The 61554-nt window shown below is 48.8% G+C and overlaps 1 protein-coding gene across 1 annotated transcript; it reads left to right on the top strand.

Moving 5' to 3' along the window:
- Positions 1 to 823: 823 nt before the first annotated feature.
- Positions 824 to 38201, top strand: LOC138761902 (uncharacterized). Its single transcript, XM_069934873.1, has 11 exons — positions 824 to 943; positions 15180 to 15651; positions 24091 to 24170; positions 28197 to 28242; positions 29812 to 29912; positions 33254 to 33390; positions 33820 to 33880; positions 34935 to 35066; positions 35688 to 35839; positions 36664 to 36808; positions 37414 to 38201. Exons 1-11 carry the CDS (start codon positions 824 to 826, stop codon positions 37735 to 37737), a joined length of 1770 nt encoding a protein of 589 aa, XP_069790974.1. The 3' UTR covers positions 37738 to 38201.
- The last annotated feature ends 23353 nt before the right edge of the window (positions 38202 to 61554 follow it).

Genomic DNA, 61554 nt, shown 5'->3' with positions numbered 1-61554 from the left:
TAACCCCCACGCACACCCTGAACCCCCACGCACACCCTGAACCCCCACGCACACCCTGAACCCCCACGCACACCCTGAACCCCCACGCACACCCTGAACCCCCCCGCACACCCTGAACCACCCCCCGCACACCCTGAACCACCCCCCGCACACCCTGAACCACCCCCCGCACACCCTGAACCACCCCCCGCACACCCTGAACCACCCCCCGCACACCCTGAACCACCCCCCGCACACCCTGAACCCCCCCCGCACACCCTGAACCCCCCCGCACACCCTGAACCCCCCCGCACACCCTGAACCCCCCCGCACACCCTGAACCCCCCGCACACCCTGAACCCCCCGCACACCCTGAACCCCCCGCACACCCTGAACCCCCCCGCACACCCTGAACCCCCCCGCACACCCTGAACCCCCCCGCACACCCTGAACCCCCCCGCACACCCTGAACCCCCCCGCACACCCTGAACCCCCCCGCACACCCTGAACCCCCCCGCACACCCTGAACCCCCCCGCACACCCTGACCTCCCATATGCACTGACCCCAAATCCTCTACCCCCACCCATTCCACACCCTCCCCAGCGCCACCTCAGGCGGCAACCACTGAGTTACTCTGTGTCTGACCCCAGGAGTGTGTGATGCGATGGTGTGGAGGGAGCTTTACTCTGTGTCTGACCCCAGCGGTTGGTTGTGATGGGACGGTGCAGAGACAGATTCCCTCTGTCTCTGACCCCAGGGGTTGGTTGTGACGGGATGGGGTGATGACCCCCATGGGGGTGGTGTGACAGGACTGGGTGAGCTCCGACCTGAGTTACAGCGGTGATGTGTACCCCTTACAGCCAGATTGTGGGTGTGTTTTACCGAACCGCCAGTCTTTTGGAGAAGGGGATCAAACCTGTCTTCGTCTTTGATGGTCCAGCTCCCAGGCTGAAGTCTCGGGTGGTAAGTAATTCCATCTCCCTCCATCCCTTCCTCATTTCTTCTCTCCCTCCCTTCCTTCCTCACTTGTTCCCTCCCTTGCTCACCCCTTCTTCCATCCCTCCCACCCTCTTTCCATCCTCCCTCCATACATGCTTACACCAGTCCCACATAATGAGGGATTGAAACCCACTAGTTTGAATATGTTTATTTGTTAACACCCAAAACTTGCAACGATCTTCTTCAACGTTCTATGAAACGTCCATAAATAACAATATCTGTACTAATGATCCACAGTAAAGTTCTATATGGTAATTGTACTGACAATAACCACACCAGCGGTGCGAGTAGAAGACAGCTTTAATAAACTAACTAAGAGGGTCTCGTCTCTCTGCAAGATGAACCTGGAAGACGAGACGGTAGCTCTGGACTGCTTTATAGACAAGGTCACCGGGGTGACCCCTGGTGACCTAGTGGTGTCATTACATCTCACCACACTAACCATATAACCATTCAATCTATGTTAATGGTCAACTCGGCCTTCCTCGTCTACGCCGCCATATTTTTCAGTGCACAATAATGATCCTGATTTCACGGCCCCAATACCTGAACCTGCCGTGCATGCGCCAACCGAAGACTAGCCCCTGCACACAGAAAGCAAGATGGTTGCGGCCAACCCACGGACCCCGGGACGCCTCCCCCCAATGGCAAGCACCTGCATTTGGCCCCTACAATACCAGCCCCTAGTTATTTATAATGAGACATAGTGTCTCAAATAATAATTGCACAATTATACAATAAGTTATAAATAACAATCAAACCTTATACAGATCTTCTTTCTTCATAATCCAGAGGTCAGCAACACATAGCTTTGAAAAAGCATGATCTTTACCACCACTTCGGTAGAGTGTGTCGTGGGCAAAAAAACACAACAAAGTTGTACATGTCAAAGCTCCTCCATCTCCTGTAGAAGGAAGACTTTGTGGCGTCTGATGTTAGACCACTTCTGTCATGGATTTGCAAGAATTTCTGACCCCAAATGATCGGTTTCTTCAACAGATACTGATTTGCAGTTCTCAGTACAATATAAGCTGCTCAGGGCTACAGCGCTCCAGTACAGGCTCCAAGATTCCAAATGGCACTCCCCCGACTCGGTGAACAGAGTGCACTGTTCAAATAACAACATCTTTAGAAGATAAATAATCTCATGCAGAGTACACATGCATCCTTGACTTAAAACATTGACCAGTAAACCTCAGTCCTTTCTCAGACAGAATTACCATGTAACATATAACCATTAACAGCACATAAACAGGCCAGTTTGGCCCTACTATTCCGCGCCGAACATCCTCTCCCACCTCGTCCCACTGACCCGTACCTGGCCCATAACCCTCCACACCTCTCTCGTCCATATACCTATCCAACTTTTCCTTGAATATTAACATCAATCTCGCTTCTACCACTTCGGCTGGAAGTTCATTCCATACCAACACCACCCTCTGCGTGAAGAAATTCCCCCTCATGTTTCCCTTAAACTTTTCCCCTTTTTCTCTCAAAAACTATATGTTATTTTTTCCAATGGAATACATTTATTCATTTCTATATACCATTGTTGTATTTTCAAATTATCTTCCAATTTCCAGGTTGACATAATACATTTTTTTGCTACGGCTAGAGCTATCTTAACAAATCTTTTTTTGTGCATCCTCCAAATCAATTCCAAATTCTTTGTTTTTTATGTTACTTAGGAGAAAGATCTCTGGATTCTTTGGTATATTGTTTTCTGTTATTTTATTTAATATCTGATTGAGATCATCCCAAAATTTTTCTACTTTCTCACATGTCCAGATTGCATGAATTGTTGTTCCCATTTCTTTTTTACATCGAAAACATCTATCAGATACTGTTGGGTCCCATTTATTTAACTTTTGAGGTGTAATGTATAGCCTGTGTATCCAGTTATATTGTATCATACGTAACCTCGTATTTATTGTATTTCTCATCGTTCCGGAGCATAACTTCTCCCATGTTTCCTTTTTTATCTTTATATTTAAATCTTGTTCCCATTTTTGTTTAGTTTTACCATTTGTTTCCCCATTCTCCTTTTCTTGCAGTTTAATATACATATTTTTTATAAATCTTTTGATTAACATTGTATTTGTAATCACATATTCAAGGTTACTTCCCTCTGGCAAACTCAAGCTGCTTCCTAATTTGTCCTTCAAGTAGGATCTCAGTTGGTAATATGCCAGCGCTGTATCTTGAGTTATATTGTACTTATCTTTCATTTGTTCAAAGGATAAGAATCTATTTCCTGAAAAACAATTTTCTATTCTTTTAATCCCTTTTTTTTCCCATTCTCTAAAGGAAAGGTTATCTATTGTAAAAGGGAGTAACTTGTTTTGCGTCAATATTAGTTTTGGTAATTGATAATTTGTTTTATTTCTTTCTACATGAATCTTCTTCCAAATATTGAGGAGATGATGTAATACTGGAGAACTTCTATGTTGTACCAATTTTTCATCCCATTTATATAATATGTGTTCAGGTATCTTTTCCCCTATTTTATCTAATTCTAATCTCGTCCAGTCTGGTTTTTCCCTTGTTTGATAAAAATCTGATAGGTATCTTAATTGTGCGGCTCTATAATAATTTTTAAAATTTGGCAGTTGTAAGCCTCCTTGTTTATACCATTCTGTTAATTTATCTAGTGCTATTCTCGGTTTCCCCCCTCTCCATAAAAATTTCCTTATTATTTTCTTTAACTCCTTGAAGAATTTCTCTGTCAGTTGTATTGGCAATGCCTGAAATAAGTATAATATCCTTGGAAAAATGTTCATTTTAATACAGTTTATCCTTCCTATTAGTGTTAGTGGTAAATCTTTCCAATGCTCTAAATCGTCCTGTAATTTTTTCATTAGTGGATAATAATTGAGTTTATATAGTTGGCCGAGATTTTTGTTTATTTGTACACCTAGGTATCTTATTGCTTGCATTTGCCATCTAAATGGAGATTCCTTCTTAAATTTTGAGAAATCCGCATTATTCATAGGCATTGCTTCACTTTTATTTACGTTTATCTTGTAACCCGACACTTCTCCATATTCCTTCAATTTCTTATATAATTCTTTTATTGATAGTTCTGGTTCTGTTAAGTACACTATAACATCATCCGCAAATAAACTGATTTTATATTCCTTGTCTTTTATTTTTATTCCTTTTATATTATTATCTGTTCTTATCAATTCTGCTAGTGGTTCTATAGCTAACGCAAACAATAAAGGTGATAGAGGGCATCCCTGCCGTGTTGATCTGCTTAAGTTAAATTGCTTTGATACATGTCCATTTACTGTCACTTTCGCTAACGGTCCCTTATATAATGCTTTAATCCAATTAATATACTTCTCCGGTAAACTGAATTTTTGCAATACTTTGAACAAATAATTCCATTCTACTCTGTCAAAGGCCTTCTCTGCGTCTAAAGCAACTGCTACTGTGAGTGCTTTATTCCCTTCTACTGCATGAATTAAGTTAATAAATTTACAAATATTGTCTGTTGTGCGTCTTTTTTTGATAAATCAAGTTTGGTCTAGATTTACCATTTTCGGTACATACTCTGCTAATCTGTTTGCTAATAGTTTAGCTATTATCTTATAATCTGTGTTAAGTAAAGATATTGGTCTATATGACGCTGGTGAGAGTGGATCTTTCCCTTGCTTTAGTATTACTGTAATTATTGCTGTTTTACATGAATCTGGTAAGCTTTGTGTTTTATCAATCTGGTTGATTACTTCCAGGAGGGGAGGAATTAATAAATCTTTAAATGTTTTGTAGAATTCTATTGGGAATCCATCCTCTCCTGGTGTCTTATTATTTGGTAATTTTTTTATTATCTCTTGTATTTCTACTATTCCAAATGACTCTGTTAATTTATTTTGTACCTCTATTTGTAGTTTTGGTAGTTCAATTTTAGTCAGAAATTCATCTATTTTCCCTTCTTTCCCTTCGTTTTCGGTATAATTGTTCATAGAATTCTCTAAAGTTTTCCTTAATTTCTTTTGGATTATATGTAATTTGTTTGTCTTTTTTCCTTGATGCCAATACCATTCTAACATAACATAACATAACATAACAATTACAGCACGGAAACAGGCCATTAGGCCCTTCTAGTCCGCACCGAACCAAACACCCCTTTCTAGACCCACCTCCCTGCACAATGCCCATAACTCTCCATCTTCTTCTCATCCATATACCTGTCCAACCTTTTCTTAAATAATACAATTGACTCCGCCGCCACTATTTCTCCCGGAAGATCATTCCACACGGCTACCACTCTCTGAGTAAAGAAGTTCCCCCTCATGTTACCTCTAAACCTCTGCCCCTTAATTCTTAACTCATGTCCTCTTGTTTTAATCTTTCCTCCTCTTAACGGAAACAGTCTATCCACATCCACTCTGTCTATCCCTTTCATAATCTTAAATACTTCTATCAAATCCCCTCTCAACCTTCTACACTCCAAAGAATAAAGACCCAATCTGTCCAATCTCTCCCCATACTCCAGATGCTTAAACCCAGGCAACATTCTGGTAAACCTTCTCTGCACTCTCTCCACTCTGTTTATATCCTTCCTATAATTAGGCGACCAGAACTGCACACAGAACTCCAAATGAGGCCGCACCAACGTCTTATACAATCTCAACATCACCTCCCAACTCCTATATTCCATGCAATGATTGATAAAGGCCAGCATACTAAAAGCCTTCTTCACCACCCTATTCACGTGAGTTTCTACCTTCAGGGAACGATGTACCGTCACTCCTAAATCTTTCTGCTCTTCTGTATTCCTCAATGCTCTCCCATTTACCACGTATGTCCTGTTCTGATTCTTCTTACCAAAATGAAGCACCTCACACTTATCAGCATTAAATTCCATCTGCCATTTTTCAGCCCACTTTTCTAAGCAGCCCAAATCCCTCTGCAATCCTTGAAAACCTTCTTCATTATCCACTATTCCACCTATCTTAGTATCGTCTGCATATTTACTAATCCAATTCACCACCCCATCATCTAGATCATTAATGTATATTTTCTTAGTTTGTTCTGTCTTAAGCTGCCATGCTAGGATTTTGTGCATTTTTTCTCCTAGTTCATAATATTTCTGTTTTGTCTTCATTATGTTCTTCTCCACCTTATATGTTTGTAGTGTTTCATATTTTATTTTTTTATCCGCCAATTCTCTTCTTTTAGTTGTATCTTCCTTCATTGCTAATTTTTTTTCTATATTTACTATTTCCCTTTCCAACTGCTCTGTTTCCTGATTATAGTCCTTCTTCATCTTGGTTACATAACTTATTATTTGCCCTCTGATGAACGCTTTCATTGCGTCCCATAGTATAAACTTATCTTTCACTGATTCCGTATTTATTTCAAAGTACATTTTAATTTGTCTTTCAATGAATTCTCTAAAATCCTGCCTTTTAAGTAACATGGGGTTTAATCTCCATCTATACATTCTTGGAGGGATGTCCTCTAACTTTACTGTCAATATTAAGGGTGAATGGTCCGATAGTATTCTAGCTTTATATTCTGTTTTTCTTACTCTATCTTGCATACGAGCTGATAACAAAAATAGGTCTATTCTTGAGTATGTTTTATGTCTAGCCGAGTAATATGAATATTCCTTTTCCTTTAGGTGTTGTTTCTTCCATATATCCAAAAGTTGCATTTCTTCCATCGATTTAATTATAAATTTGGTTACTTTGTTCTTTCTGTTAATTTTTTTCCCAGTTTTGTCCATATTTGAATCCAAATTCAGGTTGAAGTTGTCTCCTATTAATATGTTCCCTTGCGTATCTGCTACCTTCAAAAAGATATCTTGGATAAACTTTTGATCTTCTTCGTTAGGTGAATATACATTGAGTAGATTCCAAAACTCCGAATATATCTGACATAATAGATCCTGCTGGATCTATTATTTCCTCTTCTATTTTAAATGGCACATTTTTACTAATTAATATAGCTACTCCTCTTGCTTTTGAATTATACGACGCTCCTGTTACGTGTCCTACCCAATCTCTCTTTAATTTCTTGTGCTCCAATTCAGTTAAATGTGTTTCTTGCATGAATGCTATATCAATTTTTTCTTTTTTCAGTAAATTTAGCAGTTTCTTCCTTTTAATTTGGTTATGTATTCCATTAATATTTAAAGTCATATAGTTCAACGTAGCCATTTTATACTTTCTTTATCTTCCCTTTCCGTTTCTCCATCATTACCTTTCCTTCTTATCCATTTCTGTTTTCTTGTTTTGAACCCTTTATAAGACAACATTCCTAAAACATCAAACATTTTCCTTATTCTCCTATTTAAAACTTCTTTTGCCCCAATCTCCCCTTTCCCTTCTGAGTTGTCCTTTATCCCTTGTCGGACAACCACATCTCCCCTCTCCATTTGGATTTGCGAATTCACTCGCAAGCGTCAGCTGATTTTCCCCTTTTTCTCTCAATCCATGCCCTCTTGTTTGAATCTCCCCCACTCTCAGTGGAAAAAGCCTGTCCACATTGACTCTATCCATCCCCCTTATAATTTTAAATACCTCTGTCAAATTAGCCCTCCATCATCCATGCTCCAGGGAATAAAGTCCCAGTCTGCTCAACCTTTCCCTGTAACATTCTCGTAAATCTCCTATGCTCTCTCTCTATACTGTTTATATCCTTTCTGAAATTCGGTGACCAAAACTGCAGATAATATTCCTAATTTGGCTTGACCAATGCCTTATACAATTTCAACATAACATCCCAACTCCTGTGTTCTATACTCTTGATTTATCAAAGCCAACATACAAAATGCCTTCTTCACCACCTTATCCACATGTGATTCATCTTTCAGGGAATTATGTACCATGGGTCCTAAATCCCTTTGTTCCACTGCAGTTGTCCACCATTTAACGTGCATGTCCAATTTTGATTATTCTGACCAGAATGTAGCACCTCACATTTATCAGTATTAAACTCCATCTGCCATCTTCCAGCCCACTCTTCTAACTGTCCTATATCACAGCTTTCCCTTTGAGTTTAAGATGAGATTCGTCTTCAGCACGACGTTTGGCTTTCTTCAGCATTCCGCTTAAAAAGAATTTGAACCCTGAGAACCAGTCTGGTCCTCTCGATTTTTAACAAACAGATCTCTTTAACCTTCCCAGCCACAGGTTTGCTGTCATTTTCTCTCATTTCTGCGGTTGGTCATAATTCGAATGGCATTAGTTCTCCAAACTCAACAGCATCGGAGGAACCCTTCTGTAAAGAAGAAGACGGGTTCCATCTAAGGCTCTGACAGATCTCTTCAATGAGAACTGCAGCCTTTTTCAGCCACTCTGGTGCCCGTTTCCTTTTCCTTCAATTCCAGATCCAATTTTGCAGTTTCTAATTCATTCTCCTTTTCCAGCAGTTTATTATGAAGCCTTTTATTAGATCCTCTCTGCATTCAATTCTTTCAATAGGAAAGTAATTCCCCCGTTATCTTCTGATAAGTTAGAAACTTGGCCTGGAGCGAAGGTCATGCAATGCATTGATACTTCTACTGTCAGCCCTGCTGCGGTAAACTCAAAGTTGTCTGAATTTCTTCATCTTGCTTCTTAAGTTTCTGAAATGTATATCCCTTCCCTTCTGCATTGTTATTAGCTGGGCCTTCAAGATGCATTCTTGTTCGTTTTCTGTAGTCTCCTGCCTTGTGTTGTTAACTATGTTCTCTTTCAAAAGACGAATCTCGTCCTCCAACCTTTGTGTCCTGATGAAGCTGCATCCCTTTCCTCAATAACTGCATTCATTTCTTCATCAGTTACTTTTTTCTTCTGCTCTCTGGCTTTGCAAATTCTATCTACAATTGAATCCTCCTGGTTACTGTTTTGGTGACTATCCAATATTTCCAAGTCCCTTTTCAACATTTTGTTCTCTGAAGGCAGTTGCACCTGTTTTGCAGCCAAATGAAATCTTCTGAGTTCACCAGTTTTGCAACATGCTGCGAGATATTTTCGTGGACCTTGTCTCCCGGAGCCTCTGGGCTACAGAAACTATTTGCTCTCAGTCATTTGTTTCAGTCCTGCCTCAGATTTAGTTTCACAGCATTAATCACCACCAGGTATTTGCAGCATCTTCTAATCCTTCATTTTCATCTATTTCTGATGAAAATAATTCCTCCAATATTGTTTTCGATGGTTTTGATTTATTTGCACATTGATCTATTTTCTTCAGAAGTGAATTTCTTATTTACAGTGTAACGAGCCCAGAAGACCCCAAAACCCAGCAGCAATAGATATTCAACAAGACAAAGGGTTACTTAAACAAAAGTTGCTTTTAATTATCTTTAAACATGAAAATAGAATCAAACTTATTATTAACTTAACTAACCTAACTTAACCCCTTTCTAATTCTAAGCATGTGTTTATGTAATGTGTGTGTAAGTTCAAAAAAGTTCTTTGATTCACAGTCCAATCTCACTTCTCATTCCTCCAAGTTCACTGGTTGCAGGCAATTCTTATACAGTGCACAGAAGTTAACATATATAAAGTTCACCAGGCTTTGGTGCTTGAAAGGTAAATGGTTACCGCTCAGGAAGGTTCTAGTCAGTTTTCAGAGAGAGATTTGTTTTTCATTTCTAATCAGCCACTTCAGTGTCTTGCTGACCAAACTTTCCCCCTTCAGGGTTCTCCAGATGATCACCTCTTTCTTTCAGGTGACCACAGAGTTCCTTCTTGTTTCTCTAATTCCAAGTGGAACATTAGGCAGCCAGTCCTCTCCTCTTGCATGAACCACAAGGGCTTTGACCAGGCCGTCTTCCAAAAGGGGGCTTTCCGTAAGCTTGCCAGCTTGTCCTGTTCCAGTCCCAGCTGCTGTCTGCTGGCTGTAACACTGTGTAGCGCATCGAATATCTCAAAGACCTGTAGATTCAAACCAAGGCTTTTATTACCAAAAGACTGGAGTGTAGTACATCGAAGTCAACCAGTCCAGACTGATCTGGTTCTGGTTATGACCTGGCCACTAGGTGGGGCTCCGGCTCTCAGCCAATCATTAGCAATTTATACAAAGAGGTGATAGGATCCCATACTATCCCACACTGTGCAAGTGACCTCCCTCTCTCTGACACAGAGAGAAAAGCCTGTTTGACTCTCTCTGCTTGCAAAACCACTTGACCCTCCTAGAACAGCAAGTTCTCCTCCAGACAATCCGTGGCTCCAGTAAGATCTTTCATCTGTTGCCTTTTGTAAACAACAATCCATTAGTGAAGTCTCTTGGGCAAAGCTCTTGCAAAAGCTGTGAAGCCCCAACATATCTAGCATGGGGCAGAATTCCAGTATTTTAAATAAATAAGATCTGTTTTAAAGTGTTTGTATGCAACCTACTCTAACAAACCTTTCCCAATTAATCTCCCAAAAACATATTTATATACTCTGTCACAACATTCCTTTGCTGTTCCCTCAACTCATCAACCGTCACAAATGAAATCCTGTTAACTGTCCCTGAGCAATATCATTATTTCCTCTTAATGGTCCTTTAATCATCCATGGTTCTGACAGCATAAGGTCCATCTCCCACACATCTCGAGGTTCCAGAACCTTTGGCACATCTGAGCCAATCAGCATCTCTATATCCGAACCAATTCCAGGTAGATGCACCTTCCTCAGATAAGGCCACCGATCAATATCGTTTTGATGTGGTATATTCCAGGGAGATCACAAAAATCACTGCTGTATAATCTCTTGGCCTGAAACAATTCTTTGATCCATAGTTCTCAATAGAATCCTTCCCTGAAGATTACACTTATTCGTTAGCCCCACTGTGCAGAATGACGCAATGCTACCTGGGTCAAGAAATGTGTAAGTATGCACTGTTGCATTCCCCTGACCTAGCCTTGACTTGACAATGCACTGTTGAGAGTTTGCAGTTACCTTCACGGGCCCCAAGAAGACCTGTTATGGGTTATATTATTATGGTTTGGATAAATACGTCTTTAATTGGAACTAGGTGAGAGCTTAAAAAAATAATAATAATAAAATAATAAAAGAGATAGATTGTGGGGTTGTGTAGGTCACTTAACAAAATACATCTCATTTAAAACACAAGAGCTTTGCTGAAGCCAGACGTTGAGGCTCTGGTTGGATTTGCAGAGATAATGGAATTGCTTTGGAAGGAATTTCAGAAGCAGGTGCAAATGGAAAAGTCTGGGTTCAAAATGCTGATAAAGATCCTTCAAAGATTGGGTTTGGAGCCTTGGGAGGCGTTTTTGTTTTTTGACAAGCAGAGAGAGAAAAAACCAAACCGGATTCTTCTCAGAGAGAGAGAGAGAGGGAACTGAGTTCTGCAGGAGCTTTTGGAAACTGCAACATGGCAAGCTGGCAGCTTGTTAAACCCCATTTTGAGGACGGGTTGTGAGTTCTGAGTTCAGCCTGTTGGAAGCACTTGTAGTCTCTGCAAGAGGAAGTGACTGGCTACAGTGTTTCTCCTGAAATAAGGGAAAAAAGAGGAACTCTCTGGTGACCTGGAAGAAGAGGTGATCATTTGGAAAACCCATGATGGGGCAAATTTCTTTGGCAAGACAATGAAGTGGCTGATTGGAGGAAATCAGTTTGTGTTTGTCCAACAAGCAACAAATTTCTCTCTGAAACCAACAGGAACCTTCCTGAGTGGTAACCATTTAACTTTAAGCACCAGAGCTTGGTGAAAATTCATAAATGTTGAATTCTGTGCACAGTAGAAGAATTGCTTGATGCCAGTGAACTTGGAGAAGTGAGATTGGACTATGAATCAAAGAACTTTCCTGAACTTATACACTCATTACCTACACGTGCACTTAGAATTAGAAAGAGGTTAAGTTCATAGTAATAAGTTAAAGATTGATCCTGTTTATATGTTTAAAGAAAATTAAAAGCAACTTTTGTTTAAGTAACCTTTTGTGTTGGTGAATATCTATTGCTGCTGGGATTTGGGGTCCTCTGGGGTCGTCACCCAAAATTGGGGCTTGTAACCGATCCGAGTAAGACCACTGTTTCCAGCTGCTTCCTTCCTTTCTGCTTTCTCCTTCTCCATTTCCTTCTTTCTTTGGTGGGTGTGCAACTTTCTGGGATGCTTCACTTTACAGTTAAGTTGCTTCTTGCAGTTTTTGCTGATGTACCTTTTACACAGACGGCCAAAAACACACTCCCTTTTCCTTTAGGAAAGCGATTTTCTCATTATGTTCTTCTTCCAACCACGAACGCATTTCCAAAGCACGTCCACCTTCACCAACGGCTCTTCTCACCAGGCAAACCCTCCTTTTTCTTAGTTCCTTGTCTCCAACCGTCATTGTGGTAGCCGAGATACTTCCTTTCCATTTGGCATGAGGCTGTGACTTGGACCTCTTTACACCTTTGCTCAGCATTGGAGTGTCTTTGATATCTCTATCTCCTGGATCTGCTGCAGTGTACACCTGCTGTTCAGGGAAATCCGCCTGATCCTCAAGGCATTGTATTTTTTTCTGGAAATCACAGGCCAAAGTTCTTCTTGTATCTCTCAGCTGGTAGGGTAATTTCCTTAAGATGGCTAGCCTATTACCAGGTATGTCAAGCTCTTGTATGTAGTTGATATCTTCCATGGCTTTACAACACCCTCTTAGAAAGAAAATGTTAGCTTGTCGAACTTTCATGTCATCCGGTTTTGTTGATGACCTTGAAAGAGCCTTCTCTATATTTAGCTGCAGCAATTCTACGCTTGTTGCCAAAATGCTCCTGTCGTCAAGTCTTAGCCATGTCGAATCCTCTATCCAGGAACGTACATTGACAAGTTCCTTTGGTTGTCCTTTTGTGAACTGTTCCAAATAATAAAGGCAATCTTCGGGGCTTTTGCTTTCAGTACTGCGTTCAAAGGATCTAATTGAATGCTTGGTCCTGAAGTCGATCACCATCAAAAACTTGAGTCTCCTTCCTGGGCAAAGAGAGAGGTTGTAGATGTGAATAAGATGTTTCTCCTGTTGGGTGATTCCAGGACAAGAGGACACAGTCTTAGAATTTACCACAGAGATGGGGAGAAAGTTCTTCAGCCAGAGGGTCTTGGATCTGTGGAATTCGTTGCCACCTACAGCTGTGGAGGCCGGATCATTGGGGGAGTTTAAGGGGGGGAGATAGATAGGGATCTAATTAGTCAGGGAGCATGGGATATGGGGACGAGGCCGGAACTTGGAACTAGATGTGAGAGCAGTTTAGCGGGGTGGGGGGGGGGGGGGCCTTCACAGAGCAGACTCAGTGGGCCAGTCGGCCTGCTTCTGTTCCTTTTTCTTGTGACCAATGACGCAGCCGTTTCATTTTGCCTTCCCATAGATGATAGTTTGTTGCTCCGTTTACCACTGCTTGAGGCAGGTAATGGAAACCTCACACGTGTAGGTTCACCCGTATTTCTGACACTTGACTAGGATGCCAAGGGAGCTGCAGTTTTGATGGGACCCAAGCGGCAGCTCTGTCTGCAGTTGTTACCTCTGGTAACCCTGTGCTCTGGGAGGAATTGTCCACGTATATGCATGTCCTGTAACCGTGGAACTAAAGTATCTGCCTTGGCATTAAGGATATTTTGTCCTCATACAAATATGACTTTTTAAAATATTTTATTTATGATTTTTCCAAACTCAGACAGTTCCAATAATTCACAGAACAATCCTGTTTCCATATAACCATTTACGACACAGAAACAGGCCATGTCGGCCCTCGAATCCACACCGGTTCTCTTGAACAACTCCACTAGTTCCCCCCCTCCCACTCTCCACCCATAACCCTCCAACCTCCTCACCTCCATGTACACATCCAACCTTCTCTTAAATGACAGAAGGGAACCTGTACAACTATCTCCTCTGGAAGATCATTCCATCCTGCCACCACTCGCTGAGTGAAGAAGCATCCTCTAATATTTCTCCTAAAGTTTTGCCCCTTTACCCTTAACTCATGCCCTCTTGTTCCAACCTCCCCTGCTGCCCTCAGGGGAAAGAATCTGTTTATGTCTATCTATTCCTTTCATAATTTTAAATACCTCTATCAAATCCCCTCTCAGTCGTCTACGTTCCAATGAATAAAGTCCCAGTCTCCTTAATCTCTCCCTGTAATCCAGATGCTGTAAGCCAGGCAACATCCTTGTAAACCTTCTCTGCACCCTCTCCACCTTATCTATATCCTTTCTATAATTTGGAGACCAGAACTGAGCCCAGTACTCCAAACCTGGCCTCACCAAGTCTATTTACATTTCTTCTACTGAGTCTGCTTTATCCCCTCTTCTCCCACCCCCCCCCCCACAACACAAAATAACATTGACTGTTTAAATAAAGAAACTTATCTTACATGAAAAGGCAAAAACACTTATTTAACATACAAAAAAACAAGACGCCACTGACAAATAACAAATTAAAAACACATTAACCCCAGAGTCTGTCAGAGCTCAACGCCCGTCCTCCAGGACTCTTACATTCATCTCGACTTAGCCTGATTGGAATGGACCCCCCTACCCCTGTCCACTCCCCCCCAGAAGAGGAAGGGGTCAGGCAGCACTATATCCTTGCACCGATGTAACGCAGGTAGGGTCGCCAGATTTTTTAAGAACTGTTATGACCCCAAAACCCAGCAGCAACAGAAATTCACCAAGACAAATGGTTACTTCAGCAAAAGTTACTTTTAATTATCTTTAAACATGAAAACAGAATCACACTTTATCTTATCACTATTAACTTAACCCCTTTCTAATTCTAAGTGCACGCGTGTGTAAGTTCAGAAAAGTTCTTTGATTCACAGTCCCACCTCACTTCTCACTCCTTCAAGTTTTGTTGTGCAAGAAGAGCGGCCATTTCAGCCTTGGTCTTTCTACGGGCAGATGCAGAACTTGAAGAACAGGAAACTCTGGAGCTTGTTCTAGGAGAGCTTCATTTGTTGCTCCTGTTTCCAGCATTTGACCCATGAATGTTAGATGCTGCCTTATTACTTGACTTGTCCTCCATTTGGAATTGCACATCCTCTGCATCGTCATCTTCTTCCATTTTGTGACTCACTTTCACTTCCATTTTGTGACTCACTTTCACTTCCATTTTGTGACATTTTTAGCCATTTTGAAACTGCTGTCTTCTCATTTTGATGAAGGTGGGTTCTGCTGCAGGACAGACAGGGTGGAGGGGTGAGCAGGGACAGGATTGGGGCAGCAGTGTCCCGTGTCCCATGGCAGTTGGGCCTGGACTGACTTCTCCACCTCTCCCCACCCACAGCTCCGCAAGAGGCATGGATGGAGGCCGGAAGCCAAATCAGGGGGACAGGCATGTGGAACGGTCCCAGAGCACAAGGAACACGTGTGTGGGTCAGTCCCAGAGGACGAGGGACATGCATGTGGAATGGTCCCAGAGCATGAGGAGCACGCATGTGGGTCAGTCCCAGAAGACGAGGGACGTGCGTGTGGAGAGGTCCCAGAGCACGAGGAGCACACGTGTGGGTCAGTCCCAGTACACAAGGGACACACATGCGAACTGGTCGAAGAGCTTAAAGAACATGTGTGTGGACTGGTTCCAGAGCACGAGAGACATGCATGTCTGTCAATCGTGGAACATGTGAGACATGTGTGTGGTCCCGTCCCAATGGATGAGAAACATGCATGTGGATTGGTCCCAGAGTGCAAGAGTCATGTGTGGAGACTGGACACAGACCGCAAGGAACACGTGTGGAGACCGGCCCTGGCATGCGAAGGTTAGCAGACAGCCATGTTGCATGTGACGGTGCGGTGGGGCTAGGCATGTATCCGGGGGGTTCACCTGGGACTGTATCCATCAGAACTCAGGATGAGATGCATCAGCACAACGGGGATGGATCAGATCGAGGCAGGGAGGTCGTCTCCACTGGCAGGTGAGATTAGAATGACGAAGGACAGCCTCAAGATTTGGGGAAATGGATTTAGGATGGAGTTGAGAAGGAACTGCTTCTCCCAAAGAGTGGTGAACCTGTGGAATTCGCTGCCCAGTGAAGCAGTGGATTATCGGAGAGACTGGACGCAGACCGGGGATCATTTTGGTGAACACCTTCGCTCTGTCCACGGCAACAGCAGGGACCTTCCAGCGGAGAAACATTTCAATTCCACACCCATTCCTAACCTGACGTGTCTGTCTGTGGCCTCAGGCACTCTCAAAATGAGTGAGCGGCCCGGCGAGGTGAGGTGAGCGGCCCGGCGAGCGGAGGTGAGGTGAGGTGAGCGGCCCGGTGAGCGGAGGTGAGGTGAGGTGAGCGGCCCAGCGAGCGGAGGTGAGGCCTGGCAAGCGAGTGACGCGGCGAAGGAGTGGGACTTCCAGGCTTTGGCTCAACAGGCTTAGGCGAAAGCAGGCGAGGAGAAAGGTAAGTGGCATTATTTTAACTCAGTCATGCCCATGGGGTTCGTGCTTTGTACTGGATGTCAGATGTGGGAACCATGGGTGAGTCCCACTCTCCCAAATAGCCACATCTGCGTCAGGTGCACCGAGATGCAGTTCCTTAAGGACCGAGTTGGGGAACTGGAGCTGCAACTTGAGGACCTACGGCTGGTAAGGGAGAGTGAGGAGTTGATAGATTCAACTTTCAGGGACATAGTTACCCCAAGACCAGATGTGTCAGGTAAGTGGGTAACTGTCAGGGGAGGGAAGAAAAATACCAGGAAAATGGAGAGCACACCTGTGAATATCCCTCTCAGTATATAACAGGTATATTTTGTTGGATGCTGTTGAGGGAGATGACCTGACAGAAGCTGGCAGCAGTGACCAGGTCACTGGCACTGAGCCTGGCATGGTGGACCAAAAGGTAAAGAGGAATGCAGTGGTCCTTGGGGACTCCATTGTCAGAAATACAGACAGGAGATTCTGTGAGCCAGATAGGTATGCCCGCATGGTGTGCTGCCTCCCTGGTGCAAGGGTGCGGGATATCTCAAATCGGGTCCAGGGTATTCTAAAAGGGGAAGGCGAACAGCCTGATGTCTTGGTACATGTGGGTACCAATGACATAGATAAAAAGAAGGAGGAAATACTGAAAAAGGATTACAGAGAGCTAGGACAGAAACTAAGAAATAGGACAGCCAGGGTGGTGATCTCTGGATTGCTACCTGTGCCAAGTGCAACTGAGGACAAAAATGGAAGGTTAAGACAAATGAATGTGTGGCTGAGGGGCTGGTGTAAAGGACAGGGTTTTGGCTTCTTGGATCATTGGGATCTCTTTTGGGGAAGGCATGACCTCTACAAGAAGGATGGGTTACATCTAAACCCAAAAGGGGTCAATATATTGGCAGCTAGGTTTGGTACAGCTGTCGGGTGCGATTTAAACTAATTTGGTAGGGGGGTGGGAACCTGTATGATAGGGCAAAGGACAGAAAAGATAAAAAAGGAAAAGTTAGGTTAGGCAGCGAAAGTAAAAAATCAGAAAGAGCAAGGAGGGTGAAAAAAGCAAATCTGAAGGCTTTATATGTTAATGCAAGAAGCATTCGGACGGAAAAAGGTAGATGAATTAGCTGTGAAAATTGAGATAAACAAATATGATTTGATTGGGATTACAGAAACATGGCTGCAGGGTGGGCAAGCCTGGGAACTTAACATCCCGGGGTATACGATATTTAGGAGAGATCGGCAAGAAAGAAAAGGGGGTGGGTTAGTATTGATGGTGAGAGAAGGGACCGACACGATTGACAGAAAGGATATCAACTTGGAAGATGTGGAATCTATATGGGTAGAACTGAGGAATAGCAAGGGACGGACGTGGCATTCAGCGCACACCGGGCAGGCTCGGGTCATGGAGCGAATCTCCTTGACCGTGAAGGGCAGATTACGTTAGTGGGGGTGGTATATAGGCCTCCAAATAGTAGTGAAGAGGTGAGGGAAGACATTAAAAGAGAAATTAGAGAAGCGTGCAATAAGGGAACAGCTGTCATCATGGGAGACTTTAATTTGCATATAGATTGGACGAGTCAAATTAGTAAAAATACTGAGGAGGAGGAATTCCTTGAATGTTTACGGGACGGTTATCTAGACCAATATGTCGAGGAACCAACTCGGGAGCAGGCCATTTTAGATTGGGTATTAAAAGGGGCTAATAACAATCTTGTTGTGCGAGGCCCTTTGGGTCGGAGCGATCACAATATGATCGAATTCTCACTCGACATGCAGAGTGATGAAATTAAAACCGAGACTAAGGTCCTGAATTTAAATAAAGGGAATTATGATGGTATGAGACGGGAGTTGAGTAAGATTGATTGGGTGGTGTTTATGGTGGAGTCGACTGTGGATAGACAATGAAAAGCATTCACAGATCTAATGGAGAAATTGCAAAAATCGTTTATACTGGTTTGGCATAAAAATAAACCAAAAAAGGTGACTCAACCGTGGATAACAAGGGAAATTAGAGACAGCATTGGGTCCAAAGAGAGAGCATATCAATTGGCCAAAAAAAGTACCGCAACCGAAGACTGGGAGTAGTTCAAGATGCACCAAAGGAGGACAAAGGGATTAATCAAGAGAGCAAAAATAAATGACGAAAGTAAGCTTGCGGCAAATATAAAAACCGACTGCAAAAGCTTTTATAAATATGTCAAGAGGAAAAGATTGGTGAAATCCAGAGTAGGTCCTTTGCAGTCGGAATCAGGGGAATATATAATGGGGAATAAGGAAATGGCAGACCAATTAAATTCTTACTTTAGTTCCGTTTTTACAAGGGAGGATACAAATAACCTCCCAAGGATGTTGGGAAACATAGAGACTAATGCAAGGGAGGAACTGAAAAAAATCAGTATCTCTAAGGACATGGTCTTGGGGAAATTGATGGGATTGAAGGAAGATAAATCCCAAGGGCCTGATAATCTACATCCTAGGGTACTCAAGGAAGTGGCCATTCAGATAGCAGATGCTTTAAGAATTATTTTCCAGAACTCGATAGACTCAGGATCAGTACCCATGGATTGGAGGGTAGCTAATGTTACCCCACTATTTTAAAAGGGGGGTAGAGAAAAAGCAGGGAATTATCGGCCGGTGAGCCTTACATCAGTAGTGGGCAAAATGATGGAATCCATTATTAAGGATGTAATAGCGGAGCATATGACTAGCAGAGAAGGGATCGGACGGAGTCAACATGGATTTACGAAAGGTAAATCGTGCTTGACAAATCTATTGGAAATCTTTGAGATGGTGACAGGTAAAATAGATGGGGGAGAGCCAGTGGATGTGGTGTACCTGCACTTCCAAAAGGCCTTCGATAAGGTCCCGCATAAACGACTGGCTTCCAAAATCAAGGCTCATGGGATTGGGGGCAAAGTATTGATGTGGATTGAGAACTGGCTGGCAGGTAGAAGACAGAGAGTTGGGATAAATGGCTCGTTTTCTGAGTGGCAGGCGGTGACCAGTGGGGTGCCACAGGGATCTGTACTGGGACCCCAGCTGTTCACAATTTACATTAATGATCTGGATGAGGGGATTGGATGGAATATCTCCAAATTTGCAGATGACACTAAGCTAGGATGGGTTGTGTGCACGGAAGAGGGGGCCAGGAAGCTCCAGTGTGATTTGGATAAATTGGGGGACTGGGCAGATCCATGGCAAATGCACTACAATGTGGATCAATGTAAGGTTATCCACTTTGGTAATACAAACCGGAGGGCAGATTACTATTTGAATGGCAATAAATTAAGAGATGGGGAAGTGCAGAGAGACCTAGGGGTACTTGTACATCAGTTTCTGAAGGCAAGCATGCAGGTACAGCAGGCGGTTAAAAAGGCAAATGGTATGTTGGCCTTCATATCAAGAGGGCTTGAGTATAGGAACAAGGATACCTCACTGCAGCTGTACAGGGCCTTGGTGAGACCCCACCTGGAGTATTGTGTGCAGTTTTGGTCACCTTATCTAAGGAAGGATGTTCTTGCAATGGAGGGAGTGCAGAGGCGATTCACCAGGCTGATACCTGGAATGGCAGGAATGACTTATGAGGAAAGATTGCACAAATTGGGATTGTACTCGCTGGAGTTTAGAAGATTGAGAGGGGATCTCATAGAGACCTATAAAATTCTGGCAGGACTGGACAGAATGGATGCAGATGGGATGTTTCCAAGGATGGGAAAATCTAGAACCCAGGGCCATGGTTTGAGGATAATAGGCAAACCATTTAGGACCGAGATGAGGAGGAATTTCTTGACCCAGAGGGTGGTGAATCTGTGGAATTCATTGCCACAGAGGGCAGTAGAGGCAGGTTCATTAAATATATTTAAGAGGGAATTGGATATATTTCTTCAGTATAAGGGAATTAAAGGTTACGGAGAGAAGGCGGGGACGGGGTACTGAACTTTAAGATCAGCCATGATCTCGTTGAATGGCGGAGCAGGCTCAAAGGGCCGAATGACCTACTCCTGCTCCTATCTTCTATGTTTCTATGAAGAGAGCAACACCTCATACTTCGGCCCATCCTGCCTGTGCTGACCACAATGTCCCTCTTGCCCCATAGGGACAGCACGGTTGGCATAGCGGTGAGCGCAACGCTGTTACAGCACCAGCAATCGGGACCGGGGTTTGAATCCCGTGCTGTCTGTAAGGAGTTTGTCCGTTCTCCCTGTGTCTGCATGGGTTTTCACCTGGGGCTCCACATTCCTCCTACCATTTGAAACATACTGGGGATGTAGGTTAATTGGGTGCAATTGGGCTGAAATGGCCTGTTACCGTGCTGTATGTCTAAAAAATCCCTCTAAACCCACCTACCCATGGATCCGTCCAAATATTTCTTAAACATTGCAGTAGTACCTGCCCCATCACCCCTCCAAAAGCCCGTTCCACACACCCACCACCCTCTGTGGGGAAAAAAAAGTTACCCCTTGACTTTGAACCTCTGGTTACTGATTCCCCCTACTCTGGGTCAAAGACCCTGTGCGTGTCCCCCCCCCCCCTCCCGATCTGCTCCTCTCCTGATGTTGTCCACCTCTGTGAGATCACCCTGCACCCTCCTGTGCTCCAAGGAATAAAACCCCAGTCTGCTCCACCTCTCCCTGCCCCAAGTCCTGGCAACATTCTCGTAAATCTCTGCACCTTCTCCAGCTTGATGACATCTTTCCCACAGCACAGTGACCAAATGCTGAGCTGCGCCCTCAACAACCTCCTTGGACACATCTTTGAAAATGTCAATCAGATTTGTTGGACGTAAGAAGCAGGAGTCGGCCACTCGGCCCATTGAGCCTGCTCCACCATTTGATGCTGATCTGCCTTTTCCCATATCCCTTAATTCCCCAAAAATGCAAACTGGTCCTAAGAATATTTACTGAAGTCGCCTTCACTGCTTCACTGGGCAGTGAATTCCACAGAATTCCCCCCCCCCCCCCCCGCCCCGGGAAAAGCAGTTACTCCTCATCTCTGTCCCAAACCTACTCCCCTGGATCTTGAGGCTATGTCCACTAGTTCTGGTCTCCCCCACCCATGGAAACAACTTGCCTACGTCTATCTTATCTATGCTTTTCATAATTTTACACGCAGCACAGTTGACGCAGTGGTTAGCGCAATGCTGTTGCAGGGCCAGCGATCGGGACCGGGGCTCGAATCCCATGCAGTCTGTCAGGAGTTTGGACGTTCTCCCCGTCTCTGTGGGGGATTTTCCCAGGGGCTCCCATTTCCTCCCACTGTTCGAAACATACCGGAGCTGTAGGTTAATCGGGTATAAATTGGGCGGCGCGGATTCGTGGGCCAGAAGAGCCTGTTTCCGTGCTGTACGTCTACATTTAAACTAAATGTAAAATTCAAGTTCCCCTCTCATTCTTATAAATCAGTGGTTTTCAAACCTTTTCTTTCCACTCACATTCCACTTTAAGTAATCCCTCTGCCATCGGTGCTCTGTGATTAGTGAGGGGTCGCTTAAGGTGGGTGAGTGCAGAGCCGGACGACTCAATCGCTCCTCAAAGGACCTCCCACTGAGTATCCCAAATCAGCCCTTGTGCGCATACATCTTCTCCCTCACAAAACTCTCCAGTAACTCACCGACCACAGATGTTTGGCTCACTGGCCTGGAGTTAGTTCGCAGGCATTTCCCTGCAGTCCTTGAATAAAGCTCAACATTTGCCACTCTCCAGTCTTCCGACAGACTGCAATTTCTTCTCCAGCTCCCCACGGGGTCCTCGGATACAGTAAATCAGAGACGACCACGACGCTTGCCTTGTGCAGGGATGCGCTGTTCCAACTGTACAAGGCCTTGATGAGGCCAGACTTGGACAATAGTGTGCAGAACTGCTCACTGCCGGGGACAGAACACGTCATTTAAATTTAAACATACAGCATGGTAACAGGCCATTCCAGCCCACTAGCCCTTGCCACCTAATTAACCTACAACTTCAACCCCCCCGTGCATCTCTAATGGTGGGAAGAAACTGGAGACTCCCCCCCCCCCCCAAGGAAAACCTACGCAGACACACGAAGAATGTGCAAACTCCTTACGGACAGTGCGGGATTCAAATTCCAGTCCCGATCGCTGGTGCTGTAACAGCGTCTTGCCAACCCTGCCTCCCCAGTATTACATGAAAATGCCTCTGCCTGCTGTAAGCCAGACAAAAAGTCACGATTTGTGCTGCCCGGTGCCCCTGACAGGACGAGAGAAAGAGAAGCAAAAGAGTGTCCCTCCCGAGTCACCGAGTGTCCGTGGATCCTCCGCAGCCGCACACACCCCTGTTCGATCCATTAGCAACTAGAGCTCCAGATCCAAACCTCCTACATGATGCCGTCAGCATCCAAGGCCCCTTCGGGAGCCCTTCTTCCCCTCAGCGACCTCTCGAATCCTGGCTCCGATACCTGGTTCCCAGCAGCCCCCGTGCAGGTCCTCCGACCGCAAGTTGCCCGCAGCCTGTGTGGGCCCATCAGCCGCTGATCCCTTCGCTGGTCCGCTGGCCATGGTCACTGTCTCATAGGGTCATCTCCTCTGCTTCTCCTTCTCAGCGGTGGGGGGGGGGTGTTCTCCCCATTTCTGGGGCCCCTGCACCAGTCCGCTGCTCCCCTGGAGTCTGCCACCCCTTGTGGTCCGAGCCATCTTGGGCCCAGACTCCGTGGTCACAGGGTTTTTACTTACAACCATCGTCAGCTCCTTTAGCAGGCCATTTAAAACCTGTACGGAGCCATCAGCATTTGGGCCGGACGCTACGACCCTGCAGAGCAGCAAAGTGTCTCTGCTCCCCACTCTCCCAGGTCCACATCAACAGCACTGCTGCCGTTACAGCGGGGCTGACATTTCTTTTAACAGACATCTCGGTGGGAAGGGCGCGGTGAAGATTCACACAGACCTTATTAGGACTCGGAGGGGAAGGGAGGAATTATAAGGAGTGGCCAGATAGGCTGGGACCCTTTTCCTGGAGAGTAGGAGGCTGGGGTTGGGGGGGTTGTGGGGGGGATTTCTGGAGGGTCATGAGATCACGAGGAACAGAGACCAGGTAAATTCTGGCAAGTCTCATTCCCAGGGTCAGGATATAACACACAAGGGTAGAGGATTACAGTGGGAGGGGAAAGATGAGGGGGAACTGGTTCACACAGCTGGGGGTGGGTGGGGGACGAGCCGCCGGGGGAGGTGGGAACAATTACACTGGCAGATCTGCGGGTAGGGAGGGTGCACAGGGAGAGGGGTTGAACACAGGTACACGGGGCCAGCTCAGGGGGAGAGCTGGGTCAGTATGAGCATGTTGGGCTGAATGGCCCTTTGCTATGCTGTATACACGACTCCGCTGACCTGCGGTTCAGGGACGGGATGAAAACAGAGACTCACAGGGTTCCAGGAGGGTCACGGGGAGACCCACGGGGGTCACCGGGATGAAACTGAAGACCCCTTTGGTCGTGGGGAGAGCGTGAAAACTCCACACAGACAGCACTGTGATGAGGACTGAATTGGGGGGAGATGCCTGGGTTTAATGGGAGAATGTGCAAACTCCTTATAGCCAGCACCGAGGTTGGGATCAAACCCCGGAGGATACACTTGGGGTCACATGGAGAGCCTGCATACTCCGCATAGATAGCTCCCAGGAAAATCCCTGGGGACACAGGGAGAGCTTTCCAACTCCACACTGACAGTAGCAGAGGTCGGGATGGGACTGGGGTCTCCAGAAGGGCAGCAGTACTCACTGCACACTGAGCCCTGCCCCAGGAGCTGTGACCTGATGACCATTCTCTCGTCTCACAGGGACCCAGGAGCTGCCTGTGGAACAGGATGCAGCCAAGGAGGGAGTCCCTCAGGAGAACCAGCCCTGCACCCACCCTGGGGTAAGGCCAGAGACACAAAGCTGGGACCCACAGGGTACCCGGTTGGATGTAGGGTGTTGGGTCCCTCCGTGCTGGGAGCAGTGGGGCGGTGGAGGGTGGATGGGATGGATCGTCTGGCCTTTCTGGGGGATGTGTGGTTTCATGACTCCTTCCCCTGCGGTTGGGTGGCTTTTCACGGGCCCTAGTGTGCAGTGAGATCTCAAACTCCAGTTTGATCAGTGTGGTCTCCTCTACATCGTAGAGACTTGGCGCAGACTGGGAGGTCGCTTCGTTGAGCACCTCAGCTCTGTCCATCGCAACATTGTGGCTCTCCCAGTGGCCGCCCATTTCAATTCCCCTTCCCATTCCCTTGTTGACGTGTCTGTCCATGGTTGCCTGCACTATCAGACTGATTCCACCCGTAAATTGGAGGAACAACACCTCATCTTCCTTCGGGGCTCACAAGAAAATAAGAAATAAGAGCAGGAGTCGGCCATTCAGCCCTTCAAGTCTGCTCCGCCGGTCACAATGAGATCATGGCTGATCAGATCATTGACTCAATTCCACCCCCTGCCCTTTCCCCTTATCCCTTAATTCCTTTTTGATGTAATAATCTCTCTAAGTGAACCTTAAATATGTTGAATGAAGTCGTCTCAACCTCTTCCCTGGGCAGAGAATTCCACAGATTCACGACTCTCTGGGAAAAAGTTTTTCCTTGTCTCCGTCTTCAATCCACTCCCCGAATCTTGAGGCCCTAGTTCTGGTCTCATCTACCAGTGAAAACAATTTTCCTGCCTATATCTTATCTCTCCTTTCATAATTTTATGTTTCTATAAGATCTCTCATTTTTCTGAATTCGAGTGAGTATAATCCCAGGCAATTTAGTCTCTCCTCGTAGGTCAACCCCCTCATCTCCAGGATCAACCTGGTGAACCTCCTCTGGACGGCCTCCAAGGCCAGTCTATCCTTCCTCAAGTATGGAGGCCAGAACTGCACACAGTACTCCAGGTGCGGCCTCATCGGGACCTTGTACAGTTGCAGAATGACCTCCCTGCTCTCGAATCCAATTCCTCCAGTGATGAAGGCCAACATTCCATTTGGCATCTTAATAACTTGTTGAACCTACAACCCAACGTTTTGCGATTCATGCACAAGCTCTCTCAAGTCTGCAGTTTTTCACCATTTAAATAATAATCTGCTCTTCTATTTTTCTTGCCAAAGGGGATGACCTCGCATTTACTAACATTGTACTCCAACTGCCAGAATTTTGCTCACTTACCTAACTTAACTAGATCCTTCTGCAGCCTCTCCACATCCTCTATACAATTTGCTTTTCTACTCAATTTAGTATCAATCGCAAACTTGGCCTCACGACACTCTGTCCCCTTTTCCAAATCCTCAATATAAATGGTGAACGGTTGCGGGCCCAGCCGACCCCTGCGGCACCCCACTTCCCACTGTCTGCCAATCAGAAAAACACCCATTTAACCTGACTTTCTGCCTTCTGTCAGTAAACCAATCCTCAATCCCTGCCAATATACTTCCCCCGACTCCATTCATCTGGATCTTATTGATAAGTCTCTTGTGTGGCACCTTATCAAATGCCTTCTGGAAATCCAAATATTCAACATCAACCTGTTCCCCTCTATCTACCACACCCATTATATCCTCAAAGAACTCCAGCAAGTTTGTCAAACAAGACCTGCTCATTCTGAATCCATGTTGCATCTGCCTGATGGAACCCTTCGTTCTAAATGTCTCGCTATTTCATCCTTAATGACAGCGTCAAGCATTTTCCCGACTACAGAGGTTAAGCTAACAGGCCGATAGTTACCCATCTTTTTAAAGAGTGGCACGACATTTGCTGCCCTTCTAATCGGATGGCATTAACATTGACTTCTGTGGTTTCCATTGAACCCTCCCCTCTACTTCCCCAGTCGCCTTCCCCATTCACACAGACAAAATCAATTCTCACCTTGTCCCTTATCGTATCCACTTAACTCCTTCCCTCCCCCAGCCGGTGCCGTCTGAATTCTGACACGTTCTGAGATTTCCTACTTCTGACTCATTCTTGCTTTATTCCTTGACGGGCTCAGGCCCGAAACGTCGGTAACATATTTATTTTTAAATGTAGACATCCATCACGGCAACAGGCCATTCCGGCCCAGGAGTCCGTGCCGCACAATTTATACCCAATTAACCTACACCCCGATACGTTTTGAAAGGTGGGAGGAAACCAGAGCCCTGGGGAAAACCCATGCAGACACGGGGAGAATGTGCCAACTCCTTCCAGACAGCGCAGGATTCGAACCATGGTCCTGATCGCTGGCGCTGTAACGGTGTGGTACTAACTGCTACACTAACTGTGCCGCTAACCGCATCTTTGTCTCCCATGGACACTGTGAGACGGGCTGAGCTCCTCCAGCATTTCAATGTGCTTTTACTGCAATCGCAGCGTCTGCAGATTTTCAAACACTACAGTCCACACCAAAATGCCTGACCTCAGCCCTGTGACCGAAAGGGTCAGCATTGAGTGACCAAGGGAACATCAAAACCCCGCAGAAGCTGAGAGTCCGAAATAAAACGGCGCAGCCCAGCACAGTACAGGCCCTTCAGCCCACAGCATTGTGCCAACCTATATAAACCTACTCCACAACAATCCAACTTATTCCACCCTCACCCTGCAGCCCTCCATTTTTCTTCCATCCATGAGCCTGTCTAAGAGTCTCTTTAATGCCTCTACTGTTCCTGCCTCCACCACCATCCCTGGCAAGGCATTCCAGGCCCCCACCCCTCTCTGTGTAAAAAACACCCCTGATGTCTCCCCTCAACTTCCCCCCCCCCCACCCCTTCCCTTTGTACGCACGTCCTCTGGTGTTTGCTGATCCTGCACTGGAAACAGGCGCTGGCCGTCGTCCCCTCAACTTCCCCCCCTTCCCTTTGTACGCACGTCCTCTGGTGTTTGCTGATCCTGCACTGGAAACAGGCGCTGGCCGTCGACCTTATCTGTGCCTCTCAGAATCCCGTTGATCTCTATAAGAACGACAGATTATTACAGCACAGAAACAGGCCTGTTCGGCCCTTCTCTTCTGTGCCAAACCATTTTTCACAAGATTCACAAGGACAAAGGAACAGAATCAGGTCACTAGGCCCAGTCCCACTGACCTACTCCATCCCCCTCCCATCCATGGACCTGCCCAAATTCCTCTTAAATGTTGAAGTTGATCCCATATTCACCACTTCAGCTGGCAGCTCGATCCACACCTCCACCCCTCTCTGTGGGAAGATGTTCCCCCTAAACTTTTCCCCTTTCACTCTTAACCCTTGTCCTCTGGTTTGTATCTCACCCACCCTCAGTGGAAAAAGCCAACCTATATTTACTCTGTCCATCCCCCTCATAATTTTAAATACCTCGATCAAATCTCTCCTCATTCTTCCAAGCTCCTCAACTCTCGCCCGTCTGACCATAGGAGGACACTTCTAGCTGCGGGAAGGCCTCTCTACCCATGCTCTCCTGCAGTGTTACAGTGAGGAACTACACCTCGTCTCCATCTGGCCATGAATTGGAACAGTCTCTCATTCTACAGTGTGTGGGGCCTGTCTCAGGCCAATCATTTCTGCTGTAGTTTGTCCACCTGTATCGTTGGGACAGTGTGGCACTCCCCACCACCGCTCTATCAAACTACCCCTTGCTATTAGGATGGTTCATTCCCAGTTCCCATTCAACCATAGACAAGATCTCTTCACAACTTACCCCCTCAACAACCCTGGCCTCACCCCAGCATCGATATTCCCTTCATCCGATCCTCACCTGCACTTCTCTGCAGTGTTCCCTGTTCTGAACGATGGAGGAATCAGCTCTGCCTGACTCTCCACGGCCACTGCTCGACCCACTGAATGTTCCCGGCACCCGGGGATGGGGCAGAGTATGTTGGTGGTTCAGGGAATGAGCTGTGAGGGGAGATGAGGCTGAGTGTTGGGAGGGTTGCTCAGCATGGGAGGGGATGGTATCCACCCACTGACGCACGTTTTTATTTTCTCCATTAGGGAGGAGAGTGGAATGCAGGGAAGTCAGAGGAGCAGAGACCAACAGGTACAAGGCTTCACATCCTCAGGGCTCGGCCAACAGTCCAACACACGTCTGTCAGCTTTTTATAGTAACAGTCCCCCACCGTCACCTGCCCCATGCTCTACCATAGTCCTATGTCAGTCCCCGCACTGATCACACTGCCCCCACTCTTTCCCCACATCCCCGCATCAGTCTCCACACTGATCCCACTGCCCCGGTCTCTCCCCACAGCCCCGCGTCAGTCCTCACACTGATCCCACTGCCCCCACTCTTTCCCCACATCCCCGCATCAGTCCCCACACTGATCCCACTGCCCCGGTCTCTCCCCACAGCCCCGGGTCAGTCCCCACACTGATCCCACTGCCCCGGTCTCTCCCCACAGCCCCGCGTCAGTCCCCGCACTGATCACACTGCCCCCACTATTTCCCCACATCCCCGCATCAGTCTCCACACTGATCCCACTGCCCCGGTCTCTCCCCACAGCCCCAGGTCAGTCCCCACACTGATCCCACTGCCCCGGTTTCTCCCCACAGCCCCGCGTCAGTCCTCACACTGGTCCCACTGCCCCCACTCTTTCCCCACATCCCCGCATCAGTCCCCACACTGATCCCACTGCCCCGGTCTCTCCCCACAGCCCCTATTAGTCCCCACACTGATCCCTCTGCCCTGCTCTCTCCCCACAGCCCCGCGTCAATCCCCATGCTGATCCCACTCCCCCACTCTCTCCCCTCAGCCCCTATTAATCCCCACACTGAACCCACTGCCCTGGTCTCTCCCCACAGCCCCATATCAATCCCCACGCTGATCCCACTCCCCCACTGTCTCCCCACAGCCCCTATTAGTCCCCACACTGATTCCTCTGCCCTGCACTCTCCCCAGTCTCATATTATTTCCCACACTGATCTCACCACCCCACTCTCTCCCCACAGCCCCGTATCAATCCCCATGCTGATCCCACTGTCACCCCTCAGCCCCTATTAGTCCCCACACTGATCCCTCTGCCCTGCACTCTCCCCAGTCTCATATTATTTCCCACACTGATCTCACCACCCCACTCTCTCCCCACAGCCCCGTATCAATCCCCATGCTGATCCCACTGTCACCCCTCAGCCCCTATTAGTCCCCACACTGATCCCTCTGCCCTGCACTCTCCCCAGTCTCACATTATTTCCCACACTGATCTCACCACCCCGCTCTCTCCCCACAGTCCCGTATCTCTCCCCACACTGATCCCTCTGCCCCGCTCTCACCCCACAGCCCAGCGTCAGTTCTCACACTGAACCCACTCCCCCACTGTCTCCCCACAGCCCCTATTAGTCCCCACACTGATCCCTCTGCCCTGCACTCTCCCCACATCCCCACATCAATCCCCACTCTGATCCCACTGCCCCAGTCTCTCCCCACAGTCCTGTATCGGTCCCCACACTGATCCCACAGCCCTCTCTACCACAATTGATTAATCTCAATGCTCGGGGTCTCAGTTGTCTGGCAGAGACAGAGAATGGTCTGCATTCTGCTGCAGACACCTGTCCAGATGAGCCCCACACTGACTTGTCTCTAGATGGTATCATGGGATGTTCTTTTTGTCTGCAGTAGCCAACCCTGAGAGCTGCGTTGGGGGTGAGCATGTGGTGAGGAATGGTCGCAGGGACTGCCAACGTCTGCTTACTCTCCTGGGGGTCCCATACATCGAGGTGGGTCCGCCAGCCCCAGGCGCGCGCACACACACACACACACACACACACACACACACACACACACACACACACACACACACACACTGAAACACTCACAATGGCACATACACACGCACAGTCACACACAATCACACACCTACAAGTGCGCGCGCACACACATACAGGTTGGGATGGAGTAGATGTTAGGCGCAGGGGCTGATGTGTAACATTTACTGTCAATGTACGCATACACACGCCCCAAATTCCATCTCACTGCAGCCGAACAGAGAGAAACTAGAATATAAACTAATTGATTAAATTAATGGACAATAACCACATACGATAGATAAATCCCAGAGCAGAGAGGTGACTTACGGCATTGCAGACACCCTGGTCAGTGTGAGTGTGCCAACAGGAGGTTCAAGGGTCTGATGGTTGTCGGAAAGTAACTGCTCTTGAATTCAAGGTACCTTTTGCCCGACGGGAGTAGTGGGAAGAGGTTGTGACCAGGGTGACGGGGCTTCTTTACGATGTCAGCTGCCTTCCGGAGGCAGCGCCTCATACAGATGTCTGCAGTGGACGGGAGGTCGGGGCCTGTGGTGGACGTGGTTGTGCTTGTTACCTTCTGCGACCTTCTGTTTCCTGGGCAGTTGCATTGCCAAAGCAAGTGGGTGAATGGGTATCTATTATACCTCATTGCCTCATTACAGGAAGGATGTGGGAACTATGGAGAGGGTTCAGAGAAGATTTACCAGGAAGGTTACCTGAACTGGGACTTTACTCGTTGGAGAGTAGAAGGATGAGAAGAGACTTGTTAGAGGTCTGCAAGATTCTGAGAGGCATAGATAGGGTGGACAGCCAGCACCTGTTTCCCAGGGCAGGATCAGCAAACCCCAAAGGACGTGTGTACAAAGTGAAGGGAGGGAAGTTTAGAGGAGAAGTCAGGGGTAAAATTTTTACGCAGAGAGTTGTGGGAGCCTGGAATGCCTTACAAGGGATGGTGGTGGAGGCTGGAACATTAGGGGCATTTAAGAGACTCTTGGTTTTCAAGGGATATTGGTGATCTGGTTAAGAGGAAGAGAGAGGTGTATAGCAAGTATAGGCAACAAGGAGCTAATGAGGTACTAGAAGAGTGTAGAAAATATACAAAAATACTTAAATAGGAAATCAGGAAGCCACAAAGAAGACATGAGGTCGCTTTGGCAGATAATGTGAAGGTAAATCCAAAGGGTTTCTACAAGTGTGTTAAGAGTAAAAGGATAATAAGGGACAAAATTGGTCCCCTAGAGGATCAGAGTGAGCCTCACATAGTGGGGGAGATCTTGAACAGTTTTGTTGCATCAGTATTTGCTCAGGAAACTGGCCTAGTGTATAAGGAAGGGAAACCAATACAAGTGTCATGGAACAGATGGATTAAGAAGGAGGAGGTGCTTGCTGCCTTACAGTGAATAAAGGTAGACAGATCCCCTGGGCCGTATATGACCTTGAGGGAGATGAGTGTAGAAATTGCAGGGGCCCTGACAGATATATTCAAAATGTCCTGAGCCACGGGAGAGGTGCCACGGGATTGGAGGGTAGTTCATGTTGTCCCTTTGTTTAAAAAAGGCTCCAAAAATAAACGAGGTAATTATAGGCCGGTGAGCCTGACGTCATTAGTAGGTAAATTATTGGAAGGAGTTCTGAGAGATCGGATATATAGGTATTTGGACATGGGCTGATTAACGACAATCAGCATGACTTTGAGCATGGTAGGTCGTGTTTAACAAAGAGTTTTTTGAGGAGGTTACCAAGAAATTAGATGATGGAAAGGTTGTGGATGTCGTCTACATGGACTTTAGTAAAACCTTTGACAAGGCTGGATGGAAGAAGGCAGAGAGTAGTGATGGATGATGCTTCTCAGACTGACGAGTGGTGCCTCAGGGATCGGTGCTGGGACCCTTGTTCTTTGTCATCTAGATCAATGATCTGGATGATAATGTGGTAAATTGGATCAGCAGGTTTGCAGATGGCACTAAGATTGGAGACGTGGACAGTGAAGAAGGTTTTCAAAGTTTGCAGAGGGATCTGGACCAGCTGGAAAAATTGGCTGAAAAATGGCCGATGGAATTTAATGCAGACAAGGGTGAGGTGTTGCATTTTGGAAGGACAAACCAAGAAAGGACCAAGAAAACCAAGAGTCTCTTAAATGCCCCTAATGTTCCAGCCTCCACCACCATCCCTTGTAAGGCATTCCAGGCTCCCACAACTCTCGGCGTAAAAATCTTACCCCTGACATCTCCTCTAAACAGTAAATGGTCGGGCACCGAGGAGTGGGGTAGAACAGAGGGATCTGGGAATACAGAAACATAATTCCCTGAAAGTGGCGTCACAGGTGGACAGGGTTGTAAAGAGAGCTTTTGGCATCTTGGCCTTCATATATCAAAGTATTAAGTACAGGAGATGGGTTGTTATGGTAAGTTGTATAAGACATTGGTGGGGTCATATTTGAAGGAGTGTGTGCAATTCTGGTCGCCAAACTACAGGTAGGATATCAGTAAGATTGAAAGAGTGCAGAGAAGATTTACTAGGATGTTGCCAGGTCTTTAGGACTCGAGTTGCAGGGAAAGATTAAACAGGTTAGGACTTTATTCCTTGGAGTGAAAAAGATTGAGGGGAGATTTGATGGAGGTTTACAAAATTATGAGGGGTATAGAAAGAGTAAATGTGAGTGAGCATTTTTCCACTGGGATTGGAGGAGATAAATACAAGAGGACATGACGTTTAGGGTAAAAGGTTTAGGGATAACATTAGGGGGAACTTCATTCAGAGAGTGGTGGGAGTGTGGAACGAACTGCCATCTAATGTGGTAAATGTGGGCTCACTCTTAGTTTTTAAGAATAAATTGGATAGATACGTGATGGGCGAGGTTTGGAGTGTTAATGAAATGGGTGCAGATCAGTGGGACTAGAGGAATGATGTTTCAGCTCAGACTAGAAGGGCTGAATGGCCTGCTTTCTGTGCTGTTGTTTTCTATGTGCTGCAGTTCTATGAACATTGGTTATACTGGTCGAGTCCCCCTTATCCAAAATATATGGGACCACAAGAGTTTCGGATTTTTTTGGAACACCACTTATAAAATGCACTCATTCACTCAGACTTACAGATACTTGCATTCACATGACAAAACAAATATATACATACACATAAATGACCTGAAGGGGTACAAAGGGATGCAGAGATTGTCCTCAGTCTTTGAAGGTCGTTGTGTTGCGGTACCCTGGCCATCAGGTGGAACTGGGGGGGAGCTACAATCACAGGTAGGAGGTGAGGAGGTGAGGCTCAGGGTTGCCGCTAACTACCGTGATGGTGTCTACCTGCAGGCGCCGGGCGAAGCAGAGGCCACGTGTGCCGCGCTAGTGAAGGCAGGCAAGGTAGACTGCACAGCCACCGAGGACATGGACGCTCTACCGTTCGGGTGCACCCGGCTCGTCCGCAACGTCAGCGCCAGGAAGGACGCGTGAGTCCCCAAACTGCCAGGCAGGGGAAGGTGGGGTCTGTCAGCATCCCCTCTCCACCCCAGGAGTGTGTGGTGGAATGGTGCAGAGGGAGCTTCACTCTGTGTCTGATCCTGGGAGCGTGTGATGGGATGGTGCAGAGGGAGCTTCACTGTGTCTGTCCTCTGACCCCCAGGTGTGTGTGATGAGACGGTGTAGAGGGAGCTTCACTCTGTGTCTGACCCTGGGAGTGTGTGATGGAACGGTGTGGAAGGGAGGGGAGAGCATGGAGGGAGAGGGGGAGTGGGGAAGGAGAGAGGGAGCAGGGTGGAGGAGGGAGAGGGGGAGCAGAGTGGAGTGAGGGGAATTTGGTGGGGGAATGGGCTGGGGGAAGGAGGAGTAGGGTGGGGTCCTGCCTGGCCCTGAGTTCTACTTTCTGCTCCCCTCCCCAGGAGAGTGGAGGAGTTCTCGCTGCCGGCCATCCTGGAGGCTCTGGAGCTGACACAAGAACAGGTTGGTGACGTGAGGAGAGTCAGGACCAGAAAGAGAGGGGTCGGAGTTGACTGTCGGGCCGAGGGGTCAGTGGTTGGGGTTGGTCTGTGGAGGGAATGCTGATGTTCCTGTGGGTTCCTCCCCACCCCTCTCCTTCACCCCCCACCCGCAGGACACCACTCCCCCTCCCATCCCCTTCCCCTCTCTTCTAACCCCTCCCCCACTGTCTCTCCCAACCCCTCCCCCACTGTCCTCTCTCCCCCCATGCCCCCGGTCCCCTCTTCCCCCTCAGATCTCCTCTCCACCCCCCCCCCCCCAGGTCCACTCTTCTTTCCCGTCCCCTCTCCTCCCTCAGGCCCACTCTTTCCCTCCGTCTCCTGTCTCCCCTGACAGGCCAGTTCAGTTCCCAGACCACCGCCTCACCCCGTGGACGGTGTCTGCACGTCCTGCTCCACACGACCATGGCAAGATCTGCCCTGCCCCCCCCCGATCCTCGCTCCCTCTCCCTAGCCTGTTCTACGTGTCCACTGAGGCCCATAGTGTGGGAGGACGGTGTTCTGCTCTTGACGCTGGAGGGGGGGCTTCAATAGGGTGTGTAGAGGGATGGGCACGGTGGGGGCTGAGGGAGTTGGGGCAATGAAGTGAGAGGGATCAGTGGGGCTGCTGGGGAGGAGGAAGGAGTAGAAGGGAGAGGGAGGGGAGGGCAGATGAGGGAGGAGAAGGTGAAAAGTGGAGGATCAGGGTGGAAGGGGCATGAGGAAGTGGATGGGGGAGGGAGAAGAGATGTGGTGGAAGGTGGGGAGGGGGAAGGGCGGTAGTGGGGGGACAGAGAGGAGGGAGGGGAAGGGGAGATGAGGGTGAAAAGGAAAGATAGGGAGAGGGTGGGGATTGTAGGAGGGGGTGGGGTTCAGGAGTCGGGAACGGGCTGTGGGAGATTTTCTGTTCTCATTCCCTGAGAGTTTATTTGGGAACGGGGGAGACTTACCCCCCACCTCCCCCATCGTAGAGTGGGGAGGGAGGGGGGGTGGGGCTGGCTGGTTGACCTCTGGACCCTGACCTGTGACCCCGCTGCCAGTTTGTGGACCTCTGCATCCTGATGGGCTGCGATTACTGTGAGAAGATCAAGGGCATCGGAATGAAGCGGGCACTGCCCCTCATCCAGACCCATGGCTCCATCGAGGGAGTGGTCCGCAGCCTCGACCAGCGGGTAGGTGGGGGGCAGTGAGGAGGTTCTGGGCTCCCCTCCATAACACCCACACCCCTCACCCTCACCCCTCACCTTCTGTTCCCACTCCTCGATCGATCACATCTGGACAGTGGGAGGGCAAAGTTGCGGATTGGGGGCTGGGACATAGGTTTGGGTGTGTGTCCGTCTAGCCGTCCCTCAGACAGAAGCCCTGGTCTGTCTAGCCATGATCCAAATGGTGGTGTGGTTCCATCTAGCCATCTCTCAGATGGCGACCACAGTCTGTCTAGCCGTAACCTAGACAGAGGTCCCAGTCTGTATAGCCGTGCCTTAGATGGAGGCCCTGGTGCATCTAGCTGACTTTCAGCTGAGGTTCCCGGCCCCAGACGGGTGGCCCCAATCCGTCTAGCCGACCCTCAGACAGTGGTATCCCAGCAGAGGTTCCCGGCCCCAGACGGGTGGCCCTGATTCGTCTAGCCAACCCTCAGGCAGTGGTATCCCAGCAGATGTTCCCGGCCCTAGATGGGTGGCCCCGATCCATCTAGCTGACCCTCAGACAGTGGTATCCCAGCAGAGGTTCCTGGCCCCAGACGGGTAGTCCTGATCCGTCTAGCCAACCCTCAGACAGTGGTGTCCCAGCAGAGGTTCCCGGCCCCAGACAGCTGGCCCTACCAGGAGGCGCGGAGCCTGTTCCTGCAGCCAGACGTGGTGGAGACACAGGACGTGCGACTGGAGTGGGGGCCACTGGACGAGGAGGGGCTGGTGCAGCTGCTGGTGACCGAGAGGAAGGTCAGGTGGGTGCATCTTCCTGCCATCTGCCTGCTGTCTACCCACTGGCTGTCTTCTGTCTACCATCTGTCTGCCTGCCATCTGTCTGCTGTCTACTGTCTACCCACTGTCTGCTGTCTGCCATCCATCTGCCTGCTATCTGTCTGTTCGCTATCTACTGTCCATCTGCCTGTCGTCTATCTGTCTTTCTACCCACTGGTCGTCTTCTGTCCAATGTCTGTCTCCTGCTGTCTGCTGTCTTTCTGCCATCTACAGTCTGTTTGCTTGCTGTCTGCCTGCTTTCGCTCTGCCATCCACCAGCTGTCTGCCCGCTGTCTGAATGCTGCCTATCATCTGTCTGCCTGATGTCTGCTGTCTGCCATCTGTCTGAAGTCTGCCCATTGTCTGCTCACTATGTGCCTGCTGTTTGCCCAACAATTGTCCTCTTGCCATATGCCCATCTCCTTAATCCCATCTCCCCAGTCCCAATATCCCATTAGTCCCCTCCCAACTTGCCTTCCCCATCTCCCCCATCCCATCTCCACTCTCCACCTCGCCCCTCCCGTCTCCCCATCCCTTCCCATTCCCCATCCCCATCTCACCTCCTCCATCTCCCCTGCCCCTTCCCATCACCTCCTCTTCTCCACTCCCCTCCGCCTCCCCTTCCCATCCTCCCTCCCCATCTCACTCCTTCCCATTTCCCTTCCTCCTCCCTGTCCCCTCTCCCCATCTCTGCTCCTCTCCCCATCTCTGCTCCTCTCCCCCTCCCCATCTTCCCTCCACTTACCCCTCTCACCCCCTCCCCACCCTGGTGATGCTGTGTTCTCCTCCCCCCCCCCCCGTGGTCCAGGGAGAAGCGGGTGCGGAGCCGGATTCAGCGCCTACGGGAGTCCCTTCGGCACGTGGAGCGTCGCAACAGGACCCTCACCCTCGACAGGCAGCAGCGGATTGACTCCTTCTACGCCCACGTGAAGGCCTTCCACTACATCAGGCCGGTACGAGGGGGGGGGGGATGGGAGAAGGTGGGGAGTGGGGAGAGAGGAATGGGGTGAGACAGCAGGTGGGGAGAGAAAGGAGGAGAAAGGGGAGGGGAATCCTGGGCGCAAAGGGGGAAAGGGATGTCATGGAAGGAGAGAAGAGAGGGGAAGGTGAGGGGTAGGTGGAGGGGATGGGAGAGGGGAGTAAGGCAGAGAGGATGAGGGGTTGGGAGGAGGGCAGTGGTGGGTGTAGAGGGAGGGAGTGCATTTCCAGATACCTGAATCATCGACAGATCTCTCTCCTCTTCTCCCCCTCACCCTTTCCTCTCTCTCTCCTCCCTCCCTCCACTTTTCTCCTCCCACTCTCCTCACTTCCCCTCCATCTCCCCTCCACCTCTCCTCCACTCCCTCCACTTCCCCCTTTCCCTCATCCCACATTGCCTGACTCCTCCACTCCAACACCCCATTCCTCTCCCCCTCCCTCTCCTCCCCTGCACCTCTCTTCCCCCTCCCTCCCCTCTCCTCCCCTCCCCCTCCACTTCCCCCTTTCCCTCATCCCTCACTGCCTGACTCCTCCACCTCCCCCTCTCCTCACACTGCTCCCACTACTCCCTGCCCCACAGGGAGCAGACACTCACTTCCGGCTCTCCCTCAAGACACGGAGGACAGCACGTCGAAATCTCTCGCGAACCCCCCTTCGCCTCCGGCGGCCTGCCCCTCGCCCCTCTGCGGCTCTCCCCTCCTGCCCCTCCGCCCTTCCACCCTCATGCCCCTCTGCCCTTTCCCCCTCCTGCCCCTCCATGGCCCCCGCATTCACCCCTCTCCCTGCTCGCCCATCTGCCCCTACCCCCACCTTCCCGCATGCCCCTCCTCCCACCAGCCCCACTGCCTCCCCCACCCCCACTCAGCGGCCAGAGAACCTTCTGGAACCTCTGCGCCTGGCCTAACTCCTGGTTTTCAGGATGTCCCCCCTTCTCCGTTCTCCTGAACCTTGGTCGACCCATCCAGGTGTTTCTCGTGGAGGGGGCGTGCCTTCGAGAGCTCTCTCCGCCGTCCACCAGCAGGCGTTCCTGGAGCCATGGGGGGAAGAGTCCAGCACAGAAAGGTCCCATGGACAGTGACCTTAACTCGTAGAGCAGCGGGTGCACTGGAGTGCAGACAAGGTGCAGAATGTGCACAGGCAGGGCACGCGTAATCTCCATCTCGTACAATAGAAGCGTGTAGGCCCTCTCAGACCGCAATCTCAGATGCAGGATGAGCAAACCATACGGGGCCATGTACGCAGGCCCACATGAGAAATGTGCCTTCTGTACGCAGGACAAGAGCAAATTCCGCAGGCCTACAGTGAGAATATACGCCTCCCGTACACAGGACAAGAGTGACCTACACAGCCCCATGTTTTGAGCGTACCCCTGCCATGTGCTGGATGAGAGTGGCCTACATGGCCCCATGTTTTGAGCGTACACCTCCCGTACACAGGACAACAGTGAACCACGCGGTGAGAACCCCTGGCTGCTCACGACCCGGACCCGTGAATGACCAGCAGAGGGAGGGCCCTGACTTACTGCCCTCCGCCCTGCGCCAGGGCGCAGAGACCACGACAATCGGGGTGAAGAAGTGGGCTCACAGACACGGACTCCCCTGTGCGCAGGAACTGTATCGTCACTGTGTCGGACTCCCCGCGTAGCGAGCTCCAGGAGAAATTTGTCATTGTGCTGTGGTTCGTGCTGTAAACACGTGATTAAAGTTGGTGAAATAAAGTGCTGTAGAAGAACAGGAAGTTGGGAAAAATTTAACTGGGGCAGGGAAAAGAAAATGCTGTTCGGTTGGATCTCAGTGGGGCACAAATTAGGAGCCAGTTGGTGGGGGCAGAAGTAGGACAGAAACGTTCAGGGGACATTAGGACAATACAGCACAGTGAAGGCCCTTTGGCCCTCCATGTTGTGCTGACCCATATATTCCCTTTAATAAACCCTCCCTATCCCATAACCCTCCATCCATGTGCATGTCTAAGAGTCTCTTCAATGCCCCAAATTTTCCAGCCTCCACCTCCATCTCTGGCGAGGCATTCCAGGCCCCCACAACTCTGCGTAAAAAACATCTTCCCTAAACTTCCCTCCCTTCACGTTCTCTGGTGTTTGCTGATCCTGCCCTGGGAAACAGCCGCTGTCTGTCCACCCTATCTATGCCTCTCAGAATCTTGTAGACGTCTATTAAGTCTCCTCTCATCCTTCTATGCTCCAAAGAGAAAAGTCCCAGCATGGTGCTCTGTATGCATATTCCATTGAGGCAAGGAGCGGATGGGAAGGGGAAGAATCTGTAGTGTATAAGGGATGCAGAAAGTCAAGGTAAGGAGAAAATAAATGCTTACGAGGTTTAAGAAGATACAAATTGATGCAAGCTCTAGAGAATTACAAGAATGCCAGGAAGGAGCTCCAGAAGGAACTCAGGAGAGCTAGAAGGGGCCACAAAAGGCATGGGCAAGCAGGATTAAGAAAACCTTCCCCCCAACCACCAAAGTATTCGACAAGTACATGAAGAACAAGAGGATGAGGACGGGAGCCATCAGGGGTGACTGTGGAAAAGTATGTATGAACCAGTTGAAGTAAAGAAAAATAGTGGGGAGGTCATGAAGCATATAAGGATAACCGAGGAGGTAGTGATGGCTGTGTTGAAAAAGATAAAGGTGGATAAATCTCCGGGACCGGACAAAATATTCCCAAGGACACTCAGGGAGGCTAGTGGACAGTTAGTGGGGCCATTAACAGAGATATTTAGGATGTCGCTGGCCACGGGGGTGGTACCAAAGGATTGGAGGGTGGCGCATGTGGTTCCACTGTTTAAGAAAGGGTCCAAATGTAAACCTGGGAATTATAGGCCTGTAAGTCTGACGTCTGTGGTGGGCAAGTTGATGGAGTGTTCTGAGGGATGCTATTTACAAATTTTTGGAGGTACCGGGATTGATAGGGAGTAATCAGCATGGTTTTGTCAGGGGTAGATCATGCTTGACAAACCTGATTGAGTTCTTTGAGGGGGTTACAAAAAAGGTTGATGAAGGGAAAGCTGTGGATGTTGTCTATTTGGACTTTAGTAAAGCTTTTGAAAGTTCCCCACAGGAGGTTAGGAAAAAAGGTGGAGGCATTAGGTATAAATGAGGAGGTAGTGAAATGGATTCAGCAGTGGTTGGATGGGAGGTGTCAGAGAGTAGTGGTAGAAAATTGTTTGTCCAATTGGAGGCCGGTGACTAGTGGAGTTCCTCAGGGATCGGTCCTGGGTCCACTATTGTTTGTTATATATATTAACGATCTGGAAGTAGGGGTGGAGAATTGGATAAGCAAGTTTGCGGATGACACAAAGATAGGTGGTGTTGTGGACAGTGAGGTAGATTACCGTAGATTAAAAGGTGATTTAGGAAGGCTGGAGGGGTGGGCTGAGAAATGGCTGATGGAATTTAATACAGATAAGGGTGAGGTGCTACATTTTGGAAAGGCAAATCTAAATAGGTCATACGCATTAAATGGTAGGCTATTGAGGAGTGCAGAGCAACAAAGGGATTTAGGAGTCGTGGTAAATAGTTCCCTCAAGGCTGATACTCAGATGGTGTGGTGAAGAAGGCATTTGGAATGTTGGCCTTCATAAATCGGAGTATTGAATTCAAGAGTAGGGAGGTTATGATGAAATTGTACAAGGCATTGGTGAGGCCAAATTTGGAGTACTGTGTACAGTTTTGGTCACCAAATTATAGGAAAGATATAAACAAAATAGAGAGAGTGCAGAGAAGGTTCACGAGAATGTTGACAGGATTTCAGGGTCTGAGTTCCAGGGAAAGGTTGTGTAGACTAGGGCTTTTTTCTCTGGAGCGTAGAAGATTGAGAGGGGACTTGATAGAGGTGTTTAAGATTTTAAAAGGGACAGACAGAGTAAATGTGGTAGGCTTGTTCAATTAAGAAAGGGGGAGATTCAAACTAGAGGACATGGTTTAAGATTGAAGGGGGAAAATTATAAGGGGAACATGAGGGGAAATTTCTTTACGCAGAGGGTGGTGGGGATGTGGAATGAGCTTCCGACAGACGTGGTCGAGGCGGGATCATTGGTTGCATTTGAGGAAAGACTGGGTAGTTACATGGAGAGGAGAGGACTGGAGGGGTATGGACCGGGTGCTGGTCAGTGGGACTAGGAGGGTGGGGATTTGCTACGGCATGGACTAGTAGGGCCGAACTGGCCTGTTCTGTGCTGTAAGTGGTTATATGGTTATATGATTCGGAGGAGGTCCTGAATGAATACCGTGCTTCCGTATTCACCAAAGGGCCTTGCCAATTGCATGGGTGATTTGGGGTGGACTGAGGCCCCAAATCAGGTTGACATTGGGAGGGAAGATGTGTTGGAGCTTTTGAAAACCATGAACTTAGCTACGTCGTCAGGGCCAGATGTGATTCACACCCCAAAATGCTGGAGAAACTCAGCTGGTCTTTTCTGCGTCTCATAGGAGACAAAGATACATTGCCGACATTTTGGGCCCGGGCCCTTCCTCAAGGAATAAGCAGATGAGCCATGAGCAGGAAATGCTCCCGCTGTGGTCTCCTCCACATTGAGAGACTGGGAGGTCATTTCGTTGAGCACCTTGGCTCTGTCCGCTGCAATAGCGTGGATTTCCCAGTGGCCACTGTGACATAATGTAGGTATGTTTTTGGGAGATAAATTGGGGCAGGGTTTGTTAGTGTAGGTCACATACAAACACTTTAAAACAGATCTTGTTTGAAATACTGCAGCTCTGCCCCATGCTAGACATGTTGGGACCTCAGAACCTTTGCAAAAGCTTTGTAGAGTGCCCAAGAGACTTCACTGATGGACTTGTTTAAAAAAGGCAACAGATAGAGCCGCAGATTGTCTGGACCTGTTCTAAGAGGGTCATGTAGTTTTGCAAGCAGAGAGTGAAACGGACTTTTTCTCTCAGAGAGAGAGGGGGAACAGCCAGCAATAGCTGGGACTGGAACAGGACAATCTGGAAATCTTGTGGAAAACCCCATTTGGAAGATGGGTTGTGAGTTCTTAGTTCAGCCTGGTCAAAGCCCTTGTGGTTCATGCAAGAGGAGAGGACTGGCTGTCTAATGTTTCACTTGGAATAAGAGAAACAAAAAGGAACTCTGTGGTGACCTGAAAGAAAGAGGTTATCATCTGGAGAACCCTGAGGGGGCAAGTTTCGTCAGCAAGAAGTGGCCGATGGAAGTAAATCAGTTGTGGATGTCCTGGAACAATGAATCTCTGAAAAGCGCCAATAACCTTCCTGAGCGGTAACCATTTACCTTTCAAGCACTAAAGCCTGATGAACTTTATAAATGTTAAATTCTGTGCACAGAATAAGAATTGCCTGCAACCAGTGAACTTGGAGGAGTGAGAAGTGAGATTGGACTGTGAATCAAAGAACTTTATTAACTTGCATGCACATTATACACATGCGCTTAGAATTAGATGGGGGTTAAGTAGGTTAGTTAAGTCAATAGAGATAAGTTAAAGTGTGATCTGTTTTCATGTTTCAAGATTATTAAAAGCAGCTTTTGTTTAAGTAGCCATTTGTCTTGGTGAATATCTATTGCTGCTGGGTTTTGGGCTCCACTGGGCTCATAACACCACCCATTTCAATTCTTCATCCCATTCCCTCACTGACGTGTCTGCCCGTGGTGTCATGCACTGCCAGACTGAGACCACCCACAAATTGGAGGAACATCACCTCCCCCAACCGGCAATGTCTGAATTCTGAGACTTCCTGCTTCTGGCTCATTCTGCTTTATTCCTTGAGGACAGGCTCTGGCCCAAAACGTTGGCGATGTAGATTTGTCCAATGTGGATGCTGAGAGACCGGCTGGGTTCCTCCAGCATTTTACTACGGATACACCAACTGCAGACTTTGGTGCTTCACTCATCTGTAATATTCACACAGCTGTGTCAACAACTTGAATTATTGTTACAATGCTGGGGTGGGGGAGTAAATCAGTTGGCAGCAGGGGCAGCGTGAAATCACAGTTGTGGAGTTAATTCAGGAGCCTGTTGGTGTGCACTTTTAACCCCCCCCCCCCCCCCAGCCTTCTCCCTGATGGGAGGAGGGAGAAGAGAGTGTGTCTGGGGTGTGATGGGTCCTTCAGTTCGTTGGTTGCCTTTCCCGGGGCCGCGGGCTGAAAGGTGCATCGCAGGCCGATAGGGTTGTGAAAACGGCCTAGGGCACACATGCCCTCATGGATCCTGAACTGGGGGCATTACATTTCAGTGTTTCGTGGATTGGCCAGCACTTCTTCGAGAAGTGTGTGCAGTTCCAGTCACCATACCACAGAAAGGATGTGGCTGTGCTGGAGAGAGTGCAGAGGAGACTCTCCCAGGTGGTGCCGTGATTGCTGGGCTATGGTTCTTGGCAGAGATTGCACTCCTGGACATGCTTCCTCTAAAGTAAAGGAGGCCATACAAGTTGCCAGATTGTGGGAGGTGTAGATTGGGTAAACATGTGAGGTCGTCCACTCTGGAAAGAAGATAATCCATCAGATTATTACTTAAATGGTGAAGGACAGCAAAGTGCTGTTGTGCACAGGGACCTAGGAGAGCTCGTGCATGAATCACAAAAGGATGGTTTGCAGGTTCAACAGGTCATCAAGAAGGCAAATGGAATGTTGGCCTTCATTGCTGGAGGGATTGAATTTAAGAGCAGGGAAGTTCCGCTGCAACTGTACAGGGTCCTGGTGAGACTGCACCTGGAGAACTGAGTGCAGTGCTGTACTGCAGATGGTCCTGGGGGAGTGTTGTAGACCAGGGGGATCTGGGCGAGTGTCGTAGAGCAGGGGGGGATCTTGGGGAGTGTCGTAGAGCAGGGGAATCTGGGGAAGTGTCGTAGAGCAGGTGGATCTGGGGGAGTGTCATAGAGATGAATTGGCCACACTTGCACAGATGGGATCTCATATGAGCGAACCAACGTGCAATACGAAAAATTATGGGTGATGGAATTTAATGCAGACAAGTGTGAGGTGTTGTATTTTGGAAGAGCAAAGAAAAGACGTACACGGTAAATGGTCGGGCACTGAGGAGTGGGGTAGAACAGAGGGATCTGGGAATACAGATATAGAATTCCCTGAAAGTGGTGTCACAGGTGGACAGGGTTGTAAAGAGAGCTTTTGGCATCTTGACCTTCATAATTCAAAGAATTGAGTACAGGATTTGGGATGTTATGGTAAAGTTTTCTCCAAATGTGGAGAATTGTATGCAGTTCTGGTCACTGACTACAGGAAAGATATCAATAAGATTGAAAGAGAGCAGAGAAGATTTACTAGGATGTTGCCCGGACTTCAGCAACTGTGTTACAGGGAAAGGTTCATCAGGTTTGGACTTTATTCCCTGGAGCATAGAAGAATGAGGGGAGATTTGATGGAGGTGTTTAAAATTATGAGGGGGTAGACAGAGTAAACGTAGGTCGGATTTTTCCACTGAGGGTGGGTGAGATACAAACCAGAGGACATGAGTTAAAGTGAAATGGGAAAAGTTTAGGGGAAACGTCTTCACACAGAGAGTGGTGGGCGTGTGGAACGAGCTGCCAGCTGAGGTGTGGAATGTGGGCTCAATTTTAGCAATTAAATTTGGGTTGGAGTGGTTGGTGTAGCAGTTAGTGCAACGCCGTAACAGATTCAGCGATCAGGACTTGGGTTCGAATCCCACGCTGTCTGTAAGGAGTTTGTACGCTCTCCCTGTGTCTGTGTGGGTTTTCCCCCAGGACTTTGGTTCCCTCCCACTGTTCAAAACGTACTGGGGGTGGTAGGTTAATTGGACACGTGGGCTGAAAGGGCCCAATTACTCTGTTGTATGTCTACATTTAAAAAGGTTTAAGAAACCTAAGAAGAATTTGGACAGGTACATGGATAGGAGAGGTATGGAGGGCTATGGACTGGGTGCAGGTCAGGGGGACAAGGCAGAAAAATGGTTCAGCATAGACTAGAAGGGCCAATGGGGATTGTTTCTGTGCTTTAATCTTCTATGGTTCTAACATCTGGAGATTTTTGTGTTTCTCTAGATGTAATTGTCCCCACCTCCTGGCAGCTCCTTCCACACTCCCACCACTTTGTCTGAAGCAGCCCCTCAAATCCCATTTGAATGTCCCGGCTCAGAAAGGAGGGGCGTACGGTGATGGGTTACTGGGATGGTAGCAGCGTGATCAGCAGGTTCATGGGCGAAACACAGAGCGGTGGTCACCACTACGGCGCTGCTGCAGGAGCTGGGATTTATTATACACCCAGAAAGATCAGTAGATCAGTCGGAGAAATTCCATTCCTCACGTTCCTCTTAAATACGGAATCTATGAGAATAACCCTGCCCAAAGATAAAAAGGTAGGAATTCTACAGGCTTGTAGTACTTTAATTGCAGAATTATGTCCCTCTGTACGGAAAGTAGCAAGAGTAAATGGGAAATCGGTGGCTGCTTTCCAAGCTGTTCAGTATGGTCCGCTAGAATATAGATTCCTGGAAAGAGATAAAGTACAACCCTTAAAGGCCGCCCAGGGTCATTTTGATGGACCTATGAGCTTATTGCAAGAGCCTAGAGCAGAACTTGTGAGGGGGACAACAAATTATCTCAGGCTTATGCCATGATAGAGATTAGAAAGTTTCATATGGAAATCTGATCAGATGCTTGTGGGGAAGGATGGGGCGTCACAGACTTAATGGCCTCGGCCAGTGGCAGATGGACTATTCAAGAGTTGAGACTGGCGTCAGCATCTGGCATTAACATCCTAGAAATGCTGGCTGCTCAGTTGGCCCTGAACTTGTTCTGTGCAGAGAAAAGGGTTAGAAACACCTGAATAAAATGGGAGGTTTGAAGACCCCATCAGGTAACTAGCTCATGGTACAGACATGGAGTTGGTGCATCGAAAGGAAAATCTGGATTTCAGCCATGTACTTGCCAGAGCAAATGAACCATCAGGCAGATTTGATGATTAGAAAGATCAATGATAGAACAGAATGGATGTTGGGGGGAAAGAGTTTTAATCTGATTGTACGGAATTTGGAATTTGGGGTTGTCAGAGATTGCATCTCTGTTTGCATCTCATTTAAATACCCAAGTACCGAGTTAGGTACCTTGGTTTCCCAGACTCCCAGGCAGAAGCCTTTATGATTGACTGGGCAGAACTGAATTTCCATGCTTCCCCCCCCCCCCCCCACCCTTCTCATTAGTAGGTAAATTCCTGCACAAAGTTCGGGAGAATGGGGCCACTGGTGGTGCCAAATTGGCCTTCCCAGTCCTGGTTCCCAATGTTGAATTGGATGCTGGTTACACAGGAACATAGGGAGTAGGAACAGGAGTTGGCCAAAAATGGCCCATCGAGCCTGCTCCGCCATTCAATACGATCATGGCTGATCTAATTTATGACCTAACTCCACCTACTTGCCTTCTCCCCATATCCCCTAATTCCTCCATCATGTAAAAATTGATCTAACCGAATTTTAAATATGTTTAATGAGGCAGCCTCAACCACTTCCCTGGTTAGAGAATTCCAAACATTCACTACTCTCTGGGACAAACTATTTTTCCTCATCTCCGTCCTAAATCTACTCCCCCGAATCTTGAGACTGTGTCCTCTCGTTTTAGTTTCCCCAGCCAACTCAAAAAACCTTCCTACATCTATCCTATCCTCCATACCCTTCATAATCCTATATGTTTCTATAAGATCTCCTCTCATTCTTCTGAACTCGAGCGAATACAATCCTAGACGATTTAATCTTTCATCATAAGTCAACCCCTTCATCCCAGGGATCAACCTAGTGAACCTCGTATGGACCGTCTCCAAAGCCAGTATATCCTTCCTCAAATATGGAGACCAGAACTGGACACAGTACTCCAGATGCGGTCTCACCAGTACCTTGTCTCTTTGCCTTGGCTTCGCGGACAAAGATTTATGGAGGGGGTAAATGTCCACGTCAGCTGCAGGTTCGTTTGTGGCTGACAAGTCCAATGCGGGACAGGCAGACACGGTTGCAGCGGTTGCAGGGGAAAATTGGTTGGTTGGGGTTGGGTGTTGGGTTTTTCCTCCTTTGTCTTTTGTCAGTGAGGTGGGCTCTGCAGTCTTCTTCAAAGGAGGTTGCTGCCCGCCGAACTGTGAGGCGCCAAGATGCACGGTTTGAGGCGATATCAGCCCACTGGCGGTGGTCAATGTGGCAGGCACCAAGATATTTCTTTAGGCAGTCCTTGTACCTCTTCTTTGGTGCACCTCTGTCTCGGTGGCCAGTGGAGAGCTCGCCATATAACATGATCTTGGGAAGGCGATGGTCCCCCATTCTGGAGACGTGACCTACCCAGCGCAGTATGATCTTCAGCAGCGTGGATTCGATGCTGTCGGCCTCTGCCATCTCGAGTACTTCGATGTTGGGGATGAAGTCGCTCCAATGAATGTTGAGGATGGAGCGGAGACAACGCTGGTGGAAGCGTTCTAGGAGCCATAGGTGATGCCGGTAGAGGACCCATGATTCGGAGCCGAACAGGAGTGTGGGTATGACAACAGCTCTGTATACGCTAATCTTTGTGATGTTTTTCAGTTGGTTGTTTTTCCAGACTCTCTTGTGTAGTCTTCCAAAGGCGCTATTTGCCTTGGCGAGTCTGTTGTCTATCTCGTTGTCGATCCTTGATGAAATGGTGCAGCCGAGATAGGTAAACTGGTTGACCGTTTTGAGTTTTGTGTGCCCGATGGAGATGTGGGGTGGCTGGTAGTCATGGTGGGGAGCTGGCTGATGGAGGACCTCAGTTTTCTTCAGGCTGACTTCCAGGCCAAACATTTTGGCAGTTTCCGCAAAACAGGACGTCAAGCGCTGAAGAGCTGGCTCTGAATGGGCAACTAAAGCGATATCGTCTGCAAAGAGTAGTTCACGGACAAGTTGCTCTTGTGTCTTGGTGTGAGCTTGCAGGCACCTCAGATTGAAGAGACTGCCATCCGTGCAGTTGAGGTCATTCATGGCTTGGTTCAGCATCATGCTGAAGAAGATTGAAAAGAGGGTTGGAACATGACCTCCCTACTCCTGAATTCAATTCCTCCAGCGATGAAGGCCAACATTCCATTTGCCTTCTTAATAACCTGCTGCACCTGCAACCTAACCTTTTGCGATTCATGCACAAGCCCTCCCAAGTCCCTCTGCACAACAGCATGCTGTAGTTCTTCACCCTTTAAATGATATTCAACTCTTTTATTTTTCTTGCCAAAGTGGATAACCTCACACTGACTAACATTGTACTCCATCTGCCAGACCTTTGCCCACTCATCCAGCTTAACTCTATCCCTCTGCAGACTCTCCACATCCTCATTACAATTTGCTCTTCCACTCAATTTGGTGTCATCCGCAAACTTGGCTCCACCACATTTTGTCCCCTCCTCCAAGTCATCAATGCAAATGATGAACAGTTGTGGGCCTAACACTGACCCCTGCGGCACCCCACTCTCCATTCTCTGCCAACCTGAAAAACTCCCATTTATCCCGACTCTCTGCCTCCTGTCAGACAACCAATTTTCAATCCAGGCCAATAGACTTCCCCGGACTCCACTTTCCTGTAACTTACTGAGAAGTCTCTTGTGCGGCACCTTATCAAACACTTTCTGGAAATCCAAATATACAACATTAACCTGTTCTCCTCTATCCACCGCACCCATTATATCCTCTATTGCCTTTACTGTTGAGAAGGAGTAAGGACCTGCTAGTTCAGCCAATATCTCTCCTTCCCCATCCTCTAACTCATCTCCATCTCTTACGTTGGAGGGTTGGCGTGAAAAGTTCAGTGTAAAAGAATTGCAGCCAAAAATGGTGGACGTGATTTGTACATCATGGAGAAAGTCAACTCAGTAGCAATACTACGGCACTTATGTTAACAAATGGCAGCTGTTTTGTTTTAATGAGAGTTTAAATGTTAATTATGTTTCAGTTTCAGACATTTTGCGTTTCCTCACCGATTTGTTTTATGTTCACGTAGTCAGTTATCATGCTATCAATATGGCCAAGAGTGCTTTGACCGCATCCCTGACTCTACGAGACACTGAACACTCTGTCAGGAATCATCCCCTGATTTCCAGATTCGTGAGGGGAGTATTTCACTTATGCTCACCTCTGCCACATTATTTCTGCCGTCTAGGACGTTAAAGTTGTGGTAGATTTGTAGCGACATCTGTTGCCAGTGTGCACTTTGGACATATCTCAGAAATTGCTCATGCTTGTGGCCTTGACTTCGGCCCAAAGAATATAGATTTTAACCTGTTTACACTGGGACTGTATCATTTGGGAAAATGATTTTGTTGAATTTCATGTTCATGATTTGTTGAAACATAATAAACCTGGTCGTGTGGGAACAAAGTTGAAATTGTTCGCTTATCTGGAGGATGAAAGATTATGTGTGGTTCGGTATCTGAGACAATAGATTGAATGTTCTCACGAGATCAGAGGGGAAGAGAAATTCTTGTTTATATGTTACAGGAAACCACATCAGTGGGATCCTCTCAGGCCTTGGCCAGATGGGTAAAGAGGACCATGAGGTTGGCCGGAGTGGATACCACACGGTTTGGGGATCACTCAACCAGAGCGGCAGCTATGTCTACGGCTGGGAGAGCGGAAGACCCCATTTGGGATATCGTCTGTCAGGCGGGATGGTCAAAGGAAAGAACATTTAACAAGTTTTACAATAAACCTCTGGGGACGGAGGGGAAAAACGTACTGGAGGTCCATTGATCTACCCTATTGTTTTCGGACCATGTGAAAAAGAAACCACTGAGCTTTGAAATCTCATATTAGCGAACCAACAAGCATCACAAAAAATAATGGAGCATTAAACGAGAACTTACCGGGTGTCTGTATATTCACCTGGTGCACTTTCACAACCCCCCAGAGTCCAGCCCAAACCATCGGCCACCCCATACACTATCATTTACACCAAAAAGGCTGGAGTTGTAGAATGACGAGCTTTAATTACCTAAAGACTGGACACATGCTCCTGTTCTGGCCCAATTCCAGGCCTTGTACTGAGGGAGGGACTTGGGCATAATCGCCTTTGCTAGGGGATTCTGGGGAGGTGGTGGGGGGGGTGGGGGGGTGGAAGTTACAGAGGAATGGTGGGCCAGCCATATATAGGGATGCAGTGCCAGTGATGTAGTAACAATATACAGTGGTGTAGCATTACACTCACCCTCTCTTTTAAAAAGAGCACCGGGGCTGGAAAAGTTCAGTGTCCATCACAAGTTCAGCTGACCCGGTAGTCTTCTGTTCCTTATGGTGCCCCTGCCAGTTCCCAGTCCATCAGGGGCACGTCAGCATTTGGTATACCCGGGGGCAGGGGCAGGGTAGATGGTGCAGGTCAGGGTAGGGTGCAAGGGGTCGGTGTGGTGAAAGGCATTTGCATAGATGAATGGATTGACCAGTCCGAACCTCCCTGACCTTCCCTGAGCCATAACCATAACCATTTTACCACTTACAGCACAGAACAGGCCAGTTCGGCCCTACTAGTCCATGCCGTAGCAGATCCCCACCTTCCTAGTCCCACTGACCAGCACCCGGTCCATACCCCTCTAGTCCCCTCCTATCCATGTAACGATCCAGTCTTTCCTTAAATGTAACCAATGATTCCGCCTCGACCACGTCTGCCGGAAGCTCATTCCACATCCCCACCAACCTCTGCGTAAAGAAATTTCGCCTCATGTTCCCCTTATAATTTTCCTCCTTCAATCTTAAACCATGTCCTCTAGTTTGAATCTCCCCCTTTCTTAATTGAAAAAGCCTATCCACATTTACTCTGTCTATCCCTTTTAAAATCTTAAACACCTCGATCAAATCCCCTCTCAATCTTCTACGCTCCAGAGAAAAAAGCCCTAGTCTGCACAACCTTTCCCTGTAACTCAGACCCTGAAATCCTGTCAACATTCTCGTGAACCTTCTCTGCACTCTCTCTATTTTGTTTATATCTTTCCTATAATTTGATGACCAAAACTGTACACAGTACTCCAAATTTGGCCTCACCAATGCCTTGTACAATTTCATCATAACCTCCCTACTCTTGAATTCAATACTCCAATTTATGAAGGCCAACATTCCAAATGCCTTCTTCACCACACCATCTACCCGAGTATCAGCCTTGAGGGTACTATTTACCATAACTCCTAAATCCCTTTGTTGCTCTGCACTCCTCAACTGTCTACCATTCAATGTATATGACCTATTTAAATTTGCCTTTCCAAAATGTAGCACCTCACATTTATCTGTATTAAATTCCATCAGCCATTTCTCAGCCCACACCTAAAACTAACAGAATTATGATCACTAGACCCAATTGGTTCTCCAACATTAACCCTAAATCACCTTTTAATCTACGGTAATCTACCTCACTGTCCACAACACCACCAATCATTGTGTCATCCGCAAACTTGCTTATCCAATTCTCTACCCCTACATCCAGATCGTTAATATATATAACAAACAAAAGTGGACCCAGGACCGATCCCTGAGGAACTCCACTAGTCACCGGCCTCCAATTGGACAAACAATTTTCTACCACTACTCTCTGACACCTCCCATCCAACCATTGCTGAATCCATTTCACTACCTCCTTATTTATACCTAATGTCTCCATCTTTTTTCCTAACCTTCTGTGGGGGACTTTGTCAAAAGCTTTACTAAAGTCCAAATAGACAACATCCACAGCTTTCCCCTCATCAACCTTTTTTGTAACCCCCTCGAAGAACTCAATCAGGTTTGTCAAGCATGATCTACCCCTGACAAAACCATGCTGATTACTCCCTATCAATCCTTGTACCTCCAAAAATTTGTAAATAGCATCCCTCAGAACACTTTCCATCAACTTGCCCACCACAGACGTCAGACTTACAGGCCTATAATTCCCAGGTTTGCATTTGGACCCTTTCTTAAACAGAGGAACCACATGCGCCACCCTCCAATCCTTTGGCACCACCCCCATGGCAAGTGACATCCTAAATATCTCTGTTAATGGCCCCACTATCTGTCCACTAGCCTCCCTGAGTGTCCTAGGGGATATTTTGTCCGGTCCGGGAGATTTATCCACCTTTATCTTTTTTAACATAGCCATCACTACCTCCTCGGTTATCCTTATCTGCTTCATGACCTCCCCACTATTTTTCTTTACCTCAACTGGTTCAACATTTTTTTCCCTAGTGAATACCGAGGCAAAGAAATCATTCAAAATTTCCCCCATTTCCTCAGACTTCTCACTCAGCCTACCCTCGCTATCTACAAGGGGTCCAATTTTATCTCTCACTAATCTTTTACTTTTAATGTACTTATAGAAACCCTTTGGATTTATTTCTACTCTGTCAGCCAAAGCCTCTTCATGCCTTTTTTTGGCCTTTCTAATTTCTTTCTTAAAATTCCTTCTACACTCCTTGTAGTCCTCCTTCAACTTCTCAGCTCCCTGCTCTGTACACCTCCCTTTTTCTCCTAACGAAATTTCCAATATTCCTCGAAAACCAAGCCTCTCTATGACTTCCAGCCTTTCCTTTGATCCTCACTGGGACGTATCTACTCTGTACTCTCAAAATTTCTTTTTTGAATATCCTCCATTTTTCATTAACATCCTTACCTGAAAATATCCTGTCCCACTCAATACTCCCCAAATCCCTTCTCATTCCTTCGAAATTTGCTCTTTTCCAATCCAGAACCTCAACTTTAGGCCCCTCCTTGCTCTTCCTTAAAACTACCCTAAAACTAACAGAATTATGATCACTAGACCCAATTGGTTCTCCAACATTAATGTCCGCTACCTGACCTAGCTCGTTCCCTAACAGGAGATCCAGTATTACACCATCCCGAGTCGGTTCTTCTACTAACTGATTTAGAAAACAACCCTGAACACATTTAACAAACTCCAGCCCATCCAGCCCTCTAACCATATGGGTATCCCAATCAATGTGTGGGAAGTTAAAATCTCCCATGATCACTACCCTATGATTTTCACACATATACGTTATCTCCCTACAAATTTGTTCCTCTAATTCCCTTGGCCCATTTGGTGGTCTGTAATACACCCCTATTAGCACCCTCTTGCCTCCTCCACCCCTCAATTCCACCCAAACAGCCTCACTGGTCGATCCCTCCATACCATCCTGCCACCTCACGGCAGTAATGACCTCCCTAACAAGCAGAGCAACTCCTCCTCCTTTTTTACCCCCTGATCTATCACATCTAAAACAAATGTATCCCAGAACATTAAGTTGCCAGTTCTGCCCCTCCTGTAGCCAGGTCTCACTAAGCTCTCAGCTCATCTACCTTGTTCACTATGTTTCTTGTATTAAAATATATGCATCTCAGAGAATGACCCTCACATATATTCTCTTTTTTACCTTCTACCCTAATCTCCATCCTACCTTTGTTATCTTTTTTATTCCTAGCTAGGTGGCCATACTCCCTGGACACTGCTCTCACCCTCTGTTCCCCACCCCCCTGCCAAACTAGTTTAAACCTTCCCCCACAGCCCTCCCTTGGCTCCTCCCCAGATTTCCTAATAAAGACTGGCCAGGTCATGTATCAGTAATGCTCAGGTTTTTGGTAAGTAAAGCCATTTAATCATTCCACCATGTCGACGTGATTATTGTATGCTCCACATTTGGCCGTGATGGTCGTAGCAGCTCGTGCTTGGGTTGGGGTGGGGTGCCCGGGTGTGTAGGGGTCAATAGCTGTGGGAGTTTTTCTGGGTCTAAAGAGTGTCAGGATCTCTTGCACCTGCCAGGTCCTGGACCGAGTGTCCTCGTGTCTGCCCAGGTATGCCACGTAGGTGTATTGGGGGTTCGCATGGAAGAGGTGGACTTTCTCGACTGGGGGGGGGTTGGTTTTGTAGCCCCGTACAGGTCTCTGTAGCAGGACTGATCCGGGGACTGCTTTCGCGCTTAATTAGGGTTAGGGTTTGTGATAGTACAGATCTATCACCAATGTACATAGTGTATATAGTTACTGTATCTAGACTGTGCTTACAGCGATTGGCTGAGAGCTAAGCCACACCTATTGTTTGGGCCTTAAAGGGTTGTGTCCCTAGCCAGGTCGGATCATTCCGGACTGGTCGGCCACCTGTGAAGAGCTCCGGTCTTTTGCTAATAAAAGCCTTGGTTTGGATCAACAAGTCTTTGGTTCTTTCGACGAGCTCTACAATTCTATTAGCAAAAAGAATTTTTTTTGAAAGGGATGGAGCGTTTAACTCGGCCAGAAAAACTTGATATCGACCCACAGTCAGCTACAGCCTTCAAAGCCTTTAAGTTCTGGCTGCTGAACTTTGAAAACTTCCTGAGATTCATTCAGGTAGAGGAGGATAACCAGCGTCTAACAGCATTGCTGTCTATGGTGTCCTTGAGAGTCTACGAGAACATCCAGGATGAGACACTTACACCGCAGCCATAAAGGTACTGAAAGGACTGTATGATCAACCGGTGAACAGAGTTCATGCCCGGCTCGTGCTTGCGTCGAGGAAGCAACAGCCCGGCGAGTCCAGCAGGGCATATTTACCAGTATTAAAGGCGTTGGGCAAGGACTGTAACTGTGTGGACCAAACTGCTGCCGAGATCACAAACGATCTCGTCCGGGATGCCTATGTGGCCGGGATCCGATCGAACGAAGTGAGGCTGCGCTTGCTCGAACAAGGGGTAGAAAAACTAGAGGACGTGGCCCGAATTGCAATCACAATGGAGGATGCAGCCTTAAAGTCCACCGAGCTCTCTAGGGACTGGACCCCACATTCTGATGTGAGTAGAGTGCCCTTCTACCCTACCCCTGACGGCCTGTCGGCTGCTGCTACACTGCCCCCTGCGAACCCGAAATGTTATTTCTGCGGGAGGGACAAGCACAGCAGATCCCAGTGCCCAGCAAGAAAAGCCAGGTGCCAGAAGTGCCTTAAAAAGGGCCACTTTGCTGCAGTCTGTAGGTCTAAAATGGCCGCCAGCAAACACAGTGCCTCGTGTGAAGCCCAATCGCCGCTTTCCCATTCAAACTCATCTTCCCCAGAGCTCTCGTCCAATGAGAGCGAGGGCTCCCCTGCACGGCAACGCCTGACGTCACGGAGACGCCGAACCCGGAAGGGGCAACCCACCGTCGCAACCATGGTGATGGCCCGCCTCTCGCCCCCGTGCGGAACACTTGACACTGCCGCCGCCACAGCCACCCCCGGGGCCGACGCTACCGCCGCTGCTGCCGCCGCCACGGACACCCCCGGGGCCAACGCTACCGCCGCTGCTGCCGCCGCCACAGACACCCCCGGGGCCGACGCTACCCGCCGCCGCAGCCACCCCCGCGGCCAACCAGGTGCTCACCCTAGCGTCCATCGCTGACGACCACCAGGGCCCGACCGCCAATCGCGAGCAACTACAAACCCCACTACTTACCATTCACCCGCCACAACAGCACTTCCGGGAGGTTTTCCAACCTGCTCCTCGAGCGTTGACTACGTCATCCCGTTGCGTGACGTCATCCCGTTGCGTGACGTCATCCCGTTGCGTGACGTCATCGCGCAAAACTCCCCTGTCAACTGCTTCAATAACATTAAACCAGCAATGCTCTCATCCCCTCACCAGAGCAATGGAACTGATTAAAGTGCATGGACACTACACCAATTGCTTATTTGACTCTGGGTCAACTGACAGTTTTATCCAGCCAGATCTGGCCCTCCGTTGGGGACTTGACATTATCCCCACTACCCAGAGGATCTCATTAGCGACGAGGTCGGAGTCGACTGGATAAAGGGGTATTGCATCGCCACGCTGGAAGTACAGGGCGTGACGGTCACCCACTTTAAATTATTCGTCCTTCCCCAATTGTGCGCCCCAGTGTTGCTGGGATTAGACTTCCAGTGTCAGTTCCAAACGGTGTCCCTACACTTTGGGGGACCCCACGCCCCCCTCTCGTTCTGCCATCGCCCCACTCCCGAAGCACCCGAGCAACCCGCCCCCGTGCCCCGGGGCCAATCCTGCGGCCTTTCCACACTCCGGATTGCCCCGCCAGCACTCTTCGCAAACCTCACCCCTGGCTGGAAGCCTGTGGCCACCAAAAGTCGGCAATATAGTTACGAAAACAGGCAATTCATTAGGAGTGAGGTGCGTAGATTGCTGGATGAGGGCATCATCGAATCCAGTTCAAGCCCCTGGAGAGCCCAGGTGGTGGTTGTCAAGAATGGGGAAAAACTACGGATGGTGGTCGACTATAGCCAGACCATTAACCGCTTCACACTCCTGGATGCGTACCCCCTGCCACGCATCACGGATGTGGTGAACCAGATCGCCCAGTACCGCATTTTCTCCACTATTGACCTACGTTCGGCCTACCACCAGCTCCCGATCCGCTGCGAGGACCGACCATTCACGGCCTTTGAAGCGAATGGGCGGCTATATCAATTTCTCAGGGTACCATTCGGGGTCACGAATGGTGTCGCGGTCTTCCAGCGGGAAATGGACAGGATGGTGGACCAGAACGGGCTAACCGCTACCTTCCCGTATCTGGACAATATCACCATCTGCGGCCACGACGTGCAGGACCATGACGCCAACCTAGACAAATTTCTTCAAACTGCCCGTCAGCTAAACCTGACTTACAATTTGGACAAGTGTGTTTTCCGGACCACACGACTCGCTATTCTAGGTTGTGTGGTGGAAAACGGGATAGTCATGCCAGATCCTGACCGCATGCGTCCCTTAATGGACTTACCCCCCCCACATACCCAGAAAGCTCTCAAACGCTGCCTGGGCCTTTTCTCGTATTACGCCCAATGGGTTCCAAACTACGCCGACAAGGCACGTCCTCTTATCAAGACCACCTCTTTTCCCCTCTCGACCGAAGCCACAGCGGCTTTCGATTGAATCAAATCTGACATCGCTGCTGCGACGCTGCACGCGATCGATGAGTCTGTCCCGTTTCAAGTCGAGAGCGATGCATCCGACTTCGCCCTGGCAGCCACCTTGAACCAGGCCGGTCGGCCTGTAGCCTTCTTCTCGAGAACCCTCCAGGGTCCGGAGAGTAGACACTCCTCGATCGAGAAGGAGGCCCAGGCCATAGTTGAAGCGGTACGTCGTTGGAGACATTACCTCGCTGGGAGGCGCTTTACACTGTTGACTGATCAACGCGCGGTCTCCTTCATGTTCAGCAACACCCAGCGTGGTAAGATAAAAAACGACAAAATCGCCAGATGGAGAATCGAACTCTCCACCTTTAACTATGACATCCTGTACCGGCCTGGTAAGCTCAACGACCCGCCTGACGCGCTCTCCAGGGGGACGTGCGCCAGCATACAGATGGACAGACTACGGAAACTCCATGAGGCGCTCTGTCATCCAGGGGTCACTAGGTTTGCTCACTTTGTCAAGGCGCGCAACTTACCCTACACAGTCGAGGAGATCCGCTCCATGACCCGAGCCTGTTCGGTGTGCGCCGAATGCAAGCCCCACTTCTTCCGTCCGGATAACTCCCACGTTATCAAAGCCACCCGCCCCTTCGAGCGTCTTAGCGTAGACTTTAAGGGACCCCTACCGTCGACCAACCGTAATACCAACATCCTTACGGCCATCGACGAATACTCCCGCTTCCCATTCGCTGTGGCCTGCCCAGACACCACTGCCACCTCAGTGATACAGGCCCTTCACAGTATTTTCACCATCTTCGGGTACCCCAATTCCATCCACAGTGATAGGGGGTCCTCATTCATGAGTGCAGAGCTGCAACAGTACCTTCTGGAGTGTGGTATTGCTTCAAGCAGGACCACGAGCTATAACCCACGCGGTAATGGCCAGGTCGAGAGGGAGAATGCCACCATATGGAGAGCGGTTACACTGGCTCTCCGGTCTAAAGGTCTCCCCACCTCTCACTGGCAGGAGGTTCTCACTAGTGCCTTACACTCCATCCGCTCCCTCCTATGTACTGCAACAAATGCCACCCCCCACGAAAGGATGTTCCTTTTCCCGAGGAAATCCGAATCGGGAACCACTGTACCGGCATGGCTCACCGTCCCTGGCCCCGTCCTTTTGCGACGCCACGTCCGGCACTCAAAGAACGACCCCTTGGTCGACCGAGTGACTCTACTCCACGCGAACCCATATTACGCATACGTGGAGTTCCCAGACGGGCGGGAGGACACTGTTTCGGTGCGGGACCTAGCTCAGGACGCGGTAGACCCAGCAAACCCCCCAACTCCTTATGCTCCAGGCCCCGTGCCGCAACAGAAGGACCAACAGCACCCCAATGACCCGGGCCACCCTGCCGACAAAACGACTGGGGAATTGAGCGACGGAGCAGTCGCACCCGATGAGCCCGCTGGCGACACCACTCCAGCGACCCCAATCCCGGCACCACGGCGGTCACGCCGGATGGTCAGACCCCCTGACCGCTACAGTCCTTGACCTACCCCTTCCTTTTCATTCTCTCCCTCGTTTTTGTTTTTTTTTTCCCAGGGTCAATTCTCCAAGAAGGGGTGAATGTGATAGTACAGATCTATCACCAATGTACATAGTGTATATAGTTACTGTATCTAGACTGTGCTTACAGCGATTGGCTGAGAGCTAAGCCACACCTATTGTTTGGGCCTTAAAGGGTTGTGTCCCTAGCCAGGTCGGATCATTCCGGACTGGTCGGCCACCTGTGAAGAGCTCCGGTCTTTTGCTAATAAAAGCCTTGGTTTGGATCAACAAGTCTTTGGTTCTTTCGACGAGCTCTACAGGGTTAGGGTTAGGGTTAGGGACGCGGACTTCCCGGGGCACGAAAGCATTCTGCCATGTGGCGGTACACAGGAGAGAACTAATCGCGTGGAGTGCCTCAGGAAGGACTTCCTGCCACTGGGAGAGGGGTGGGCCTCTGGGCTTCAATGTCAGGGCAGCCTTCCATACTGTGGCATTCTCCCGCTCCACCTGGCTATTCCCCCAGGGAAAAAGGTAGTGCCACAGCTCGTCCCTCATGAATGAGGGACCCCCCACCCCCCCCCCCCCCCCCCCATTGCTGTGGATGTAGCTCAGGTACCCGAATAGAGTAAAGATGCTGTGCAAAGCCTGTTTAACAATGATCGTGATCAGATCCAGGCAGGGAATGGCGAAGGAGGTTTGGGAGAACCCGTCAACAATGTTGAGGGAGTACAGATTACGATTGGAGGAGGGCAGGGGCCCCTTGAAATCCACACTCGGGGCGTTCAAAGGGGGCGAGTGGCCTTGATCAGATGTGACTTGCCTGGCCTGTAGAAACATGGTTTGCGTTCGGCTCAAACCCAGCAATTTCTGGTCAGGGTCCGGATGTTGTCGATGGAATAGGGGAAGTTTTTGGCCTTGACTAAATGAAAGAGCCTGTTGACGCCGGGGTGGCAGGGATTGGAGCCTCGGGATAGGGCATCTGGGGGCTCGTTGAGTTTCCCGGGCCAGAGTAGAATGTTGTAGGTGGAGAGTTCTATCCTCCACCTCAGGATTTTACCATTTTTGATTTAACCCTGCTGTTTGTTCAAGAACATGAATGCAACTGCAGGGTAAATTGCTTACCGGCCAGGTAGTGTGTCCAGTGGCGCACCACCTCAATGATTGCCTGGGGAGGAGTATCGTACCTCAGGGCCGTGGAGGGGTCAGGAGAAGAACGCCACCGGTCTGCCTCTTTGGTTGGGGGTAGTCACTAGGCTGAAGTTGGAGGCATGCATCATGGCCTTGGCGATGTCCCCTTTGATGCAGGCGAAGGCTTCCCGACTTCAGCCAAGAGTGGGAAAGAGGTGGCTTTTACCAGGGGTTGGGCCTTGTCGGTGTAATTGGGAACCCACTGGGCATAATTGGAAAAGATCCCCAGGCACCTCTTCAGGGCTTTGAGGCTGTGAGGGAGTGGGAGCTCCATCAAGGGGCACACATAGTTGAAATCAGGCCCAATGACACCTGTGTTCCTTGACATAATCGAGGATGGCCAGCTGTGATGTACAGGACATACCTTTCACTTTGTTATTAGTGACATTGAACGCCTTGGCTGTCTGGAAGAATTCCTCCAGGCTTGTGTCATGGTCCCCGCATTGTCATGGCCACCGATGGGGACATTGTCCAAGTATGGGAACGTGGCCTTGACCCCTTGATAATCTACCATCCAGTCTATTTCCCTCTGGAAAACAGAGACACAGTTGGTGGCCCCGAAAGAGGCCCAATTAAAGTGGTAAAGGAGACCATCCACCTTGAATGCGGTGAACTGGCAGTCCTCCTGGCGGATGGGAAGCTGGAGATGTGTCAATTTTAAATCACCACTGGAGAACACCCGGTATTGGGCGACCTGGTTCACCACATCGGCAATACGGGGGAGGGGGTTCACACCCAGCTGCATGAACTGGTTTATGGTTGACGTGTGGAGTTTTTCCCCATTCTTGACCACCAGACCTGGGCCTCCAGGAGCTTGAACTCGGATATATGATCCCCTCTGACCTGATAAATGTCTTGCCCCTCCCCTCCCCCGTGCAGTATCACCTCCTCTTGGTGGCAACTGGTTTACAATCAGGAGTGAGGTTAGTGAACGGGGGTGGGAGTTATCCGGAAGGTGGATAACCTGCATGCCGGGCACTGTGAGCGAGTAGAAGCACGCTGATTGGTCTCTTGGGGAGGGGAAGGGAGGCCGGGCGGTTTAAAATTTGGTGGTTGCTGACTGTGAGGGGAGGATGGGGCCTGTCGAATTCCAAGTGACGCCCTTGAAGTGGCATTGGGTCCAACCCCAATATCACAGGCGCGCAGAGCTGGGGCACGAGCAACAGATTCAAATTGTCATAGGTCATTACCGTGCAGTAGCTACGAGTTTCTGTCGACCGCGACCTGGATAGCTGGCAGCTGGATGGAGTCACCACGAGTGAGCAGTCCCGCACAGTATCAGGGTGTGCAAAATCTTCAGCCCGGCTGCTGTTGAACAAGCAGGTGGTGGGATGTCTGCTCACGTCGACCTCCGTCATTGAACGAGCGAGCTGTTCTGATCAAATGTAATCGAAGCCCAGACCTGGAGACACGGGGAACGATGGGGGGGGTGAAACTGGAGAAGTCGATGTTAATGCCACCTGGTTGATGCCCGGCCAGACTGAGACCACCCGCTCATTGGAGGAACAACACCTCACCTTCCACCTGGGACCCCCTCCAACCTCGGTGTTGCTCGTGTGGACAGGGGTGTGGTCTCTGTCCTTTGTGCCCAGCCCTAGTGGACCTGGGACCCCAACCCCAGCCGGCTTCCCCGAGGGGCTGTCCTGCCTCCCTCCTAACCAGCTGCTGTCGCTGATCTCTGGCGGCGCTGCCGCTGCCGCAGACACAGGGAGAATGGGGAATGGAGACACGGCGCTTCCTTGCTGGGCCTTACTACTCAGCCCGTTAAAGGAGCCGACTGTAGTTTTATTTAAAATCCCACAAACGCGGGGACTGTGCCCAAGGTGGCGGCGCCAGCGTTCAGCACGGCCTCGAGGGGGTTGTAGACTCCAGGGAAGCAGAGGACTGGCGCAGGGCACCAGAAAATGGAGATCATCCCCCCCCCCACCCATTTGAGGAGAAGCAGAGGAGACGACCCATAGGGCGATGACCATGGGGCAGCGGGCCAGCGAGGGGCTCTGAAGGGTTCCTACAGGCGGCGGGGCAGCTGGTGGCTTGAAACGAGGAACCCACTCAGACTGTGGTCACGGGACTCACACTGGGCTGTGGACTGGCTGGAAGGGTACTAGGTGTCAGAACCGGGACGTGAGGGCGCTGAGGGTTACCTGACTGTGTCAGGGGTGTTTGGATCTGGAGCCCGGGCCGCCAATG

Source organism: Narcine bancroftii, chromosome 1 (genome assembly GCF_036971445.1).
Source record: "Narcine bancroftii isolate sNarBan1 chromosome 1, sNarBan1.hap1, whole genome shotgun sequence".
NCBI lineage: Eukaryota > Metazoa > Chordata > Chondrichthyes > Torpediniformes > Narcinidae > Narcine > Narcine bancroftii.
Note: the sequence above shows the minus strand (reverse complement) of the source record. Positions and strands in the feature narration are given on the sequence as shown.

Coding starts and splice junctions, on each gene's coding strand:
- LOC138761902 (XM_069934873.1), top strand. CDS start 824: ATGTGTACCCCTTACAGCCAGATTGTGGGTGTGTTTTACCGAACCGCC. Junction 35,840..36,663: donor GTGACCGAGAGGAAGGTCAG/GTGGGTGCATCT, acceptor CCCGTGGTCCAG/GGAGAAGCGGGTGCGGAGCC. Junction 36,809..37,413: donor CCTTCCACTACATCAGGCCG/GTACGAGGGGGG, acceptor CCTGCCCCACAG/GGAGCAGACACTCACTTCCG.